We start from the raw sequence: 72,089 nt of genomic DNA on the forward strand, positions 1-72,089 counted from the left end.
TAACTTGTTTATTACGGGCGCGAGTTTTAGCCATGGAAACAAGCTGAAAATCGAAGAAAATTAAAACGTGTTTTTGAGTTTTTCAGGGATTTCTTGAGAAAGAATTCATCTCTCTAACCATAGCTGAGTCCTTACCCGGTATTCCTAAAATTCTAGTCTTAGTAATAAAGGATCATAGATATTAAATTCCAAACTAAATTATTAAATAACAATTTCATTAAATTACAAATGAAGTAAGTAAATTAATCGTTATAATCTCTAATATTTTCATCGAATAAAACCGTGCATAAATGCATGGGAACTACACTAGTTAGCAAACAAGTTCGTATCTTTTACATTGTAAGTTGTTAATCTATCAACTAAGTTAATTATTTAATGTTGTGGACCTGAAAATTTGTGTCCTAGATCATTGTTTGACCAAGTTTGATCGAACCCTAAGCGGAATTGGGGGATTTGGTTGATAATTGTTGTTTGGATAGACTAGATAGTAATTTCTTGTTATTGTATGTTTATCTAGGGAACGGATTCGTCGAGGAACGTTTCTATTACAACTTGGTAAGTTTATATTGATAAGGATTTGTGAAAAGGTAGAGATTACCTACTCGACTTATGTGTTATTTATTGTGCAATTGTGGATGAGTTTATCTTTGTTGTGGTTGCGACGGTTTTATAAGATGAATATTTTTATAGTGACTTATACAAGAGCCGATTTATATTACGATGCATATTATATTGTTGAGAAAGTTATATTGTGATAAAAAAGGTAGGATATTTTTACTACTTTCGTCGTTACTGCAATTACGTTTCACTACTATGTTGCTACTATTGTTACTTTTACTACTTTCACTAATTCTATCGTTACTTTCACTACTCCCGATGCTATTATTGTTATTTTCACTACTCCCGTTGATACTACTGATACTTTCACTACTCTCACTTTTATTATTAATATTTCCCTCTAACCTCATAGATAGGAGTGTCTTGGTGAGAAGTATGGGGGGCTCGGTGTGGTGTTGGAAAGATGGATCATCCTTTATCCTTTACCATTGTGTTTGGTATGGAAAACTTTTGATGTTCAAATATTCTTCTTCCAAAAGGGGTCATAAAAGCCGTTAATAAAATATGTAAATATTTCTATTGGAATATCAATCTCGAGGAATGAGGATAACAACATGGTGTTTAAAAGTTGGAGTAGCATTAGTTCCCCCAGCAAGAAGGGGGATTAAACATAAAAGAGCTCATAGCCTGGAATAAAGATGTTCTTCTTCGGTGGGTCTGGAAGCTGGATTAGAAGGGGCTTAGGTATCTTAGATTCATAGTTTTAATCTGCAAAGCAAGAATATTTGGGTAATTGAGTAGCATGCGAGGTTTTCTGATAGTTGGATTCAGATGCATGGCTCATTTACTGCTGCACAAGCTGCAATTACAGAGTGTAATAAAGGTGGTAAATTCGAGGTTTCCAAAGTATATGAAGATTTCAAAACTGGCTTAATAACTTATGTGATAATACTGTCATCACGTCAGAAGGTAATAACATCTATTGCAGCCCAAGGAAAGCTATCCACTACTAATAATATGGCACTTATAGGGTTCCTGGTTAACAGACGTCTGTGTATCAGCATCTCTTCTTCCAATGTGGTTACCTGAGCAAGATATGGCTAGAACTTATTCAATGGATGAACATTTGCAAAATTGCAGGAGAGGTTTTGATTATACTGCGCTCAAATGAATTCATCAAAGGAGGCAAAGGAATCATTCAAAGCACAAGTGGTTTAGAATTGTTGTAGCTGTGTACTCCCTCCGATCCACACCAAAGGTAACATAAGGAAAAATGAAATATTTAAAAAAAGGTGGAAAAAGTAAGGGTAAAGAGAGAAAAGATAGGCGAGCCATGTAATTGTAGGTTTGATTGTGGGATAGTATGTGGGGTATGTAATGATATTTTGTATAAATATGAAATGGGTATAAGGACAACTTGGTATTATTATGGGCCAAATGCGGCATCTTATCTTTGGTGTAGATCGTTCATTTTAGGTAGGTGTTAGCTTTGGTATGGATCGGATGGAATATTTCTTATGGATTGAACGAAATACTAGAGTTTTCCGGGGGGAGGGGAGAAGGATAAAATTATGCTCCAGAAACAGATTAAGGATGTTGTTACAGCACGAATGTTTTTTCATGCTAACCAGTAGAGTATGATATAGGATGAAAGCTTGTATGGGTAGATAGCTTTGTTAGTTGAGTTGTCTTACTCTAGTGGATAGTTATTTGTAAGAAATCTCTATTTTCTTACCAATTTTTGATGAATAAAATGAAGACATAACTTTCTTGCAAAAAAATGTGCTAAGAATAGGAAGAAAATTCTACGTACTACATTGTATCCGCCAACCGCTTGATCCCACAACCCCCTCCCACCTACCTGGCGCACCACAACCCACCCCTTCTGCCTTTTCCATAACCTAAAAGTCGCCCCATCCCGAAACCCCACCTTTCATTAATTTCCACCACTCGACACGTGCCTCCCCTTCAGCCACCCAACCTACCATCTGCTCTGCCCCTTACCTCTACTAGCAAATCCTAACAAACCCCCAAACCCATAATAAAACTAACAAATTAGTAAAAAATACAAAAACGTTAGTTAGGACAATAATTTGTAAATAACAAGTCAAATACATGTTCTATCATTAAATTATAGGGTTATTTAATGACAATAATCCAAACTAAGCCTCCTCATCTCCATTTAATCCAACATATTGATTATCCCCATATTAATCTGAGCTTTTCACTCATTTTTCTCATACTACACCCGCTTTTGTGTTTACCTGTTATAACCAGTAAAGGGTAATTATTAGCAGGTTTCCTTTATTTATTTAAGAGCTTCATCTTCTTCTTTCATTAACATTCTTCCTTCTTCCTTATAAAATCTACCTTCTCTTTCCTCAATTTGTTTCTCCCAAGTCCCACCTTATTAAATATGTGTTTTTTTTAAGAAATGAAGACCAAAATTGAAAGCAAAGAACAAAGCAGTTCCGTCATAGACCCTGTAGGCACGTAAAATTTATACAAGTGCCACGTCGGAAGTCAAAGGTCAAAATGTTGACCCGTCAAATGAAATGTAAACTAATATAATTAATTTGGACAAAATTTAATTAAATTAGTCCAATTTGGTAATTTTAGTCGGCCCGACTTTCTAAAGTGATAAAATCCGACAAACAGGTCAAACTCACTAAATGGGTCATATCTATGCAGATGGGCCGAAATGACTACTAAGTCCATTACAAAAATATCAAGACTACCAAGTCCCCTTAGTGTGGAAACTAAGCTCTTCATTTTTCTATAAATACAACCATTAGCTTTCATTTTGAGACTAATCAGAAAATCATAAAGAAAGAAAACCAAACTACAAAGAAAACCTCTCTACAAAAAACCCTCTCTACAAAAATCCTCTTCCAAAAGAAAGCTAGAGAAAAAGAAAACTACTCTTCGATCCGATATCAAGAGTTCATCGCCGTCAACTGAAGAGAAGCAAATCAAATTCATCCAAGGAGAATTAAGTCTTCAAATCAAGGCCCTCCTACTCATCCAAGTGCGGAACTCGAATCAGTAGAACAAATAGAAGATTGTACCCAAAATCTTTAAATTAATAAAATTATTATTTTGTCGCATTCTTTCGTGTTTTCTCTACTTGTTTGCAGATCTACACAGATTTGTTGCTACAAATTTGGCACGCTCGGTGGGATGACCCCGTCTTCCTACTGCCAAATTTTAGGTAGGATGGAATAAATCACAAAACGGCCCCATTATCTCCCTATGAGATTAAGTCGATAAGACCCTAATATTACTATCAAAAACCCCCTAAATCCCTTAGAGACAAAATCAAGAGATCTACGAAAATAGTAACCCTCAATCTTTCAATAATAAATTCTTATTTTCGATATTATTTTTGTTCCTCTTCATTGTTTATCCCAGAAATGAAACTTTTTATGGTTTCTAGATCGAGAACGACGAGAAAACCAAGAAGATCACCGCCTTGACGAAAAAGTTGGAGAAGCGGTCCGCTTCGTCATTTCAAAGTGGTGATAGTGAGGATGCCTACGACGACGATGATGATTGTGACAATGGTAAGTCATTTATGGCCAAAGACGTCCAAAAGATGATTGCGGAGACCTTCAAAAGTCAGTTCGATGGAAACTTTCACTCCGTCAACAAGCACCGTTACGTCAAGCCATAAAGTAAGAGGATTGATTATTTGAGGATGCCTAATGGCTACCAACCACCAAAGTTTCAGCAGTTTGATGGAAAGGGAAATCCCAAGCAACACATCGCCCATTTCATTGAAACTTGTAACATCGCCGGTACTAATGGTGATCTCCTTGTCAAGCAATTCTTTCGATCTCTGAAGGTAATTGCTTTTAATTGGTACACGGATCTAAGCGTTGAGTCAATCGACAGTTGGGACCAGATGGAAAAAGAGTTCCTTAATCGCTTCTAAAGTACCAGGCGTATTGTAAGCATGACGAAACTCACTAACACGAAGCAATGGAAGGACGAACCCATTATCGACTACATCAGTAGGTGGCGCGCGTTAAGCCTCGAGTGCAAAGACCGTCTGTCGGAGACTCCTTCTATTGAAATGTGTATCCAAGGAATGAATCTGGAGCTAGTCTACATCTTCCAAGGAAAAAAGCCAATAACATTCCAGGATTTAACCACTCGAGCTCACGATATGGAGATTACTATCGCTAGCCATAGAGGACGACTTTTTTACTCATTCAGAACCAAAGACGGAGAGAAAAGAGTATAAGAAAAATGACAAGGCGTCCAAGAGCACCTCAAAGGAAGTAATGACAGTTTCTACTTCCAATCCGGTGAAATCTTGGCGCGACCTAAAACAGAAACGAAGGCGACAACCTATTCAAAGGATACGCGGAAGACACGTCCGATTCTGAGAGAGCTTGAGCAAAAGAAATACCCTTTTCCAGATTCCGATCTAGCAGGAATGTTAGATAATCTGTTGGAGAAGAAGGTGATCGAGCTTCCCGAGTCTAAGACCAAGTGAAGTTGGGCGTATGACCGATCCAAAGTATTGTCGATACCATAGGGTGGTGAGTCATCCATTGGAGAAATGCATAACCCTCAAGGAGAAAATTATGCGTTTAGCCGAAGAAGGGAAAATTCTCTTGGGTCTAGATGATGTCGCTGAGTCCAATTGCATTGTAGCACAAGTGGTTGTCGAAAGTCGTAGGCCACATCCTCATTCTACAAGCGAAGAATGCGCATGAATGATTCAGTTCGAAACTCTTGAGCCGGTAAGCGTCGCCATGCCTATAGAGTCTAAGTCCATCATATCGACAACTTTCGAGGCTCAAAATCAAGAGGAAGACGATGAAGGGTGGACCCTTATGACTAGGCGATGGCAAAAGAAGCAAAACAGGCAAGTGTCAGCATCCCAACATCGAAGAACGACTCGCCAGCAAGTAACAAGATCGTCATACAAAGATGATAGGGGAACCGTTTCAAAGTCTGCACAGGATGTAACATCGCCTAATAAAGTCAAGTCGAAGTTACGTTAAGTTATGACGTTAGGGGAATATTTCCCCAAGTCTTACCTTACTAAAGTTTCGGTCAAAACCGTATCTTTTGTCGTTATCGAGGAAGATTGTGATGAAGGTGCCGCGACTAAAGAATCCCCATCAGAGTTGGATAAGGGTGCAAAGATTGATGCAGTACTGGACGCATTACCTGCACGCATGGGATGGCAACAAATGTTTCACTTGCCTGAAGAGATGCTTCAACAATTATCTTTAGCGATTCTCCACCAGAAGCGTATGCTGATAAGCTTAAAGCTGCGGGAGAGCATGCAGATCAATCGAAGAAATGTGTTACTTGCAATGTTGCTCTCGCATTTACCAATGAAGATCTGTTACTAGGATAAAAGTTGCACAATCGCCCTTTGTTTGTGTTAGGATACATTCGAGAAAAGAAGGTGGGCCGCATATTGGTGGACGGAGGCTCAGCCGTCAACATAATGCCTAAAGTCACTATAGACGAGCTTGGGATTTTTGTAGATGAACTCGCCGAAAGTCGTTTGATGATTTAAGGCTTCAATCTCGGTGGATAAAGAGCAATTGGCATGATTCGTGTCGAACTTGCAATGGAAGATATGTCATCCACCACGCTTTTTCATGTGATCGACGCCAAAACTTCGTACAAGTTGTTGCTCGGTTGACCTTGGCTTCACGAAAATGGTGTCATAGCGTCCACTCTACATCAATGCCTGAAATACTATAGAGATGGCGAAAGGAAGATAAATGGTGATGTAAAGCCCTTTTCAACGGTGGAGTCTTATTTTACTGATGCTCGATTCTACGAAGAAATGACGCCAAGCGAGATATTGCCTTCAACGATCCTTTCAACAAGGAACAAAGTTCCGAAGAAGGTTGACGACATCAAAATTCCAGCCGCAAAGGAATCAATAGTGGTCGAACATCGTGAGAGCGTCTTGATAGAGACCAATCAAACAAATGTGAATTCATCTACGAAGAAAGTTACTCCAACCATGCCGAAAGCGACGCCAATCTTTAAGCACGTGACGAAATCAAAGCGTAAAAATGGGGAGGCGCCTTTCACAGAGTATACACTGTGAGAAGAGGCATCTACATTAAATAGAACAATCAATGAAGACAATCTTCAAACTTTGAAAGAGAAGGTCATTGTTCCGGTTACACGAACATATTGCCTTGTGACGAGTAAGTAACCGTTGCCCGGATTCACGAAAGCCTTAATGAAAGAGGATCAAGCACCTGCTGAAGAGTCAACCAAGGGACAATTCGATCTAAATGCTTAAAGCTCATGTCGAAGTCATGATATGATTTTGAAAATCCAACTCCATTAGGGCATGTGATTGAAATTACCCCGTATGGTCTGAAGCAAACGCAAAAGAAATTGCATCAACAAGGGAACAAGTGATACGTGCATTTTATATAGTCCTTTTAGGCTTTTTTATGCACGTATTTCTATGCTATTATCGCAGTTTTATGCTATGAAATGCTCCGGATATGCTACTTTGGCTTGTTTTGTTCTATTTGCAGGAATGGACCGAAAAGTAGTGAAATCAAGCCTTTTACCGTCCATTTTGCTTGCATTTGGAAGAAGAGTGAATTTGGAGCGGAAATGTTACTGTCTTGGGATGCGTTAAGCCATTTCGGGAGCTAAAAAGACAAGTCAAAGCTGAAACTAACGAAATTATGAGCTGCTGAAGTTAGATATTACTCGATCGAGTACTTTACCAGTCGATCGAGTGGTTTTGGATGGAATAATAGGTCGATCGAGTATGTATTATGGTCGATTGAATAGCTTCAATTTAGGGTTTGCTCGATCGAGTAAATTTTCTATTCGATCGAATGGTTAGAGCTTAATTTTGCTCGATCGAGCAGTTTTAAAGGGCTCGATCGAGTAGTTTCTATTGGGCTCGGGCCTTTTTAGCTTTAATTCGTCATTAGGTCAAATAAAATTCCTATTTTCTGTAAATAGGAAGGAGGGACGTCATTTGTAACTCTCTCTCACTCTACACATCTTGGACTGCGTTCCTTGATACTTTACTTTACTCTTTTCTCTGTAAACATTCATTTCTCTCATTTTCCCGGATTACTGTAACTTTCTCTCTTTTCCCTTTTCTCTTTAATGTTTATTACTTCCCTTACTTCTGTTTTTGCTCTTTTCGTTATTATGTTTAGCTAATTCTCTCTGCTAGGATTAGGGGAGTCGATGATTATTGTTAATTGCGAATTAGTTTGCAGATTTGTCGTTGTTGTTATTTCTCTGTTGTTTATCACTGCTTTAATTGTATCCTGCTAGTTGAGTCGACACAATTAGCTTATTTAACATTGGTAAGCCTTGACCTAGACCGGAAGGATGGAAGGGGTGAGGCCTGCAGTGAGCATTAGGGCACTTTAGTGAGGGCGGAAGCTAAGCTATTAGTGTTTTAGGGCGAATTGAGACCGGAAGGAGATATTCGTTGCCCTTTAGACTGATACAACTGACTGATCTGCGACCTTAGCTGCAATTGACCGATAATCATTGATGACCTGACATCCTAGTCCCCTTTTCTTATTATCAATCTCTCTTTTTATTTACTCTTCCCTTAATCTCATTAGTTTAGTCCAAACAACTAAAACCTCCAACTTGTGACGTAGACAGACCAAATAGACAAGTAGATAGTGACCGCCTCCCTATGGAGATCGACCCTACTTACTGGTAGCTTCTGTTAGTGTAACTAGGTATTTTATTTTTGGTACCTGACGACGGTATCAAATTTTGGCGCCGTTGCCGGGGAGGCAACTATTTTATTTACTTGTTTTAATTTTGTCTGTTTTTAGCCGCAAGGAAGTTATTCCTTGAGGCCGTTCTAATCTTTTTCTTTAGTGTTGTTTTGATAGGTCCTACAAGTCCTACCTAGACAGTTCTAGGTAAAAGATCGTCAAAGGGAAGGCTTGAGTACCTTTGACCCGCCACCTATGTTCCATTATATGGCGCGGCAGGTGATTTACTGCGGGAGATGTGGTGCTGCTGGGCACAATGCAGCCTTTTGCATGGCAGAGAACGACGAGGTCTACGCGTTCAAGCACCGTAGACGAGCAAGCCATTCCTCTATAGTTGTGCCGCCACATCCACCCTATCAACGAGGCTACCAACAGCCTCCGTTTGTCTGGTCACCGCAACAACAAGCTCCTCCTCCTGATAGACAGAAAGAAGAGATTGCTGAGCTGAGGTCTTTGGTGAAGGCACTTGCATTTCAAGTGCAAGAAGATGATAGACGTAAAGAAGCTCAACTAATTGAGCTGGAGTCTCAAATAGCTCAGCTAGCTGCTGAGTCGAATAGTAGGCAACCAGAGAAAGTATACTTTACCGAGAGTGGTCTTTCCCATGAAGGACCCGAGTTGCCTGGCGCTATTAATGATTTGGATGACTCGGATTACGAAGATCTATCCGAAAATGAAGCGAGTTATGAAGATTTCTGTGATGCACTGCAAAGATCACTCGATCGAGCTAGTAATAGTGCTCGATCGAGTGGATTTCCAGAGAAAACGTTCGATCGAGCTGTTTCATGCACTCGATCGAGTGAAAATCAAGAGGAGAGTCTACGATCGAGTAACATTTCTACTCGATCGACTGAATTGGCCAGTGTGAGCAATGAAACTTCATGTGGGTTTGTTCTAGATGACAATTTTGCTGAAGATAATGGTTACGGTGAATCTCCTCTTTTCAAGGCCGAGCTGGATGCGCTTGAGGCTGCGATTTACGGGACGGATTCCACAGAGGAGGGTGACAAGAAGGTAGTTGAGTCAGTGATTGCTCCTAGCACGGAAGAGGTAATATCTTCCTTTGTCAATGATTCCGTCATTGATAGCAACCAACCCGAGGTAGTTAACGATAATTTTATTATTGTTTGTTTGAATAGTATATTGCCTCATTTGACTCATGCTTCGTATTTTAATGCGATATCCCCTCCTAGCTGGATAAGTAATTTAATAGTTTTTCGCCGTACTTGTCGTCATAAATTTGTCAACCTGAAACGGAGCCTTGAATTATTGATAATTGCTCCCGAGCTCCTTTATTTTGTTGACAAATTTAGGAGCTGTCATAGGAAATTTGTTAGACTCAAACGTTTATACATTTTATTTTCCTATGTTTCTGTTCTACTATGGTGCTACTTACAGTTTTGTGTAGCACATGTGCAGCTATTTGATCAGTTGCTGCGCGTTTTGAGCTGTTTTGACCAGGTTTAATTAGAGAGGCTCGTTGAAGAAAAGAAGGTCGAGCTGGGACCTGTCTGAAACTAGCGCTACCCGGGAGGCAACCCGGAGATTTTATTTTTAATTGTTTTTCGAATATTTCATTTCTTTTCAGTTGTATGTAATAATTGGTTTTCATACCATAGATTATTCGACTAAGCTTGTTCTGTCAGTTTTGGGGGATGTTTTTATTGCGTCTTTGCAGGAATTTATTAAGGATTTCTCGATCGAGTACTTTTTGTACTCGATCGAACCCTTTTGCTGCTGAACCTACTCGATCGAGCACTTATGCTACTCGATCGAGTACCTGCAAAGAGAGAAGTCTTCAATCGAGCATTTATGCTACTCGATCGAATACTTGCTAAGGAGAAACCACTCGATCGACCATTATTCTTCCTCGATCGAGCAGTTTAAGACGCCCTTTGCTTGGATTTGCTTCCTGTGACGATGTTTTGGCAGCTGTTTGAAACCTCCCATGTTGCTGGCTGGTTTAGGGAGGTCCCTACTTCGCGTATTCTTGTAAGTTTTCCGCATCTTCACTCTCCTCTTTTAGTTTGCATTTCCTTTCCATGTTTTGGTACAATGAGGGCATTGTACGGTTTGGTTTGGGGAGGTTATGCATCCATATCTGTGTCTGCATGTTGCTTTTATTGCATTTCTGTTATCACGTTTAATTTCTGTATGCATTGCATTGTTATTTCCATAAAATTCAAAAAAAAAATCTCATAAAAATCGAAAAATTAAAATTTCAAAAATTATTTTAGCATGAAGGTTGAGTCGGAACGGTCGATTCAATGATGAAATTGCACTGTAATTTGTCTTTTTGCTTAAGCCTTGCATTGAACTAATATCTTTAGCCTTGTCTTATTGCATAATCTACAAGTTAATGTTAAAATTTAGCTGAACGAATAGACTTGACCTGAAATTTTGGCAACCTACTTTACAATTTCTGAGATTTAGAGCCCATACCTGGTGTCATTTGTGACCAGTTTAATGTAGGATTGTGAGTAGTTACTCCTTGCATAGCATGTTCATCAATTTGCATGATACCGTTGTTTCAGTACCAAAAATAAATACCTAACTACTACTAACAGAAGTCAGCGGTAAGTAGGGTCGATCTCTACAGGGAGGCGGTCACTATCTACTTGTCTATTCGGTCTGTCTATGTCACAAGTTGGGGGTTTTGAGTTGTTTGACTAAACTAAATAAGATAAAGCAAGAGAAATAGAAATGAGAGGAATTAACAAGCAAGGGGGAGAGGACTAGGATTTCAGGTCATCAATGAACGCTCGGTCAATCGCAGATTAAGGTCACGATCGGTCGATGTGTCGGTCTAAGGGGCAATGAATATCTCCTTTCGGTCTCAATTCGCCCTAAAATGCCATTAGCTTAACTTTCGCCCTCACTAAAGCATCATATTGTTCACTGCGGGTCTCACCCCTTCCAACCTTTCGGTCTAGGTCAAGGCTTACCAAAATTAAAAGGCTAATTGCATCGATTCAACTAGCAGGATACAATTATAGCAGCGATTAACAACATAGACTAAAACAACAACGACAACCTATAAACATAATTAGCAATTTAACATCAGTCCATTAAATCACCTAATCCTAGCAGAGGAATTAGCTAGACATAATGATAAAAGAGATAATAGGAATAAAGGGAAGAGATAAAGAAGAAATAAGCATTAAATAAGAGTAAAGGGGAAGAATAAATTACAGAAATAATGATCCGGAAATAAAGAGAGGTAAGTAGCGTAAGAAGAAAAGCGACCTCTAACCCCTAAACATGTTCTATCGTCGTCCTATTTATAGAGGAGACGAGTTTATTAAACCTAAAAGCGAAATAAAACTTAAAAAGCCCGAGCCCAATAGCAAACCACTCGATCGAGTGATTTAAAACCACTCGATCGAGCAAATCAGAGCTCAAACCGTTCGATCGAGTAAAAGTATCACTCGATCGACTAAACCTTAATATGAATATGTTCGATCGACCATAGATTCTACTCGATCGAACTCTTATTCCTAACAGAAGCACTCGATCGACCAGAAATGTACTCGATCGAGTGACTTTGACTTCAGCAGCTCATAATTCCGTTAGTTTCAGCTTTGACTTGTCCTTTTTAGCTCCCGAAATGGCTTCACGCATCCCGAGACAGCAATATTCCCGCTCCAAATTCACTCTTCCTCCAAATGCATGCAAAACGGACGATAAAAGGCTTGATTTCACTACTTTCTGGTTCATTCCTGCAAATAAGACAAAACAAACCAAAGTAGCATATTCGGGGCATTTCGTAGCATAAAACTACGATAATAGCATAGAAATACGTGCATAAAAAGGCCTAAAAAGACTATATAAAATGCACTTATCAAATCTCCCCAAACCAAATCTTTACTCGTCCTCGAGTAAACTAAATGCAAACTAATGGAATGGAAAAGATAACTCAGAGCTAGCTATTACTTGTCTACTTAAACCAATTTAATGCAAGCAAACTAACACTTATAGCTAATCAGTCAAATGCAAACGAGTTATAGGCTGTTTATAATAAAGCTGAACCGTCGACCTTGCAAGACCTTTAATAATGGACTCTCACGGGTCACTCTTCTCTCATGAAGCAGAGGGTGAACGTATATATGTAAGAGAGAAAGAAAAATAGTCGCTCACCTGGACTACGACCCACATAAACATGCATGCAACTAATATGATAGACAATTCTAGCTACCGTACACACATTCCAACCAAACAAGGTCCTGTCACAACCGAGGGCTTACAAAAATATGGTAAAGTGAGGCAATGGGTAAGAAAAGGCAAAACATTTATGGGAATATGGAGGTATAGGCGGCCAAGCTAGTACCTAAACAAAACCATGTGACAACATCCATTTCCAACTCAATTATAGATTTAAGCACGAGTGCCCTTCATTTGGCACAAACTCACCAAACCGAACTGAAAATACTCCTCAATAAATGTAAATAAAGCATAAGAGCGAAACCGTCAACCATACAAACTCTTTTTTTTTTTTCCTTTCTTTTTTTTCTATTTTTTCGGTTTCTTTTCTTCACATTTTTTTCTTTTTTTTCGAATTCTTTCTTTTTCATTTTTCACGTTTTTTTTTATCAACCTCCTTTTCTTCATCAAATACCAAATCCAAATAATGCAATAAAAACCAAACTTGGCACAATAAATTGTATACCGCAAAGATAATCTAAACTAGCTTGACAAGGCAGGCTAAATTTGGATGTAGTTATGGGTCAAAAGACAAATTTGGCTAATGTGGAGTTAAATGGGTAAAAATGAAGGAAAGGGAAATTGTAAGCACCTCCTTGCATGTGACACCAACCACTAACCCGAATGTATGCAGACAAAAAGCAATTGAATTTCATATACGTGCAAATTGATGATACATGATATGCAAGGAGTAACTACTCACAATCCTACATTAAACTGGTCTTAAATGACACCAATTTATAAGGCTCTAATCCTTAGAATTTATAAGTAGCTCGCCAAAATTTCAGGTCAAGTCTATTCGTTCAGCTAAATTTTAACATTAACTCGTAGATGTGCAATAAGATATAGCTAAAAGATAACAGTTTAAGGCAAGACTTAAGCAAAAAGACAAATTATAGTGCAATTTCATCACTGAAATCCACCGTTCCGACCAAACCTATATGCAAAAATAAACGTGAATTTTTTTTTGAATTTTTGAAATTTTCAAATTTTTATGAGATTTTGAATTTTAATAAGAATAAACAACAATGCAAACGGAAATTAAACGTGACAACAGAAATGCAATAAAAACAAGATGCAGACACAGATATGGATGCATAACCTCCCCAAACCAAACCGTACAATGCCCTCATTGTACCCAAAAATAGGGAAAGGAAATGCAAACAAAAAAGGAGAGAGTGGAGATGCGGAAAACTTACAAGATAACGCGAAAAAGGGACCTCCCCAAACCAGCCAGCAACATGGGAGGTCGCAAACAGCTTCATAGTGGCGTCATAGGAAGCGAATCAAAGCAAGAAAACTCGATCGAGAGAACCGATTATTAAACAAAATAAAAACTGAAATGTTTGAAAAACAACTAAAAATAAAATCTCCGGGTTGCCTCCCGGGTAGCGCTAGTTTCAGTCAGGTCCCAGCTCGACCTTCTTTTCTTCGAGCCTCTATTTAATTAGCCTGGTCAAAACAGCTCAAAGCGTGCAGCAACCGATCAAACAGTTGTGCATGTGCTACACAAAAATGTAAGTAGCACCACAGTGGAATAAAGAAATAGGAAATAAAAATGTACGACCGTTTAAGTCTAACAAATTTCCTATGACAGCTCCTAAATTTGTCCACAAAATAAAGGAGCTCAGGAGCAATTAATAATGATTTAGGGCTCCATTTCAGATTAACAAGTTTGTGACGATAAGTACGGTGAAAAACTATTAAACTACTCGTCCAACTAGGAGAGGGTATAGTATTAAAATACAAAGCATGAGTCAAATGAGGCGATGTACTATTTAAACAAACAATAATATTATCATTTACTACCTCGGGTTGGTTGCTCTCAATGTCGGAATCATTGACAAAAGAATATATTACCTCATTCGTGTTAGGAGCAATCACTGACTCAGCTGCATCCTCTATGGAAACCGTCCCGTAAATCGCAGCCTCAAGCGCATCCAATCAACTCGGCTTTGAAAAGGGGAGACTCACCATAACCGTCGTAATCATCAAAATTGTCGTCTAAAACGAACCCAAGTAACAAATCATTGCTCTCACTGGCCAAACTACTCGATCGAGCAGATTTATTACTCGATCGAGAACTTTCCTCTTGATAATCACTCGATCGAGCACTTGCAACAACTCGATCGAGTACTCCCTCTAAGCAGCTGTTCGATCGAGTGGAATAAAGTGTTCGATCGAACGATTCTTCAGGTATTTCACTCGATCTACCAATATATTTCACTCGATCGAGTGATTCTTGCTGTACAGTGCTAAAATCCTCGTCTGAAGCGTCACTAACTGATAGAACTTCGCAATCCGAGTCATCCCAGTCATCAGAAACAGCTAATTGAGCTATTTGGGACTCGAGCTCATCAATTTGAGCAAAACCTGTTTATCATATTCTTGCCTTTTGAGTGCAAGTGCCTTCATCAAAGACTTCAACTCAGCAATCTCTTCTTTCTGCTTATCAGGGGAAGGAGCTTCTTGTCGCGGTGGCCAGATAAATGGAGGATGTTGGTAGCCTCGTTGATAGGGCAGATGTGGCGGCACAACTATAGACTATTGGCTAGCTCGTCCACGAAGCCTGAACTCGTAGACCGCGTCATTTTCTGCCATGCAAAAGGCTGCATTGTGCTCAGCAGCACCACATCTCCCGCAGTAAATCACCTGTTGCGCCATATAATGGGACATAGGTGACGGGTCAAAGGTACTCAAGCCTTCCCTTTGACGATCTTTTACCTAGAACTGTCTAGGTAGAACCTGTAAGGCCTATCAAAACTAAGGAAAAAGATTAGAACGGCCTCAAGGGAAAAAATCACTTGAGGCTAAAAACAGACAAAAATTAAACAAGTAAATAAAATAGTTGCCTCCTCGACAACGGCGGCAAAATTTGATACCGTCGTTTTAGTACCAAAAATAAATACCTAACTAATACTAACAGAAGTCAGCGGTAAGTAGGGTCGATCTCCACAGGGAGGCGGTCACTATCTACTTGTCTATTCGGTCTGTCTGTGTCACAAGTTAGGGGTTTTGAGTTGTTTGACTAAACTAAATAAGATAAAGCAAGAGAAATAGAAATGAGAAGAATTAACAAGCAAGGTGGAGAGGACTAGGATTTCAGGTCATCAATGAACGTCAGTCAATCGCAGTTAAGGTCACAGATCAGTCGATGTGTCGGTCTAAGGGGCAATGAATATCTCCTTTCGGTCTCAATTCGCCCTAAAATGCCATTAGCTTAACATTCGCCCTCACTAAAGCATCATATTGTTCACTGCGGGTCTCACCCCTTCCAACCTTTCGGTCTAGGTCAAGGCTTACCAAAATTAAAAGGCTGATTGCATCGATTCAACTAGCAGGATACAATTATAGCAGCGATTAACAACATAGACTAAAACAACAACGACAACCTATAAACCTAATTAGCAATTTAACATCAGTCCATTGAATCACCTAATCCTAGCAGAGGAATTAGCTAGACATAATGATAAAAGAGATAATAGGAATAAAGGGAAGAGATAAAGGAGAAATAAGCATTAAATAAGAGTAAAGGGGAAGAATAAATTACAGAAATAATGATCCGGAAATAAAGAGAGGTAAGTAGCAGAAGAAAAGCAGCCTCTGAACCCCTAAACATGTTCTATCGTCGTCCTATTTATAGAGGAGACGAGTTTATTAAACCTAAAAGCGAAATAAAACTTAAAAAGCCCGAGCCCAATAGCAAACCACTCGATCGAGTGATTTAAAACCACTCGATCGAGAAAATCAGAGCTCAAACCGTTCGATCGAGTAAAAGTATCACTCGATCGACTAAACCTTAATATGAATATGTTCGATCGACCATAGATTCTACTCGATCGAACTCTTATTCCTAACAGAAGCACTCGATCGACCAGAAATGTACTCGATCGAGTGACTTTGACTTCAGCAGCTCATAATTCCGTTAGTTTCAGCTTTGACTTGTCCTTTTTAGCTCCCGAAATGGCTTCACGCATCCCGAGACAGCAATATTCCCGCTCCAAATTCACTCTTCCTCCAAATGCATGCAAAACGGACGATAAAAGGCTTGATTTCACTACTTTCTGGTTCATTCCTGCAAATAAGACAAAACAAACCAAAGTAGCATATTCGGGGCATTTCGTAGCATAAAACTACGATAATAGCATAGAAATACGTGCATAAAAAGGCCTAAAAAGACTATATAAAATGCACATATCAAATCTCCCCAAACCAAACCTTTACTCGTTCTCGAGTAAACTAAATGCAAACTAATGGAACGGAAAAGATAACTCAGAGCTAGCTATTACTTGTCTACTTAAACCAATTTAATGCAAGCAAACTAACAGTTATAGCTAAAAAGACAAGTCAAAGCTGAAACTAACGAAATTATGAGCTGCTGAAGTTAGATATCACTCGATCGAGTACTTTACCAGTCGATCAAGTGGTTTTGGATGGAATAATAGGTCGATCGAGTATGTATTATGGTCGATCGAATAGCTTCAATTTAGGGTTTGCTTGATCGAGTATATTTTCTATTCGATTGAATGGTTAGAGCTTAATTTTTCTCGATCGAGCAGTTCTAAATGGCTCGATCGAGTAGTTTCTATTGGGCTCAGGCCTTTTTAGCTTTAATTCGTCATTAGGTCAAATAAAATTCCTAATTTCTATAAATAGGAAGGAGGGACGTCATTTGTAACTCTCTCTCTCACTCTATACATCTTGGACTGCATTCCTTGATACTTTACTTTACTCTTTTCTCTGTAAACATTCCTTTCTCTCTTTTTCCCGGATTACTGTAACTTTCTCTCTTTTCCCTTTTCTCTTTAATGTTTATTACTTCCCTTACTTCTGTTTTTGCTCTATTCATTATTATGTTTAGCTAATTCTCTCTGCTAGGATTAGGGGAGTCGATGATTATTGTTAATTGCTAATTAGTTTACAGATTTGTCGTTGTTGTTATGTCTCTGTTGTTTATCGCTGCTTTAATTGTATCCTGCTAGTTGAGTCGACACAATTAGCTTATTTAACATTGGTAAGCCTTGACCTAGACCGGAAGGTTAGAAGGGGTGACACCTGCAGTGAGCATTAGGGCACTTTAGTGAGGGCGGAAGCTAAGCTATTAGTGTTTTAGGGCGAATTGAGACCGGAAGGAGATATTCGTTGCTCCTTAGACTGATACAACTGACTGATCTGCGACCTTAGCTGCAATTGACCGATAATCATTGATGACCTGACATCCTAGTCCCCTTTTCTTATTATCAATCTCATTAGTTTAGTCCAAACAACTAAAACCCCCAACTTGTGACGTAGACAGACCGAATAGACAAGTAGATAGTGACCGCCTCCCTGTGGAGATCGACCCTACTTACTGCTAGCTTATGTTAGTGTAACTAGGTATTTTATTTTTGGTACCTGACGACGGTATCAACAAGCTTGAAGTCGGAAGGGCTGGTATCGGCTTTTCACAACCTGAGCCCGATAGAATTTCTTCACGACGTAAAGCGAAGCAAGCGTCAACACAATATATTGTGGCAGATCTGGCAGAAAGTGAAGGCGATAACACGGAAATGTTGCCACGAAGGTCTGTTTTGAACAGGCTGGGACAACCAACTTCTACGCCTCGCTCTTCCGTGTTCAACAGGTTGGGAGAAAGGAAAGAAAACATCTGCGTGTATTTAACGTCAGCTACTCAACAGCAAAGGCCAAATGCGTCAGTGTTCACTCACATTGGAGGAAAAGAGGTAAAGAAATCAATCTTCAGTCACATCGATAGCTCAAAGGTACAGAAGAGGCGTCGACGAAAGCAGAAGAAGTCCTTGAAGACAAAAGTTGCAGTCGACCTCAGCAAAGATACCCATAGTGTCATTCCCTCTAGAATGAAACATCATCTTGAAGTATAAATAACTATGTCCGGGTCACTGAAAACAAAAAGACGCACCGCCATTTGCACAAATCCACTAAAGGAGTCGAGTCATAGGAGAATCACTCAGGATATTGTTGCGTCCAACCATGTGACAGCACAAGAGTGCCAAGATTCGGATGATGAGATAGAAGTTGGTGAAACTCCTAAAACTCTCGAAGATGGTGTCCAAGCAACGGTTGACGACTTGGAAGAAATCAACCTAGGCACAAGTGAAGAGTCACGACCCATCTTTGTAAGCGCCCTTCTAACGGAGCAAGAGAAAACAGAGTATGTTAATCTTCTCTATGAATATAAAGATGTGTTTGCCTAGAGCTACAAAGAAATGTCTGGCCTAAGTCCGAAGATCGCAGTTCATCAACTTGCCATAAGGAAAGGTGTTTCTCCGAAGAAGCAACCACGAAGACGATTTCGGTCATAAATGTTGCCAGAAATTGATGCAGAGGTAAACAAATTGATCGATGTAGGCTTCATAAGAGAAGTCAAGTACCCCACGTGGATTGGTAACATAGTCCCCGTGAGAAAGAAGAATGGACAACTTCGTATTTGTGACGACTTTCGAGACTTGAATGGTGCTTGCCCAAAAGACGATTTTCCACTTCCTGTCACGGAGATCATGATCGATGCTACGACAGGATATGAAGCATTGTCCTTCATGGATTGCACCGCTGGGTATAATCAAATCCAAATGGTGCAAGAAGATATAAAGTGATGCCCTTTGGGTTAAAGAATGCAGGGGCTACGTATCAACAAGCTATGCAGAAAATTTTCGATGATATGCTGCATGACATTGTCGAGTGCTATGTTGATGATCTCGTTGTCAATCCAAGAGAAGAGTCGATCATGTAAAAGATCTTCGAACAATTTTTGAAAGGCTACGAAAGTGTAAACTCAAGATGAATCCTTTAAAGTGCACTTTCGGTGTTAGCTCGGGTAAATTTTTGGGATTCATCGCTCATCATCGAGGAATTGAGATAGACCAATCCAAAATTAAGGCGATACAAGACATGCCTGAGCCGTCTTCACTCAAGGATCTTCAAAGTCTTCAAGGGCATTTAGCTTAAATTCGCCGATTCATTTCCAATTTGGCAGGACGATGTCATCCGTTCAGTCATCTAATGAAAAAAGGCGCACCTTTCTAATGGGACGAATCTTGTCGGAAAGCTTTCGAAAACATCAAGCAATACTTGTCAACTCCTCCAGTCTTAGGCGCACCCATTCCAAGGAAGTCGATCATTCTGCACATTTATGCCCAAGAACACTCCATGGGGGCATTGTGTACCCAAGAGAATGAGGACGGTACAGAAATAGCCTTTTATTATCTGAGTCGCACACTTGTTGGGGCCGTACTAAATATTCGCCCATCGAAAATATGTGTTTAGCTCTTATCTTCGCCATCCAAAAGTTGCGTCGCCAATTTCAAGCTCACACCGTGCACGTAATTTCCAAAGCCGATCCGATCAATTACATTCTGTCAAGGCCAATGCTCTCGGGACGACTCGCCAAATGGGCCATGCTCTTGAAGCAATACGACATAGTCTATGTGCCACATAAAACATTTAAGGGACAAGCATTGGCGGATTTCTTAGCGGATCATGCAGTTCCGGGAGAGTGGAGCTTCTCCGATGAACTCCCCGGAGAAGAAGTCTTCTACTTCGATGTGCTTCCTTCTTGGCAGATGTACTTCGGTGGAGTCGCTCGTCAAGATGGAGCGGGAGCCGGAGTCGTGTTCATTTTGCCACAAAAACACCTTGTGCCATATTCATTCATACTTCTGGAGTTATGCACAAATAACGCCGTTAAATATCAAGCTTTGATCATAGGCGTACAAATGGCTCTGCAAATGGGATGCAAAGATCTTGACATCTATGGTGATTCCAAGTTGATAATTAATCAATTTCTCGGTGAATACAAAGTGAAAGAGGATAGTCTTGTGCCATATCACAAATTAGCTTCCCGCTTGTTGCGAAAATTTGATTCGTTCTTTTTAGATCATGTACCAAGGAGTGCCAATAAGATGTCTGACATTCTCGCAAATCTCGCAACCACTTTGGCACTGGGGGCAAGTGTTCCTACTACAGTTCCAATTTGTAAAAGATGGGTTGTGCTGCCACAAGCATAAGATGATGATTCAATAGAAGATGTAAATGCGATTTCCGTTCATGTTGTCGACAAAGAAGATTGGCGACAACCAATCATTGACTACTTGGAGCATAAGAAGTTGCCAAGTGATCCGAGGCAGAAGGCGGAAGTACAATGCCGTTCTTCTCGTTTCATCTACTACAAAGGGACATTGTATCGTTGATCGTTCAATGGACTTTGGCTACGATGTCTGGATGAAGGTGAGGGTCTACACACCATGCAGGAAGCTCATGCCGGTATATGTGGTACTCACCAATCAGGACCAAAGTTATGCGATCGAATCAAAAGAATGGGCTATTATTGGCCTACTATGGTGCAGAATTACATGGATTATGCAAAGAGGTGTAGCGCGTGCCAGTTTCATGGGAATTTTATCCATCAACCGCCGGAGGTTCTCCATCCTACTATCGCATCATGGCCATTTGAAGCTTGGGGGCTCAATGTAGTTGGACCTTTGCCAACTAAGTCGTCCGCTGCACATCTATTCACCTTGGTCGGAACTGATTATTTTTCAAAATGGGCGAAAGTTGTCCCTCTCCGAGAAGTGAAAAAGGATAATGTTGTGGATTTCGTACGAACACAAATCATATATCAATATGGCATTCCAAAGTACATCATTAACGACAATGGGAAACCTTTTTTCAACAAGCTTATGGATGCATTGATGGAAAAGTTCAAATTCGCCCAGCATAATTCTTCAATGTATAATGCACCAGCTAATGGACTCACCGAAGCTTTCAACAAAACTCATTGCAATTTGTTGAAGAAAATGGTTTCAAATTCAAAGCGTGATTGTCATGAAAGGCTCGGAGAAGCACATTGGGCGTATCGCACCACGTAAAGAACTCCAACCCAATCAACACCTTATGCCTTGGTTTACGAAGTAGAGGCGGTCCTTCCACTTGAATTGGAAATCCCTTCCCTTCGTATGGCCATACAAATGGGTTTCGCGGAAGACGAAAATGAAAAGTTGCGTTTAGCTGAACTCGAAGCTCTTGATGAGAAAAGGCTTGATGCGCAGCAGAAATTGGAATGCTATCAGGCACGATTATCAAGGGCGTTCAACAAGAAAGTTCGTCCTAGATCTTTTCAAGTTGGCTATATGGTCCTGGCGGTCCGAAGACCCATCATCATGCCTCCTAAGGCTGGGAACAAGTTTACTTCCAAGTGGGACGGGCCTTATATAGTGCAAGAAGTCTACAACAATGACGTGTACAAGATTGTCGATAGTGATGGAGTATGTGTTGGTCCGATCAACGCTAAGTTTTTGAAGCGCTATTACGCGTAAGATGACAATTCTGCAATAAGCTCCTAAGCACGAACCTAAACTGCACACCCAAAAAACAACGTTTTTCCACAAAAAAAATGATCCAAATAAAAAAAAATCCCTTTAAGGAACTACGTTGGCTTGATCCTGCGAAGTATTTTACTTTGTAGGTACGTAGGCAGCTTAAGTAAAATCTTTTTACTTAGGTCGGCCAAACCCCCCAAACAAAATTGATTTTGTTTCGTTTGAACTACGTTAGCTTGATCTCGTAAAGTATATTCATTCGTGCTTTATGAGTACGTAGGCAGCTGAGGTAAACATTTTGCTTTAGTCCAGCCACACTAAACAAAAAAAAAACCTTTCACTCCTGGCCCATAAGAGTATAAACTATGTACGGCAAAACAAAATGAATATACGAGGTTGAGAAATTAAAAAAAAAAATATAGCTCAACTTATTATTATTCATACTTCAAAAAAAAAACACACACACACACACACTTCTAAGTGTCAAAAAAAAAGGAACGTATCTAAAACAAAGAGAAAAAGAAGATACAATAAATGACATCATAAAGACCACTGCAAGTTCTTCAAGGTTTCAGATGCTTCAGTTAAAGCTTTCTTAGCATGTTTAATCTTCCCGGGTTCTTGTTTTGCAGTCGCCAGGCGTGCTTCCAAAGAAGACTTATCTTGAGTCAAAGTCTTGACAATTGAGGCTTGATCGAGTTTCTTCTTATTTGCAGCAGCAATAGACGCAACCGACTGTTGTTTCCTCGCTTATGCTTACTCTAATTCCTTCTTTAACTCCTCTTCCTTCGACGCATCTTCCTCAAAGTTCCTTTGAAGATATCGACTTCTTGTGTGGCTTGATACTCCAAAGATGCGGCACTCAAGATACGGTCGTCAATAATCTTAATCTGTTCCTTAAGCTCCAAAGGATAAGGCCGATTCATCGTGTATTCTCCTCCCACAGATTGAAGTTGTAAAGCAGCCCTCAAATAATTCTCCACATGAGCATGAAGGACGGAGACATCAACATTCTTTGACTTGAAATAATTGAAGACGGCCTCGCAGTCCTTTTCAAATGCTGGAAGCTCGGTGATGGGAGATCCCAACAACTCTGCTCACAACTTGTTCGCCATAGACAAATACGCTTGTCGCTCAGTCTCAGTGATCATGTTCTCTACGAAGGAAGGTCTGAAAAATCATCTACAGTGCTCGACAAAGGCATAAAACCCTGTGGAAAAAAAGAGGGGGGTAAATAATATAAAAAAAATGAAGCAGGCGTAGAAAAAATTAGTCACTTACCTCTTCAATGTGAGGAAAGTCTTCTGTCGCAAGAAATTCATCTGCTTCTGGAACCTCGTCAAGGAGGTGCCGAATACTAGGTTCCTCAACCTTATCTTCAAATGATTGAGAGCTCGTAAGATTGTCTTTTACATTCTCTTTCATAGGAATAGTCTTTTCGTACAAAGATGACAGAGCTAGGTTAGGAGTAAGCGTCACCTTCGAGGAAACCGGCAAAGATGTACAAGGTGCATCGTTCATATTGCTTTGATCCTTTGGTGGTGATGGCCTCTTCTTCGAATTTTGATCTATCTGACTTCGAACACGTTTCATTTTCTTATTTGACTCTGCTACGACATTCCCCGCGGATGGCTGGAGTGAGCTCTATGTGATCTTTACCTTCAAAGGACATTTCACAAAATTATCCGAGCTCTCTAAGCCTTGGACTATAACATTATCTAGTTTCCTTTTCACACCCTTCGTCACTGGAGTGGCGTCATTGTCGTCAGGAGATTTAGAAAACCTTCTATCCTCATTCAAAAGTAAAGATTTGGAAGACATTCTAGCCTCATCCATAAGTGGAGATTTTGATTACCTTCTAACCTCGTGTGGAATTATTAACTCAGAAAATCGCTTCAACCAGGTCGCATAAGCTGGAGTGACTGAAGTGCCAATTTTTTAATCTTCTCGTGGGATAAACCATGAATTTTTTCTCAAGCAAATAGAAGTCTTGAACAATTGGAAAAGGCATTGAAGGTTGCCGCCAAGAATATCACGATCAAGTACACCTGGAACATCCTGGTGAAAACCCAGTTGTCGCGCGAAGCGATGAGGACTATACGGTTCAACGATATAGTTGTCATCATGCCTTAAAGTTAAGAAGCTGGATCGCGATGCAATAAGAAATTCTCTCGATCGACGCGTCATGTTACAGTCATCATCCTTGTATTCTACATCTTCCTTAATCCCATGAAATGTGGAGTGCCATGAAACCTGGGTGCCAGATTGAATTCGCTCTTTTGCCTCGGTAGAACGAAAAGCTTTGACAGCATCGAGACCTTGAAACTTTATCATGGTTCCTTCAACAAACGAGTGGCTAAAAGATTTATGCGAACGATAGTATTTGGCAAGCCATCCGTAAACATAGTGTGCAGCAAAGTGACCATGATCTTTGCCCGGCGTTGTTGAAGTAGAAATGACGTTCAGACCTCGGTAAATGCTCGCCAATACTGGTATCGCCAAAGAGACCATCTGGTTGCTCGCTAACAAAGAATAAACTTTAAAGACGCTCGGTCGTATGTGGCCTAGGTCATGAACAGGGAGAACAAATGCGCATAGCCAGCAATAAAGGAAGGCTGCAAGATACGTCTGTCGTCTCTCTGCCTCGGAACGCCAAAAATAAGAAAGAAGTCATGAGTGGTCTCGTCCTATTTCGAAGGTTCTCCGTATGAAGATAAATCTTTGTCATAAAATCGGAAAATGTGCCTTCTCTGACGCATTAGACGAAGGAAGATACATGGAGGTGCCTTTAAACCAAAAGCGACACCAATCTTCAAAGGGTACTTGGCCATTTTTCTTCGCCAAAAGAGAAATCCGATGAAACGCAGAAAATAATTGCTTGCAGCTTGGAGGAAAATACTGTCAGTCGTTCTCATCGAAGCGTTGGAGTTCTTCAACTAAAGGCACTACTTCATCATAAAATGGGCCCGTTATAGGTAGTCCAGTGATAGAGTGGATATCCCAAAGGCTGATTGAAATTTCTCCCGCCGCTGTCAATAATGTGTTAGTCTGTGGGCACCAATAATCGCAAAATGACTCAACTAGTTGGCTACTGCGCCGATAGAGGAAAAGTGAGGCATAAATGGCTTTATAAATGTAGACGGATCTCAGACTGTTACGGCACTCGCAAAGAACATCTTCTAACCATTCCCAGTAGCGCGGAATGTAAGAAAATTCATATCCAAAGTGAAAACTGGCGTTTCGTTGAACTTCACCTCTGGAGCATCGAGAGTGTAACAACTTCGAGAAGGATGACGTGTTGGCACTTCCTCGATGATGTGATAAAAAGAGCACCAGCAATGGTTTTTCAAGTTTTTGCCACCCGCAATCCAGATTTGGTGGATATGTCAACGGCAACCACAACTCAGCAAAAGGACACGTCATCGAAGAAAAGATGGTGTGTTTAACTCCATTATTTGCTTCGTCATCAGCGCCGTCGAGCGTCACTAAGTACTTCTTGTCAGTCGTCTTAGATTTGCTCGTCTTGAAGTGCATCATATTGTCTCCTAAGACAAAAACACATGCCAAGTTATTTCTTTCTTGAAAAAGAAAAAAATAAAAGAAATATAAAGCAAGTGGTGTGGTTATAAGGTGAACCCCTTATTCTAAAAGCAAACAAAAAAAGAAAAGTCAAAAAGTACTCAAAACCGAGTTTCATCGGTGAAGCTTGTCAGCAAAGGAAAGCAATCAAGCGTCGGGATTTCAAGCACTAAGACCGAATTTCATTTCAGCTGAGATGGATTCGGGTCGAGTTTCGTGGGATCAAAGTTTGCGCACCATTTTTAGTTCTCATTGGCGCCGTCTTTTCCCTCGTCATGTGTTGTCATGTGTACGTCACTAGTTGCGCACAGGGCCGTCAATCAACAAGTACAACCTAGTTGTACAGGGCCCCCAAAAATTTGGGACCCAATCTCGGTCCAAAGGTCCTTTTAAAAAAACTAAGAAAGGAAATCCAACTTGGTCACCGCTTCACTGCTCTATCATTCATATTCCCAAAAGACACTTTCCTTATTTCTCTCTTGTCTATCAATCAATCAGGAAAAAAAAAGACGTTAAGTTTTCCAAATTTCATTCATCTAAAATCCCCAATTCCTCCCAATTTCCATAACTAATTAGTTCTAGTGTTCTACCACAATATTTCTCTCAATTATTGATCATAATTCTCTGATTTTTCTCATGAAGATGAAGGTAAAGTTTTATTTTTGTTTTCAATATTTTTTTTTGTCTCATAATTTTATATATATATAGGTTACAACTTTTTAAGGGCAAAGGGATGATCTTTATTCAATTTTTTTTTACAGGGGAGTAAATGATGAAAAATTGAAGGTAGAAGAATGAAGATGAGAAGTTTCATGGCCTTTGTCTCATAATTGGGAGTACTAGGTGTTTTCTTAAGTATTCTACTAGCTTTGTCTTTTAAAATTTTATTGTTTCTTATTATTTGTTGCTGATTGCTGAACTAGAATGAATCCCAAAACAAGAAAATATGACTCGGATTGTGAAAAAAGTAAGAAAAAAAGGAGAATTGAAGAGCTAACTCGTTCTCAAAAAGGTGTTCTTGATAAATTTGTTGTTAAAGATGTTGATAATTGTGGTGGTTTGAACAAAACTCAGAATGAAAATATTGATAATGTTACTGTTAGTGCGCCCTTAATTGACAAAATAAATAATGATGAGTCTTTACGTGCTGACGGTCTTCTCGTTGAAATAATTAATGATTTTGAAGATGTGCCTATGGAAAATATCAATTCATCTTCTGAAAATGTTGAAGAAGAGATTAATGATACTGATTATGCTAATTTTAAAGAAGGTATTTATGATCCTAGAAACTGGGATAAACTAAAAGTTAAACAAATAGACGAATTAGCCGTTAAGGGTCCAATGAGGGATTTAAATATCGATAGGGGTCCTAAAAACTCAAGCAATAGATACTTTTTGTCAAAATTTTATACTAGATTTATGCCAAACGGAGAAAAATGGGATAGAGAATGACTTGTTTTCAAAAGATCTAGATAAAGTATTTTGCTTTTGCTTTAAATTATTTCGAAAATCTCAAGGTCGAGGCGAATTAGTATCCAGTGGTTTTAATGATTGGATTCATCTTGGTGTAAGACTTAAAGAGCATGAAATGAGTGTGGAACATGTTAGGAACATGACTATTTGGTATGAATTGCGTTTACGACTAGGTAAGAATAAAGCAATTGACGAGTTGAATCAAAAAAATGTATATAAAGAGAAGGACCACTGGAAAAATGTAATGGTAAGAATAATTGCAATTGTCAAGTACCTCGGAAAACATAATTTAGCCTTTCGTGGCACTAATGAAAAATTGTATCAGGCAAGTAATGGAAATATTTTGGGGTTGGTTGAGATGGTGGCCGAGTTTGATCCAGTGATTCATAAACATGTTAGTCGCATAACAAATTACGATGCTAATTGCCATTATCTTGGTCACAATATCCAAAATGAGTTGATAAGCTTGCTCGATCATAACATTAAATCTGATATCATCAAGAAAATTAAGCAAGCAAAGTAATTTTCTTTGATACTTGATTGTACGCATGATATTGGCCACAAAGAGCAAATTTCTATAATATTACGGTATGTGGATACTTGGTTAGATGAGTTTCAAGTAGAAGAGTCATTTTTGGGATTTTTGAATGTGAATGATACTAGTGGTTTAGGACATTTTAATGCTTTTCAAGATGAGTTAAAATGTCTTATCTTGATATAGATAACATCAGAGGCCAAGGCTATGATAATGGGTCTAATATGAAAGGAAAACATCAAGGAGTGCAAAAAAGATTGTTGGACATAAATCCTAGAGCCTTTTATACACCTTGTGGTTGTCATAGTTTACACCTCACATTATGTGACATAACTAATTCATGTGATCAAGGTAAAGATTTTTTTACAATCATACAATGTGTATACACTATATTTGCCCATTCGACAAAGAGGTGGAATATTTTGAAAGATAATGTATCAGCTTTAACTCCTAAACCGTTGTCAATTACACGTTGGGAAAGTGGTATTGATAGTGTAAAAGCTATAAGATTTCAACTTGTGGAATTTCAAGAAGCTTTGCTTGAAATTGCCGATGTCGATAATGATGGTATTATTAGAAGCCAAGCTAAATCCTTAGCATTGAATGAACTTGGTAGTTTTGAGTTCCTCGTGTCAATAGTCATTTGGTATGAAATATTGTACTTTGTTAATGAAGTTAGTAAAAATCTACAATCGAAAAATATGCTTATTGATGTGGCTATTTTACAAATCAATGCTTTAATTTCAACTTTTGAAAAGTATTGAGATACCGGTTTCTTTAAAGCTATGAAACCGCTAAAGATATAGCTAAAGACATGGACATTGATCCTTCATTTCCTAAAAGACGGGAAAGAAGAAGAAAAAATAGTTTGATGAGGGTCCTGATGATTCATCACGTGTATTTGAAGAGGAATCATTTAGAGTTAATTATTTTTTATACCTTATTGATCAAGCAATATCTTGACTTAAAATAAGGTTTGAACAATACGAAGAATTTGAAAGTATATTTGGCTTTATGTTCTCTACTACTAAGTTGAATTCAATAGATGATTTAATGTTAGAGTCTTGTTGTGTTAATCTTGAGAATGTACTAAAAAACAATGCGGATTATGATATCGATGGAAATGCATTGTACTTAGTTTTCAAATTTTTTAAAGAATTAATGCCTGATACATGTATGGGTCCTCTCGCAATTTTGAATCATATGAAAAAGTTGGTGGGTGTTTTCCTAATGAAGTCACAGCGTATAGAATCTTATTGACGACTCCGATCACCGTTGCAACGGCCGAAAGAAGTTTTTCAAAGCTGAAGTTATTGAAGTCATATTTGCGTTCGACAATGTCACAAGACCGCCTAAATGGATTAGCTATGATAGCTATTGAGAATAAATTTTCAGACAAATTTTGCTATGAGGAACTAATCGATGATTTTGATTCAAAGAGCGCAAGAAGAGCTTCTATGTTTAAGAAGTGATGCTTTGTAATTGTGAACTTGGCTCCATCTAATTGAGAATAATTTTTTGAGTTGTGAATGGAAAAACTTTATTTTGCAATTTTTTTCTTGATGTATGAATTTTAAGGCCCCGTTTTGGTAATTCGCACAGGGCCACGAATAACTCCCAGACGGCCCTGGTTGCGCAGCTTCTCAACGGAGTTCAGTATAGCTGTCGGATTCAATTTCAAGTCAAGTGAGACGATTTCATCAGCACTGTGTCACTATTGGCGGGGCATCAGACCGGTCAACGAGGTATACCCAATGTGAATCGCAACACTAAGCTCAACGACCACCCCGATTTCACAGTTCATACGCCAAAATAGGGGTAAAATTTGAACCTTGAGAATCGGGGACCGCGCCGAGTTAGCGATGAGCACTGAGCATGCGTCGAGTACAAATTAGAAGATGGACAGTCGGTAAAAGGTCAGTATTATCAATGCCGTTTTGTGACAGTTCCGTCCGTCACGACGAAGAAGATCCCCCATGGCATTGGAAGTAATATACTGCATACATACAATAAAAATTGGTTAGTAATCACAAATTTGGCTCACCTATAAACCCGGAAGTTTCGACTCGGTGCTGTGTGAGAAAGGCTTCTCTGGCTCGTCTCAGAATTCGATGAAGACGCCGACTGAGGAGAAACTTCGTTGTCACGAGACTCGGATTTCTCGTCGTCGGAAGTTGAGGCAAATGGTGTAGAATTATGGAGCCCTTCCCATCCTTTTATACCTAAAGAGCAGGACGGAGTTATGGAAACGAGAGATTATCACAACAATAATATGGAAATTCCTTGAAGGGGAGGATAAATTATTGACCGATCTCAGCAAGAAAATATTACTCCATAGTCCGTATAATTCTACCTTCAGGAAACGGAAAAGTTTCTAAAAGAAAAAACAAATCAATGGGAAAAGGAAAAGAAATAAAGTAATCTTTTTACTTCTCAATTTCCAATTTTTGGAGTTTGACGTAAACGGAGGTTTTTGGCCCAATTCCTAATTTGATGAGCCGACGCAAACTCGCAGTAGCCTGTAATATTACAAATGTTTTGAGTTATTATTGTGATACATTGTGATAAGATTGGTGTGGTTGATAATCGTAAATGGATAATTGTGTTATCATAAGTTAGATGACGCTCAGTTATGTGGATGTTTATAAGTGTTGTGGTAGTAGTTATGGGCGAACTTCGGGACGAAGTTCATTTTAAGGGGGAAGATTGTAATACCCTGTAATTTAGTGAAGTTTATATCATTAATTTACGAAATTCGGATAAATAATTAAAGGCGTTTATATTTAATAATTGAAAATAAGACGGGATAAATATAATAATAAAATAAAAAAAGACGGAATTGGAGTTGGGTCGTGTGCTATAGGGCTTGGGTCGGCCATGTATGTTGCGTAAATTAATAGAGTAATTGTCGGGATCGAATAATAATAATTATAATGATTATAATGATCATAATAATAATAATAATAATAATAATAATAATAATAATAATAATAATAATAATAATAATAATAATAATAATAATAATAATAATAATAATAATAATAATAATAATAATAATAATAATAATAATAATAATAATAATAATAATAATAATAATAATAATAATAATAATAATAATAATAATAATAATAATAATAATAATAATAATAATAATAATAATAATAATAATAATAATAATAATAATAATAATAATAATAATAATAATAATAATAATAATAATAATAATAATAATAATAATAATAATAATAATAATAATAATAATAATAATAATAATAATAATAATAATAATAATTGTACTTCCATATGGATGGTGTGGTCTAGTGAATACATTTTTAACCACCAATCCTGCTGGCTTATGGATGCTGATGATTGCAGTTTCCCTATATGGAAGCAGATTCTCCTGATTAGAGATGAATTTGTGGCCAAAGTGGGTTCTAGAGATGTGGCACAGTGGCTATTTCATGAGTGGCATGAGGGAGGCAAATTTCCTTTGCAGGAGGTGTATACTATCCTGCGTGGAACTGATCATAACTTGAGATGGATGAAGCCCCTTATGAATGCAGCTGTTATCCCTAAGCATGCGTTTGTGGCTACCTTAGCTGCTCACCATGCCCTGGCTATTATTGAAAATATAAGCAAAAGGGGGGTGTCTCTTCCAAGTAGGTGTGTGTTATGCTATGATGCGGCTGAATCTAATTCCCATTTGTTCTTTGAATGTTCTTTTTCTAAGACGCTTATGCAGCAAGTGCTGAACTGGCAGGGGGTATGTAGGTGAGTTTTAAGTCTCAAGCACGAGTTGTATAGGCTTTCTCTCAATAGAGGTAAGGGTGTTCGAAAGAGGGTTGCTTGTTGTGCTGTTGCGGCTGCTGTCTACCATATATGGCAAGAGCGGAATAGACGTATTTTTGAAGGGAGGTGTATGGCTGTGGACAAGGTCCTGGCGCGTCTAAAATTTGAAGTTGGGATGAGGTTCTTTGTGTGGAGCAGCGGGTTGGATTTGGATCATCAACTCTCTACTTTCTTAGGCTAAATTGGGTAGTTTTGTATTTTATTTGTTTATTTCTCGAGTAGATGGCTATCTCTTGTAAGATCTCTCTTTTTTCCCATTTTATAATGAGAATCTCTGACTTCTTGCAAAAAAAAAAAAAAGAAAAAAATAATAATGATAATAATAATAATATATTTTATATTTTCTAATTGGTTCCTTATAACCTTAGCCTACCAATATAAATAGATGAAACCTCAAACAATGGTCCTTATTATTCATCAAATCTGAAAAATAATTTATAAAAAGAGAGAGGGAGGGAGAATAAGAAGGGGAATAGCAAGGAATTTATCGTCTTTTATCGTCTTAAAGTAATATTCTCAGACCGTCTCATGTATACATATTTGCTTTGTTATAACTTGTAAACTAGACCACCATAGAACAAGCCGTGACCATCATTGTGACCGTGGACCACCAGGGACCACTGTTGACCGCATTGGACCACCATTGACCGACGGGAGAGGGGTGTTCAGGCGGGTTTTTTTATGGGTGGTTGCATGACGTGTTTTATATGGTTTTGAACCCCTATCCAATCGTGACTGGCCTGGGTTTGGGTTAGGGTGGTACCTAGGGTTTAGTCGACCACCGTGGGTGGTCAGGGTTGTTTAAAGGTGGTGGTTTGCACGGTGGGTGGCCTTATTTTCGTGGGTGGTTATATGGTTATTGAATTCGATTTAAACACGGGTTAACCTCTTGCTGTGACTTGACCGGACTCGGATCTGGGTTGCTTGGCTTGTGGGTGGTTAGTCGACTATGGTGGAGGTGTCGTGGAGTTTTCAGGTGGTGGCTCGAGGTAGAGTTGGCCATAAATTCGAAACAGGGGAGGAGTTGATTGTTGTTGTTGCAGGCAGTTTTAGGGATTATTGTGGTGGCGGTGTTGGGTCGAGGATAAGGAGGGACCACCCCTGGAACCACCGTGGGTCATTGGTGACAATGGTGTGGTTGGTGTAGATGATGGTGTCGGGTTGATTTAGTCACGGGTTGAAGGAGAGGTACTAGGGCAGAGACGAAGCTCAGCCCTGGCCGAATGGGCCATGGCCCGGGCGAACTTGTCATGATAAGTATAATAAATAGCAATAATTTAGCAATATTCTTTAGTGGCACAATGGTAAGCGTCTAAGACAAGGGTTGAGACTTCCACTAAGTCGCATGTTCGATGCACAATGACACGCTTGTTATCAGTTTCTTTTCTTTTCTTTTTTTTTTCATAACAATTTTCTTATTTGTCATCGAATATACTCCACTCCTCGAAGACTCGACCTATTATATTTTTAACTCCACTCCTCGAAGACTCTAACAGTGATTGTTTTATATTGTGCGTCTCACCTTAATTTATAATAGAACCTTCTTAAAATAGGTTTATTATCATTTATATTTTAGATTTGTTTCGCCGTTTAGATAAAATAACGCGTTATATATAAAATATGGAGTAAGTCCTTCTAAAAAACCAATGTATAATTTAATAATTATGTAGAAATAAAAATTAATTTGTATGTTTCGTAAGCTATCTAATCAAAAAGTCCTTATATATAGTGAAGACATGGGACGAACTCGAAATCGGCCCGGGTCGTAATTTTACCCTAGCTTCGTCCCTGTACTAGGGCGTGTTGGTATGGGTTGTAGGGGTCGGTTTGGCTGGTGGTTAGGGGCTGGTTAGGTGCGTTGTGTTGCAAGTTAGGGGTGTCTAGGTTGAGTGGTGTCGGTGGTGGTGGAGGTTGTGAATAATGGTTGAAGTCGTGTCTTTTGGTTACGTTGCGTCGGGTTCAAATGAATGTGGGTGGTGTTAGTGTTGCGTGGAAACCATGGGTGGCGCTGATATGGGTCAGGTCTGATGACCACCGTGGCTGGGCAAGGAGGGGTGGTGGCCACGGTGGGGATGGGGTCAGTGGGCTGCCGTGGGTATGGCTGGGTTGGGGTAAGTACGTAGTGACGTGGAAGTAGTGTATGCGTATGGGGATTCATATAATTATTGTTATTATATATGCGATTGTCTTTTGTTACGATTGACTCGGAATAATTTATTATGGGTATGTGTCATGGGAGAAACACGGGTATTTTTGGGTAGTTTGTCGGGTTGTGAGACGGGTTATAATTATTAATTTGTATAATAAAATACTCAATATAATTAATTAATTAATTAATTAATTAATAAGTAGTGTAATTGTTTATGTAATTAGATAGTGGGTAATTATAATTATCCTGGTTGCTAGGTGGCGATTTCATGAATGAATATTAACAGCTGATTAGCTTGGATTGCGTAATTGGGATAATTGCTTGCCAGGTAGGAATTTCCTACTCAACTCGGGTTTTATTATTAAGTGAATGTATATTTAATTGTGACGGTTGATGAGATTAAGGTTAATATTGTGATTTATTATTGGAGATAGAGTGTTTGTGTATGCTAAGATTTTGGCTAAGCTGTATGACGGGATTGTTATTGTGTATTTGTTGTTGGTTATGTTTGGTATGGAGAGTCAATTATTTAGTTGAGCATAACACGAAGGGTGTTACTGCCAGTTGTGTATAGCGAGTAATCGTTATTGCCAGATGAGCATAGTAAGTAATTACTACTGCCAGAGATAGTTGTGCATAATAAGTAATTACAACTGCCAGGTGAGCATGGTACGCAAGTACAACTGCCAGTTGAGCATAGCACGGTTTTAAGGGGGTTGTGCTACTGCCAGTGACGTATGTGAGTTGTACGGATGAAGTGATGAGAATTCGAAGGGTGTCTGATGTGGTTGGATTATTATTGTTGTTTAGTTTATTCCTACTCAACCTCGTGGTTGACAGTGTATTCGTGAACACCTATGATTAACCATAATGGGGAGCAGATTTTGCAGGTCTCAAAGATTAGCTGACTTGGGAGTATTGGGACGTGAGCTTGACTTGGACCATAGTTGCTGTCTAGATCACTTAGATTAGTAGTCACTTTATTTATTCCGTTGCGGGTTGTATCAAGTTTTATATTATGTTTAGATTGAATAAGTTGTAATAATATGTAATCACTAAGTTTTAATTAAAGTACTTTGGTATTGTTGTACTTCGTTATTCACTACCTCGGGAAACCTAGATGGTAACAGTCCTATTTATTTGGGAATGTCTAGCTAAAGGCTCCTGAATAAATAGGGGTGTTACATAGCCCGTATTAGAATATGATCATATGATTCAAATTCAGACGGACTAGTGGTCATGAAAATTTACTAATTCGAGACTCGATCATGCTTAAACATTCAAGTCGTGTATGTGACCAAGTCTCGAGGGGGCAATTTGTAGGCACGTAAAATTTATACAAGTGCCACGTCGGAAGTCAAAAGTCAAAATGTTGACCCGTCAAATGAAATGTAAACTAATATAATTAATTTGGACAAAATTTAATTAAATTAGTCCAATTTGGTTATTTTAGTCGGACCGACTTTCTAAAGTGATAAATGTGACACCCCCACATACCAAGGTGCCTTACCAAGGACCACCCTAGTATGAAAGACCGTCACCATCTCGGTTGCCCGAGGTTAGCATATCAAAGTTACTATTCCAAAACAACATTTATTAAAGTATAAACAGTTAATGATTACATGTTCCAAAAACCAAATCCAAAATAAAGATTACTAATGTTCAACAACTGAAACTGAAAGATAAATCTCATGACAGCGGAAGTTAGACTCGAGTGATGACTCTCCATCTCATCCCCATAGCTAATAATCATCATCACCTATCACAATCTGCTCACCATCCGCGAATGGATCACCACAGATTTTACAAAACAACAACGTGGTCAGTTTACTTTATAATCAAAATAAGACAAGTACAAAAGGCAAACTGTTGATCATCATCCACCTCCAACTCACGATCTCACATAGTAACTGACTACATACTAAAGTGTGTAGCCCTGCCAGATACCCATCGCAACAGATAATCCTCACCGTCAGTGGAGGACCGCAACCAATGCCCACCTAAGCCCCGCTCATTAACGAGCGATAACCCTGTTCATTAATGTGCACATCCCCTTCTGTGGCGGGTTCCACAGAGGACGAAACTAGGGCGTGAAGCCACTCCCGCAAATGACTCCACTGAGCCGAGGACGCACCTCGCGAACATCATCAACAACCATCACATGACCAACATCAACTCCAACACACCAACAACGATCAGCAGATAAACAATCATACAATAATACAAACATATTCTTATAACAATTAAACAGTCAACCGGGTAGTGATGTGTTCATTTTATATATACTTTTACCCCTCATTTTAGCTTGGTTTTGATTGCATATCATACTTTAATTAGTATATTTGTGAGCTAATCTTGTGTTCTAGATGTATTGCTTGTATTTGTTACATTTTGTAGGAATCTAAGCATTTTTAGGCTTTTTTTATCACATTAGCAAGCACCAAGTTCACTAAGCTAAGTGATGTGTAAGTTTTAACGGTAGGGTCAAGTCGCTTACCACCAACAAAATTTAACCCAATTTAAGCCTAAATCGGGGTCGAACCACGAGGATGGGGTGGATTTCTACTTAGTCTAGGTAAGAGTCTAGTGATGGGGTGATGTCGTCGGGTCACATCCAATCAAACACATTTATAATACTCAACATACAACTAGTTAGTGGTAAGTCGAGGTCGATCCATGGGACGGTGGTTACTCAAATTATTCAATCTAATTATGGTTGTGCTTGGGGTTGTCACAATTATAATGGGTTGATGATTCTAATCTAATAGATGCAATAAACAAGCAACAAAAGGAAAGATGTAAACAATGGATTAAAAATGCTAGGATATCATGGGGTCATAGGGGATTCATGGGAATTGATCATACAAACATGTTCTCAAATTATAAGCAAGCAATTATTGTTGTGATGGATTGAGTTGGGTTATATCTTACAATCCTAGGAAAGTTTGGGTCCCGGAGCCGAATCGATTAGATTGTACAACACCTACAAGTCGACTTAGTCTTCCCTACTCAACAACATGCATGGTCTAATGAGACTCGAGTTGGTTTATGTCTTACAAGTCTCATTGAAAAGATAAGTGATGGGTAAAAAATGCAAGGATTCATAGGCTCGCATTTCATCAAACATAACATGTACTTGAGTTGAGATCAAAACAAGCAAGCAAATAAACCATGAAAGCATATTAATTTAAGCATGAATCATTCCCCATGTTGGTTTCCCCTAATTACCCATTAATCCTAGCTAAGTAACTACTCACTCATGATCAAGTTTAACATGTTAATAAGGTTGTCAATCATACTAACAAAGCCAAACATGATGAACAAGTAAGAAAGATTAACAATAATTAAAACAAGGATTAAGAGAAGTATACCTATGGAGATTCCAAAATAATAATGCAAAGAATAATAGAAGAACTTGATGATTGATGGAAGGTTGTCAATCTCCCAATAAACCCAATAATCTTCTAATTACCCAATAATAAACTTGAATTCCTCAATAATAAACTTGAACAATGATTAAAGGAAAGATTAATGTGTAATTTGTGGAAAGATTAAATGATAATCTATTCTAATCTACTACTATTCTAATTTAAGGAAGGATTGATTTAACCTCGTGAAAACTTCATTGTTTGATTATTACAAATGGGGTATATATAGTAGAGCATCATTAGGTTAAGCAAGGGTAAAATAGTAATTACACTTTTGAGTTTTAAGCAGGGAAACGCCGGTATTTTTTGAAGGATGGGCATCTTTCATTGAGGCTTGAAGAAGACGAAATTGTGCTGCCTTGGAATCCGGGTGTCTTGGGCATGAAGACGGGCGGATTGTGGTTCACGTAGCGAGGAAAAGTTTCATGTCCAGGAATACGCCCGTCCCGAGCGAAATATGGGCGTCCTGGGCTTCAACCCGAGCGGGTTAAATTTGACCCGAGCGGGTTGAGCTGTATCTTGAGCTCGGATTGTAAAACGGACGTCATTTCCTCATCCGGACTCCTATTGGAGTGATTCAAAAGCCTAGATCACTTGATTTTTCGACGCCGTTTCATCTAGCATACTTTCAGAGCCAAAGGAGCAACCCTTGGTTTGGTTTTCGAGCAATTTCTTCTTGCAATGTCTTCCTTCTCGTCATCCTTGCTTTTTAGCCTAAGATGCCTCTATATACTCTTTATTTCTACTTCCTTGGTCATCATTCTTGCCTCCTCTTCATACTTAGTCCATCAAATATCGTCAACAAGCTTCCAAATATGCACGAAAGACGGGAATTTCCGCCTTATTATCCCCTTTCCTACAAAACATATAGAATGCACTAGGAAAGCAAATAGGAAGGATTTGACGGATAAAATGGTCATGAAATGTTATAAAAGTATGCAAAATAGGTTCAATTAGGGGACTAAATGTGCGCAAATAATGTTCACATCATCTAGTCTAGTCAAAATGAAGGGAAAGGGTTTGATTTAAGCTACTCGATGCAACTAAACAAAATAGTGAAAAAATATGTGTTCAAATGATTAAAGGCTAGGGTTTTCGGGGTCATCTAAATGAACTATGGGTAAACAAGTCGATTTAAATAGTCTATGATGAAGGCTTGTCCTAGGATGGGAATCAATCTCTTGATAATCCTAAAGGCGGTCACCAACTCTCGTTGAGCAACTACCCTTCCTAAAGCATGCACAAAGACCACCACAAACTCTCATTTAATGGAGGAATTAAGCAATTAAGACAAAAGGCACAAGTTCTCACTTACACAATTTATCAAACACCTTGTATGCAATACTAAGAAAGACAAATTCTACACCATAGACTCAAAACAATCAACCTATCATGCCCAATAATCCGATTTAGACTCCCCCTAAACCCTAGAAGGGTAAATACTCACTCATGTTTAGGTTGTTCAAGCAAGTAAATGGAGAAAACCAAACAACAACAAGAGAAGACATGATAATGATTCTAGCAATTATAAAAGACAAAACAAAATGTAAACAATTGATTAACAAAGTAAATAAGAGAAGGGGTATACCAACAAAAGTAAAGATGATTGCTTTGATTGAATAAATGAAGGAAATCCTCCACAATCTCCAAATACAATCCTCAAAAACCAAGTGTAAACAATTGATTCTTACTAATACTAACTAATTTCACTAAGTAATTGATAATTATTATGGAAAGATTAAAGCTTGATTAAGGTAAGATTACAATAATTATGGAAAGTTTTCAGATCTAGGGTTGTGTGTACAAAGGGTTTAAGGAGGGGGTATTTATAGTCTTGCCTAAGATTAAGAAGAAAAAAGGAGTAAAGAGGAGAAAAGCCCAAATCCGTCAGCTGCTGCGTCCTACCGGTGGACCGGCTGCCGGCCTGCCTACCGGCAGGGCGGTCCAAAAATGAACTTCAACTTTGAAATTTTAGCTGGCAAGTGTGTTCTGCCGGTTGGCCGGCTGTCGGCCTGCCGGCAGAACACTGTCTTCAGAATCTTCAAATCCCTTGTGATGTTGCGTTCTTCCTGTGGACCGGCTACCGGTGCTCCTACCGATAGCGAGGTCAAGCCTCTTTTTCTCTTTTAATTCAAATTAATTCTAGCTGATGTGTTCTACCGGTGGGCCGGCTGCCGGCCTGCCGGCAGAACACAACATTCAGGTATTTTCTTCCTTCTCTTTGGCAAGGCTGGGAATGTGTTCTGCCGGTGGCCAGACCGGCTGCCGGTCTGCCGGCAGAACACAACACTCAGCAATTTTCACCTCTTCTTCATGTAAAGGCATTGGGATGCCTTCCTTGCCCCGATTCCTCCATACTCGACTCGATTCCTGCAAGAAGATACACCAAATCACAGATACGGGGATTGGGCACAAAATACAAGGAAAGGCATACAAAACCGACTCGATATGAGTCGGAATGCGTAAAAGAAAAGGGAAAATTAGGTGTAAATAAATCATATATCAAACCTCCCCACACTTAAACCTTACTCGTCCTCGAGTAAGTCCAAAATCAATGTACAAGTCACTACTATAATAGATATGGAGAGTGGGTGCACAATATAAGCATCACTCAACTAAGCTACTACCTAAGCCGATCGAGTATTAGCGCACTCAACGCCCCTTCAACTCACAATTTGACACTCATGAGGGAAAAGTGCCCTATTACAAGGCAAGTTGGGTCTTGCTACAAAAATGTGATGCAACTATCATGAAAGCACGTAACCAAGCAATAGAATGCATCTAACAAAATGGTCTACTTTCCTCATCTAAGTGGCCGAATTTTCAAGCAACAAAACATGGTCTTCGTCGGGAGTACCGTCTCAGAAGTTCCAATGGAGGTGCCAACCCCCTAAGCATGACTCAGGCAACCCTCGTGTGACCAATGCTCAAGAAACACATTCAAGAGCGGGGAAAGGGGAAGTAGGCAAGTCCATCGAGAATTACCGAACCAACACAAGATTCAACCAAGGGGCCCATGACTAAGGGGACCTAGGCAACGACATCCTCGCAGTTTTCACTCGTCACTCAATGAAAGAACAAGGTGATTCTTGTGACAAGTAGTAACCAAAATCACTCTCCTAACTCGACTAGCGAAAACGTGCCCGCAATCTAATGTGTAAGATCGTCCAATGTCCAACGAAATGCAAACAAAAGTAAAGTGCACACGATATGAAGCAAGGGTTGTAACGGGGCTAGGGAGTAGGTCAAAACGGGATTGGTGCAAGCACCGTTTGGATATATGGAGTTCAAATCAAGAATCACCGACACATCGTAACCCATTTCTTATTGCAACACATGAGACACGTCTATGCCCTAACATAGCATGGATGACCAAAACTATGCAAAAATTGCATAAACCCAACTCAAATTGGAAAAATTCAAAAGTACTCCTCTTATTTCAACAAATGGTAACGTCTACACTGTAACAAAGGCTCGGTTTCCCAAACCATGCAAAAAATGTGTAAACTTTGGAAAAACATCAATTTGCCCTTTTATTTAGCAACGGCTTTTTCTACCCCGTTTAATGATGAGGAGGGGTGTTGCTTGCCTTTTTCTTTTCTTGACAACAAATATATACAACACGCATGACTTAAATTTTTTTTTATTTTCCATAACTTTTTCACTTTTCTATTTTGTTTTTCATTTCTTTTTCAAAACCTCTTATTTATATACAATGCCAAATATACACCGAATTCCGACCCAAGTGGATATGTACAATATCCACTACTACGACCCAAATCACCTCCTATAACACAACTACAAAACCGACCAATTCTTGATCAAGGAAGGGTGGTTATGGAATGTAGCTATTTTGGTGGGTTTGCAAAATGGAAAGGCTAAAGCTCAAAGGGGGTGAAACAAAAAGGGAGATAATGAAAGGAACAAAACAAGGCTATTTGGCTATGTGAGGTTCATACAAACTGATTTTCCTTCATATCACGTGCACAAAATGTAATGCAATTTCACGGTCTAAGGACAAAATGATACACTTATGCGTCTTGATGTGACACGCCTCGCGAGGAGGCCTACTCTTAAACCTAGATGAGGGCGGGGTATGAATGTACCCACCCTAGGAGGCTCTACCCTTACCTTTGAGTAGCTAAGTCGAGCCTTAGGTCTAGCCTACGGCCTTAGGCCTCACAAGGTCGGTCCAAAATCGTTGGTCAAGCCCGCCTCCCTCGGCTAACTAAGAGGTCACGGGTGCGAGTCACGGGGAGGGAAAAGGCACAATTGGACGCATAACTCATCACGGGGGTACTTGGTTCCCTTCCTAGACCATATTCATGCAAAACATTTGTATACAAACGGATGTGAAACTTCAAATTGAAAAACATGTATATACAAGAATCATATGCATGCGAGAATCGAAAATGAACACAAGGTAAACATGCAACAACTTTGACTAATCCTAGCAACACATCAACACCAAAAATACACAGGTTCCCCAAGGGAACATCCAAGGCACAAAATCCCATTCTCCTTCAAATATTCAAGAGATAAAAAAGAAAGAACGGTAAAGGAGTAAGAGATTAGAACGAGTTTACCAAGCGTCTTCTAGCTCCTTTTTGCCTCAAATGGTTGATGTCTATGCCAAAGGTTAGCCAACAAACAACATATATATACAATGCAATGTTTTTGTAATTTTTGAAATTTTTCAATTTTTAGGCATTTTTTTGAATTTTTATCAAATTTAAAGGTATAAACAAATATTCACAAAGTGGATATTTCCCTCCCCACACTTAAACATTACTCGTCCCCGAGTAAGTCTCCAATGGAACAAGTCTAGGGAGAGAAGAGGTAAAAGAAAGTAACATATTTTTGAAATTTTGAAATTTTTGAAAATAAAAATAACATATTTTTGTGTTTTTCTTGAATATATGAATTTCCTCCCCACACTTATTTATTTACATGAGTTTCAAACGGAAATAAATGTGTGGAGGAAATTAAGAACGAAAATGCATGTTTTTGGTTTTTTTTTTAGGCCCTCCCCACACTTATTCATTTACATGGGAGGGCAAGTTAGAGAAATAAAAGAACTTGTTTTTTGGTTTTTTGAATATTTGAAAAGAAATAACATGTTTTTTGTATTTTTAAATTGGTGGAATTTCCTCCCCACACTTATTTATTTACACGAGTTTCAAATGGAAATAAATGTGTGGAGGAAATTCGGAAATGAAATGCATGTTTTTGGTGATTTTTTTAATTTTTCAGTTTTGTAGTGGTTTTCAAATAAGCATGCAATGCATGATCTACCCTATATGCAATATTGAAATACGATGCAAGCTACACTATATGAATGCAATAACTAAATGTGACAATATATTATAAATTTGAAATCTAATGCAATCTTATATGAATGCAACTAAGTGAATTTCTAACTAAATGCATGCGAAAAATTAAACATGAATGAGAGAATTTGGATTAAGGGGGAGGTCATACTTGTCATTTTGGATTGATTAGGGAGGAGGACGGGCCACCAACTCGGCCCTCGGGACTAGGAGTCCATCTCATCATCATCATCATTTTCTCCGGTACTAAACTCGGAGCCGTGAATCAAGTCATCGGGGTTGAAGGTGAGATCACCTCCACTACCGCCGCCCATGAGACCTCCCGTGAAGTCTCCACTCATTTTCATCACACCGCCATCACCTCCCGTAGAAGCATCTCCCATAAAGGCCCCACCGGACCCCGTAGCACCCATGTCACTAGCAAAGTAGGGTCGGACGCCCCCCACCCAATGGGCATCATGCCCCTCCGGCGGATACTCGGACCTAGGAGGAAAAATGGGGGCGGAAAAGTAGTCCGGTTGGAGGTTAAGACCTCCGTGGACCATCCTCCCGTCCTTGGGGTAGTTCCCGTCGGGCCAAGTAAAGTAGGAAGGGTGTGGGGCATCAAATGGGACGTAGTCCCGTTTACAAAAGTCGTCGTAGATCGGGTACGAAGCGGTGGATTGATCATAATAAATGCGGTCCAATTTCCGCCCCAAAATATCCTTCTCACTAGCGGCCTTGGCCGTGGCAATATCCATCCTCTCCATCCACTCGGTAAGGGAAGGTGGTAAAGGAGGATAGGAAGGTTGGCTCGAGGAGGACCCCTCACCTTGTTGGAATTGCCAATGTGGAGGTTGGTGGGTTTGAGGCACGGTGTATTGTAGGGAGGAAGGAGTGTCCACTCTACGATCTCGTGTATATACACGTGGAATATTATGAGGAGGTTGGTCGGTGGGTGGTTCTTCTTCAATATCAAGGAGGTAGTCATCCTTGTCCTTCTCAATTTTGATTGTCGTGACATTGGGGAGTGGGATTGAATTCTTGTAATTGATTTGCCAATACTCCTTGTCGTCAATGGGGTTGGCCTTAAGCCAACCAAGCTTAGTGCCCAAGTAATGCTTGGTTAAATAAGTGTCCCCTGGTTTCCAATTCATGGTAGAAAGGTCTACCGGACGGTCCAAATTACGGGCAATACGGGTGATGATGCCACCCACATGTATAGGGACTTTTTTCCCCGGGGAACTGGCAATCTTTGACAAATGAATGGCAAGGTGGTGAGCCACATTAATTTTGAAGGTGGTGGGTTTTGTAAACAAGTAGGACTCCAAAATTTCAAGTTCATTGGTCCGGAAAACCCACGGCTCATACACCGCAAGAACAGTGCATCCCATAAATCGATGCCACACCCGAATGACGGGATTGTGGCAACTAATCACATCCCTTTTCACTCCAACTTTATCCTCTAGGCCGGAAATTGCTTTCCACACTCGGGAATAATGAAAATCAGCGGGTGGGTTATGTGATGGGTCATTTTCCAACCCAAACATGTTAGCCAACCGACCCAATGTAATATTGTGCTCCCGGTTCATAAGGCGGAAACTAAGGGTAGCCACCATATTATTTTGTCGGTGCTTTGTAATCCACAAACTACTCAAAAATTCCCAAGTGATTCGGGGGTAAGTATATTCATGCATTGAGTACATTCCCCTCATTCCTACCCCGGCAAAAAGAGCTTCCATTTCCCTAGCTAACCCGAGGGCCGACAAGGACGGATGATGAAGAAACTTAGTGGGGGTTAGGGGACGATTTTTAAATAGAATGAACTTACCCTTTTGAGATTGGGTGGCAAACTCAACCGTAGGAAAATCCGGGTCGGGATTAGTATCGCTAGCGGCTCGAGCAATCAACTCCGCTTGATCTCTTGCTACGTCGGCTCTAGTCCTTCTCCCCGCCATTGTGAAGAATAGAGGTGATTGGTGAAGGTAGGGGGAAGTTTGATTGAGATTTGAGGGAGTTAGGGTTGAAATGGGGGGAAAATGAGAAGGAAATGAAGGAGGATATAGTTGAAATGAATGAAAAATTAAGGGTTTCACGGTTTAATTTGGGTCTGTTTAGTGCGTTATGCCGGTATGTGAACCGGCAGCCGGTCTGCCGGCTGAGCACTCCTTCAATTTTCTAATTTTCGTGAATTTTCCCTCCAACTTTTTTACCTCGCTACCGGTGGATGAACCGGCTGCCGGTCCACCGGTAGAACACTCCTCTCAGTTCCAATTTCCCTTTGCCAGGTGTGTCCTGCCGGTGAGCCGGCTGCCGACCTACCGGCAGAACACTACTCCACTCATAAAATCAACTGCTCAACATCTTTAACATGAGTGCTCTGTCGGTGAGCCGGCTGCCGGCCTGCCGGCAGAGTACTCCTCTTCACTATATTTCAATTTTTCTTCAAGTGTTCACGTGTGTCCAGCCGGTGGGCCGGCTGCCGGCCTGCCGGCAGAACACACTCCTATCAGCAATTCTTGGTGTTTTCAGCTAACCCATGTGTGTCCTGTCGGTGAGCCGGCCTACCGGCAGAACACAACACTCATTCAATTTTCAACAAAATAATTTGGTCTCGTTGCCGGTAGGGGCACCGGCTGCCGGCCTACCGGCAGAACACTACATTCTGCTCTTTTTCACTTGTTTTCTTCCAACTTGCTCAATTTTCTTTAACTCGGAATTCGAGCTTTTTCGTCGACCTCGGAATTCGTGTTTTCCACAACTACGCCGACGCATCATGTCGGGATTTCGGGTCAAACGAAAATAATGCTTGTTTTCTTCAAATGTGACCTCCGTCACCAATCCAAAGTTGACAAAGTAAGGTTCCAAATCTCTCGTTATCTACCTAAAATGCATGCTATATACAAATGGTGGTGCTTGAGGAACTCCACCAAACCAAGGCTTGCTTAATTTTGAAATCAATCATCCCCCAAGGATGGGGGGTCTTCCAAATCAACTTCATTTCAGGTCTCAATGGGTAGACGTTCATAGAAGTACTTAACTCGATGACCATTCACCTTGAAACACTCTCCCTTGTCATTCTTCAACTCAAAGGAACCGTAAGGGAACACGACGACTACCTAAAAGGGTCCCGACCACCGAGACCTCAACTTCCCGGAAATATTTGAAAACGGGAGTTGAAGAGTAGTACCTTGTCACCCACAACGATCTCCTTTCTTGTGATTTTCGAGTCATGCCATTTCTTGGTCCTTTCCTTGTAAAGTCTTGCACTCTCATAAGCATCCATCCTCAACTCATCAAGTTCATTGAGTTGAAGAAACCTCTTGTTTCCCGCGACATCTAAGTCATAGTTGAGCTCTTTGAGGGCCCATCTTGCTTTGTGTTCCAACTCGAGAGGTAAGTGACAAGACTTGTCATAGACCAACCGGTATGGAGTAGTGCCGATTGGGATCTTGTATGCGGTCCTTAGAGCCCACAACACATCATTGAGCTTAGCACTCCAATCCTTCCTAGACTTGTTCACGACCCGCTCCAATATAGCCTTGATTTGTCTATTGGAGACTTCCACTTGCCCATTTGTTTGGGGGTGGTAAGCTAGAGCTACCTTATGCCGGACACCGTACTTCTTGAGGAGTGCATAAATGGTTCGGTTGATGAAATGTGAACCACCATCACTTATAACGGCTCGGGGTACTCCAAAACGGGGGAAAATATAGTCTTTGAAAAGCTTGGAAACAACCTTTGAGTCATTGGTAGGGGCGGCTATTGCTTCGATCCACTTGGACACATAGTCCACCGCAACTAATATATATTGGTTGCCAAATGAAGATGGGAATGGTCCCATGAAATCCACACCCCATACATCGAAAAGCTCAACTTCTAAGATGTTGTTCAACGGCATCTCATCTCTCCTTCCAATGTTACCTCTTCTTTGACAAGAATCACAAGAGTGTACCATGGCATATGCATCTTTGAATAAAGAGGGCCAATAGAAGCCACAATAAAGAACCCGAGCTTGGGTCCTAGATGTGGACAAGTGCCCTCCATAAGTGGTAGCATGGCAAGCTTGGAGAATTTCACGGGCTTCTTCTTGAGAAACACATCTCCGGTAAATCCCATCATTACATCTTCTATAGAGGTAAGGGTCCTCCCACACATATCTCTTTGCTTCATATCTCAACTTCTTCCTAGCTTGGTTATCAAATTCTTCGGGGATAAAGCTAAAACTCAAGAAATTGGCTATATCCACATACCAAGAGGTGGAATAGGTAATAGCAAGGATAGAATCGTCGGGTAACCATTCATCAATAGGGACCCCATCGTCCTTGTCCCCTCGGGACTCCTTAGTTAACCTCGAAAGATGATCCGCCACAAGGTTTTCGGATCCCGGCTTGTCCTTAATCTCTAGATCAAATTCTTGAAGGAGTAGCACCCATCTCAAAAGTCTGGGTTTAGCATCCTTCTTCACCATCAATTGTCTCAAGGTGGTATGATCGGAGTAAACCACCACCTTAGACCCAACAAGGTATTGCCGAAACTTTTCCACGGCATGGACAATTGCTAGCATCTCTTTCTCGGTTGTAGAATACCTGCATTGTGTTTGATCAAGGGTCTTGCTTGTATAATATATCACATGGTACTTCCTATCCACCATTTGACCAAGTACCGCACCAACCGCGAAGTCCGAAGCGTCACACATGATCTCAAAGGGAAGGTTCCAATCCGGAGCCCGGATTATTGGTGCCGTGACCAATGCTCTCTTCAGCCTATGAAAAGCTTCAAGACAAGATTCATCAAACACAAAGGGGGCATCTTTGAGGAGTAATGAGGTCAATGGTTTTGCTATCTTTGAAAAATCTTTGATGAAACGCCTATAGAATCCGGCGTGGCCTAGAAAACTTCTCACTCCCTTTACATTGGAAGGAGATGACAAGTTCTCTATAACGGCAACTTTAGCACCATCAACCTCAATACCCCTACTAGAGACAACATGACCGAGTACAACCCCTTCCTCTACCATAAAATGGCATTTTTCCCAATTAAGGACGAGGTTGTGCTTCTCACATCTCTTTAACACATTAGTTAAGTTTTCAAGACCATGATCAAATGAGTCTCCATGGACACTAACGTCGTCCATGAAAACTTCCATGCTTTTCTCTAGAAAGTCCGAAAAGATTGCCATCATGCACCTTTGAAAGGTGTCGGGCGCATTGCAAAGCCCGAATGGCATCCTACGATAGGCATAAACTCCTATTGGGCAAGTGAAGGTTGTCTTCTCTTGGTCATCCGGGTGGATGGGAACTTGGAAGAACCCGGAATAACCGTCTAAGAAGCAATAGTATGCATGGCCCGCGAGCCTTTCTAGCATTTGGTCAATGAAGGGAATCGGGAAATGGTCTTTTAGGGTGGCGGCATTGAGCTTCCGATAGTCAATATACATGCGCCACCCGGTCACGGGTCTAGTTGGTAGGGTGGTGCCATCTTCTTGTTCAACCATTTGTACTCCCCCTTTCTTTGGGACCACGTGAACCGGACTAACCCATTTACTATCGGTTATTTGGTAGATGATTCCGGCCTCTAGAAGTTTCAACACTTCACTTTTTACCACCTCGGCCATTTTTGGGTTAATCCGCCTAAGACCGTCAACCTTGGGACTCCCCTCTTCCAAAACTATTCTATGCATGCACAAACTCGGACTTAATCCCTTGATGTCATCAATGCTATAACCAAGTGCCCCTCTATGAGTTTTCAAGATTTCCAAAAGCTTCTTTTCTTGGGACTCACTTAGGTTAGCATTAACGATCACCGGGTAAGCCTCCCCCTCATCAAGGAAAGCATACTTGAGTGAGGGAGGCAAGGGTTTGAGTTGTATCTTTGGAGGGAGAAAGCCCTCCACTTTCTTCAAAGTTCCTCATCAACTTCATGGTCTTCCTTCATAGCCTCATCATGCAAAGAGATTTGAAAAACCTCTTCCATCTCCGCTTCTTCACGGTCTACTTCATGTACCACCTCATCTATCAACTCAATAGTGCTCAACCTTTCCATCTTTGGTCCTTTCATCAAGTTCGGTAGGTTAAATTCGACGTTGTTTCCCTCGATTTGGAAGGTTAGCTGCCCATTCTTCACATCAATGAGAACTCCTCCGGTAGCCAAGAATGGCCTACCAAGGATGATGGGAGTGTGGCTATCCTCCGGAATATCGAGGACAACAAAATCGGCGGGAATTAAAAGCTTTCCAACTTTGACGGGTACGTCTTCAAGCACCCCCATGGGGTGCTTGACGGATCTATCCGCCAATTGGAGAGTCATTGAAGTGGGAGTAAGGTTTTGAATGCCGATCCTCTTGGCAACTTGTAGATACCTCATTTCTGCACCTCTCGCAAACCACCCGGTGATGATTGGGCCGCATGTTTGGTACGCGGAACGATTTGTGACAATTCATAAGTTTATCGTCAAGTAATTGCTCAAATATTAATGTCTACCTCTTAGTTTTCATCTACGTGCCGATACGGTCGTTTTGACAGTAATTAGAGTACATTTGGAGTCCGAGCCTAAAACCGTCTCCATTTTCTGATAATCGTTCAATCCCGAGTCGGAATGTTCTGGAATGTTCCGGATATTTCTATTCCATATTTTATAAATATTTCACAATCTTAATGTTTTGGCAAACAATTTCCCGTAATATTCATATAAAGTATTAAGGAAAACCAAATTATTCCGTCCTTCCATAACTCAAACACGGAAATCTTTCTTCCGCAGGAGGAAACCACCTGGGAACAGACGCACGCGGCAGTGTTGCGCCTCTTCCAAGAGACGCATGCTTTGCTGCGCCTCTTCCCAGGTCCTATTCTGCATAATTTTCGTATCTTTTTCATATCTTTCCGAGATTCACTTCCAAAGAGTCTCCGAAACCCTATTTTCTCCACGTGATTAGTATAAATAGGAGCCTTCGCTCCTCATATTTCTCACGCGAGTGTCCGCCCTTCTCTTCTCCCTTTGCATTCTAGACTTTTGTTCTTACTTTTTGGCGTCTACGTGCTTGATCTTTCAACCACGTAAGCTCGGATCCTTGTGAGTACCAGCCTCGTTTGCATGACCGACCAACTTGACCAACTACACATCAATCAACTTAATTAATCTAATCGTTTTTCTCTTACGAGGGCACTTTCTTTGCATTCGCGTCGAGCATCACTAATCGATATCTTAGTCCTTCTCGTTTCGTCAACATGTAAGTCTGAGGGTGTAAATCTCTCTTTTACTTATTGTATTTTAATTATTGTATCACAATTGTAAGGTTTATGTCGAAAATACTTCTTAAAACCGATTTATAAAACCTCGTTTAAAACCCGTTTTACGGATTACCAGAAGACAAACCGTCGAGAAAGGACGCAGCAATTGTTGCGCCTCTTCGTGAGGCTGCCGCAGTTCCTGCTTCCTTTCTTCTTCCTTCGTCCTCTGTAAATTCGTTCGTTATTTGCTTTTTTATTTGTTTGTTCTTTAATTCTTCGTCATAATAGTCTGATATTTCACATGTATATTATTCATCACCATTAACACGTTTAATTCGTCATTAAATTCGGCTTAAATCCCAAGTAATCTCATATTTGCGGGTTTTCGTCATTAAATTCAATCCGGATTGTAGAAATTCGACTCATCAATATTGAGTTTCTGGAATTCGTCTTTGATATAGTTTTCATCTGTCTGTTGTCATGTTCGTCATTAATCCGTCGTTAACTCATCATATTTAACCTAATTAATTAGTTAAATTTGTAAATTAATATAATTAATCATGTAATTAACCCGCGTTATCTCCGTCTCATCCATGTTCTATTGTTTATGACCCATTAATCACACGTAATTAACCTACTAATCACTTCCATCCGAGTAAATAAATTAATCCATCGTTAAATTCACCAATGAGTATTAACAACACGCAATTCCGGCTTCACAGCCAGAATTCAGGTCAGGAACAGACGCAGCGTCTACTGCGCCTATTCCAAAGGACGCAGTTCTGCTGCGCCTGTTCCGGGTTGAATTCTGTCCCTGAACTCCGTGGTTGCCTTGACTTAGTTTAATTAGCTCACGTATAATTAAATACTGATCGTATTATCACCTTCTGATCTGTTCGTAATTTTATTCTTTTATTCTTTTTCTCAAATTATCCGTTTTAAAGGTATTTTCGACATAAATCGCCTAATCCCATGTAACTATTGTAATTTTTATCGTAATTTTCTTTTATTGTATTTATCATTATTTCTTATGCCATTTGTTTGTTTTCACATGTAATTGAGCATTAAATCTTACTTCGACCTTAATTGTTTGCTAATTACGTGTTAACCGACTTAGCCTAATTTTCACATGTTAGGATTAAAACTTGGATGTTGCATTGCATGCATACAATCGACGATATATCGAGTACGAATAACTTCCCTAATCATTAGTAGAGGCCGCTATCGAGGTGGGCGGGATTAGGTGTTCGATCAAAAGAGCTTCCTAATAAGTACCCTCACCCCTTACTCCAGATCTCCGTGAACACCCGTGTTCATTGGCATCCACGAGAGTCATTCTAGACATAGAATGCTAAGGGTAAACGATTGCTTAGTGTTCATGTCACTACTTTGTGTCTTGACATGACACGAGGTATTCGAACGGTTCCAATTTCCCATAAAAATTGGTGGCGACTCCAACAAAAATGCAAACGCTTGTTTCTCCTCTCTCCCAAGCGCCCCCGTGGGTCCCCCGCTGTCCACAGTTTGGCGACTCCGCTGGGGAAAATACACTTACGTGTAGCTAAGGGTGAAACTTGAACAAGGTTAGGGAATAGTTTGTACAAGACAATTGTCGGTTCTCATAACTCGGTCTTCCTAGACCGTTTTATTCGGCCTTCCTAGGCCCAACCCAACCCATTCGACCAATCGTCCCGTCTAAACGGTCCTAATTCTTATTTGGGCCTAAGGATGGATAGCGATTGACGTCATCCATACCATGATGCTTACTCTTGTTTGTGTCAAGGGCCTTCACTACTTGAGGAAATGGACTAGGAATCGGCCTTACTCTTGTTTGGTACGAGCCTCTCCACAGACTTCGGGTTTGATGGTTCGGTATGGCAACCCACCCTTTAAACCAAAACCCTCCTAAATGCACTCAGCATCCCGTTATAATGCTTGTATAAATGCTTGTACATTACATGATCACCATTTTCTAAACAAAACCATGACGATTTTTCAAAAATAAAAACCCCTTTTCTTAATCAAAATTTCGAAATAGGCCATTTGATTAGCGCAAAACCCAGTCGAAACTCTGTCCGTTTGTCAAATCAAAATTCGGGCCACAAGCCCATTTCAAAACCTCACTTCGAGTCTACTCCTACAACTACACTATAGTTGACTAGGATACACATTTTCAAAATCTTTGCCTTTCTTCAAAACTCACTCAACACAAGTGGCACACACCCACTTCACGAGTCAAAACATTTCTTCTTTTAGCAAGCGTGTTAGAATGGTCGATCGTGTTTTGATTCGTCGTCGATCTCTTATCCAGTTTTCAAGATGCCTGGATCCAGCGAAACAAACCTCAACCAACTTCAAGATGGTAATGATCGAATCCTAGCCGCGCTAGCCCGTATCCAAGATACCCAAGACCAAGTCCATGATCGCCTTGAGATCATCGAGGGTCGGATCTATGCCGTAGAGGGAAGGTTACCTCCCCATGAAAGTGAGGTAATAGGTGACTCCGAGAATGAATCCAGGGATGAAAATCCTCTCATGGGGATGACTGTAGCTGAGAAAAGACTCCAATGCTTAGAGGAACAATTGATGTACCTTAAGGTGGATGACATTTATAGAGAGAATAACCGCAAGTATGAGGCCGTCGATGCCAAATTACCAACCAACTTCAATATGACGGATATCCCTAAATTCAAAGGTCATGAGAACCCTTTGAACCACATCCGTGCTCTCAAGGATTACATGTCTATCAAAGGCATCAAACCCGAGATGTTCTTAAGGATCTTTCCTTCATCTCTCGACACTATCCCAAAGCAATGGTTCTACTCTCTAGATCATAAGAGGGTCGCTACTTGGGAAGATGCTGCAATCGAGTTTTCTAAACAATATGCGGATAATGCCGAGATCCAAGTTAACATGCGCACTCTAGAGGTTCTTACCCAAAATGACAAAGAAGGATTCACCGACTTCCTAAGTAGGTGGAGGAAGACTAGTACCCAACTAGTTGAACGCCCGGATGAGGCTACCCTTGTGGAGAAGTTCGTGGATAATCTCAAACCCATTTATGCCAACCATTTGAGATACCAAAACATCAAAAGCTTCAAGGACTTAACCGTACTAGGGACAAGGATAGAAGATGACATCCGTAAAGGACTCTTGTCCAAAACAGTAGGTCGAGGATATCAAGGCTCAACAAGCCGTTCATACGGCTCTACTAGCAAGACAGATGAAGTTAACCTTCTCGAGCCATCCAAGAAAACTACCCCACCAAGGAAATTCACAAATCTTGGGGACACTTACGCCAACGCTCTAAAAAGGCTAATGAAGCAAGGCAAACTCCAACCCATTGGACCTACTCCCGAACCCGAAAGGAAATCCAAGTTCTGGGATGAGAACTCGTACTGTGAATACCATAGGGGCAAGGGATATGACACAGAAAAGTGCTACAAGTTGAAAAATGTGCTTCAAGACATGATTGAAGATGGTTGATTGCCAATACCGCCGGGAGGTAAACCAAACAACACTCAGAATCCTCTTGGAGTTCTAGTGATCACAAGTGATGAATCTACCTTAGATTAATCACACCTCATTTCTCCAATCGAAAATGAAATCTATGCAATCAAAAATGAAGGTTTCTACTCTACCATCTCCCCTACTATTTCCGACTTCATCACATGGGCAAGGAGTGTGGATAAGCAAGTCTGGGAATTAGAAAATGTGGTGACAACTGCTCGTGATCCCAACATGACACCTAAAGAGCATGTGCCACTAGTCTTCTCTCAAAATGCTACTATGCTAGAAATAGTCGTTGTGGTAGATAAATTAGTCGACCAAATCATACGACTAGAAAATGAAATCATGAGAATGAGAAGACTAGCTACAATCAATGGAGTTTGGGCCGACGATGACGAGGACGAGTATCTCATTGAAAACCCCCTAGTCAAAGAAATAGTCCAAAATGGCAAAGATCAAGATGTGGACCACCTAACTCGTTCGGGTCGCCCATATCAAAACACTACTCAAAATGGTCCAACCAACGTTGTCACACCAAATGATAACGAAGATGACTCCACTGATCATTTGCTCAAGCAATTACAGAAGACAAAGGCTGATCTTTCAGTCTGGCAATTAGTAGCAAGCTCGTTCCCACATCGCCAAGCTTTACTGCAAGCCTTGGCCAAGCTAAATGTAGCACATAACTCGACACCCGAAGATGTAGTCAACTTGGTCTTCCAAGAATCACCAAAGCTAAGTAATCATATTACTTTCTCAGACGAAGATCTACCACCTTTCGACGCTAGTCACAACTTGGCTCTCTACATCACTGTCATTTGTCTAAAGAAAAATGTGCCAATGACCTTGGTAGATGATGGCTCTGCGGTCAACGCCATACCTCTCAAAACGGCATACAAACTAGGCATGAAAGAGTCGGATTGGACCCCTACCAATCAAGGTGTTCGCGCATATGATGGTACGCGATGAAAGGTTGCAGGACTCATTAATCTAACCATAGCCACGGGACCAATTGAGCGAAAGGTTGACTTCCAAATAGTGGACATCGAAGCTTCCTTCAACATACTTCTAGGAAGACCTTGGATTCACGCTTCCAAAGCAGTGACATCCACCCTTCATCAAAAGATCAAGATTCCACTAAATGGCAAAGTAGTAACGGTCACTTCGTCACCCATCAAAGCAATAATCGAAAAGAAGTCAAATAATCAAGTCCTCGCAGATCCAGTATATGAGCTTGGGGGCTTCCAAAGCATAAGCGTCATAGAAAGTGAACTGGCACCCTTATACTACGATCCCTACTCGAACTTGGTGGTCAACCACATACTCAAAACCCAGGGATACTTCCCTGGAATGCCTGTGAACCCTATCTGAAGAAATACCTTCGCACCATATAAGGAAGGCAACTCAATAAGAATACCACTTGGACTAGGGTACAAACCCACTAAAGAGGAGGTTCTCAAGATGCTTGCTCAAGTTCAGAACCGTAAGTACACAGGAGTCCAAATGCGACCCTATCTCCCCACCTTAAATGGGTACTTTGTTAAGGAGGGAAGCCTGGAACTCTTTCACGGATTCCCCGAACCTTGGCATTATCTCGAGAGGAAGCTAGCCGGAATCGAGATCTTTCACGATTGCTACTTCATTCCTCCAGAAACGGTTCCTACCGTCAAAACCCGTCAAGCACCTTGCTTAGACGAACAAGCTGTTAGCTTGTTGTTCGGAGAAGATCGATTTGTTAGAGCCGCGCAGGATGAGATCATTACCATGATACTTCAAGACGACCACTTCAACCCTACCGCGTTAATCACATAAACAAGCACAAATCAGCAGAAAGGATGGAGAAAATCGATCAAGTGGACCAACAATCAAGGAAGACTCTTCAAGCTCACCACTAGAGAAGGAGAGATGTTCAAAGGAGAACCAGAAGATGATGAGTTCAAAACGGAGTCAGAGTCAGAGTCTAGAGAAGTCACTAGGAAATCTCCTCCTGTCGTCATCCCCGTCCCCTTCGTTTCTCCTAGCTTAGCCTCGAGTAGTCATAGTAGTTCGAGAAATGACCCAACCACTATCCCTTTGCCGCCACTGACCATGGATCAGTTGGCTTCTTTGTTTCAACTTTACTCAAACTTTAATATGAATAAATCAGGTTTTGCTTACTCTTTGTGTTATCTTGAGTGCAATTCTGTTTACGATGATATTGAGGATGACCAAGACCCAGACTCAATCGAAATACCTCCCTACGTAGCCAAAGAAATACTACAGGAAGGGGAAGGGGGACCAGTAATAGAGGACACCGAACCCATCAATGTAGGAACCGAATTAGAACCCCAAGAACTTAGGATAGGGACTACCTTGAGCTCTACCGAAAGGGCCGACTTCATAGACCTTCTAAACGAATTCAAAGATGTTTTCTCTTGGTCCTAAAAAGACATGCCAGGGATCGTCAGGGATATCGCCGAGCATAGGATTCCGATAAAGCCAGGTTTCAAACCTGTGAAACAGAAGCTTCGCCGAATGAGAACGGAATGGGCTCTCAAGATTAGGAAAGAAGTTGATTAGCAATTCAAGGCCGGGTTCATCAAAGTTTCCGAGTATTCTAACTGGGTAGCCAACATAGTACCTGTACCCAAAAAGGATGGGAGAATCCGTGTTTGTGTTGATTTTAGGGATCTAAACAAAGCAAGTCCTAAAGATGATTTCCCTCTACCACACATCGACATACTAGTGGACAATACTGCAGACCACGCATTACTGTCCTTCATGGATGGATACGCGGGTTATAATCAAATCAAAATGGCCATGGAAGATATGCATAAGACCACCTTAGTCACTCAATGGGGAACCTACTGCTATACAGTGATGCCGTTTGGATTGATCAACGCCGGAGCTACATATCAACGCACCGCAACTACACTCTTATATGATATGATGCACAAAGAAGTCAAGTTATACGTAGACGATATGATCTTCAAGTCCAAGGATAGAGAGGGGCATATTGCGAACCTTCGCAAATTTTTCGCAAGACTACGAAAGTACAACATGAGGCTCAATCCTCAGAAGTGCACATTCGGGGAAGTGCACATTCGGGGTAACGTCTGGCAAACTCCTGGGATACGTCGTTAGTCAAAGAGATATAGAAATAGACCCTTCCAAGATCAAGGCTCTGATCGAAATGCCGCAACCACAAACAGAAAAAGAAGTCAGAGGATTCCTGGGAAAAGTGCAATATATAAGTCGATTCATATCGAAACTTACAATGATTTGTGAGCCTATCTTCAAGAAACTCAAGAAGACAGACCACACCATGTGGGATGATGATTGTCAAAAGGCATTTGACAAAATAAAGGAGATATTGGCCAAACCGCCAGTGCTCATGCCACCTCAACAAAATAAACCTCTTGGTTTATATCTCACGGTAACCGAAATCGCCATGGATGCCATGCTAGCTCAAAATGTAGGAAATGAAGAAAGGGCTATCTACTACCTTAGTAAGAAGTTCTTGGAGTACGAGTGTAAATATTCACAACTCGAAAAGACATGCCTCGCTCTTGTGTGGGCAACGAAGAAGCTACGCCATTACATGCTTAGCTACTCCGTCAAAATATACTCCAAAATGGATCCAGTCAAATATCTCTTCGAAAAACCCGTCCTCAACGGACGCCTAGCAAGATGGACTTTGATGCTCTCAGAATTCGACCTCAAATACGTGCCCCTGAAAGTAATAAAAGGTCGCGCCGTTGCCGAATTCTTTGCAGAGAATCCCATCGACGACGCACAAACAATAGATACTTGGTCATTTCCAGACGAGGACATACTCCAAACTAATGTAGACTCCTGGGACCTTTACTTTGATGGAGCGTCAAACTTAAGAGGATTTAGAATAGGAGTGTTGCTCATTTCTCCTGAAGGCGAGCATACACCAATCTCTGTCAAACTCGACTTCGAGGTGACAAATAACGCCGCAGAATACGAAGCTTGTCTCATTGGACTGCAAGCGGCAGTGAGCTTAGGCATTAAAAATCTTCGCGTGCATGGGGATTCATCCCTAATCATCAACCAAATTACAGGATCTTGGAAAATCCGAAGCGAAAGCCTCGCACCTTATCGGGCTAGAATAGACCAAGTTGCTCAATTCTTTGATCACGTAACCTATCTACACCTACCTCGAGAGGAAAATCAATTTGCAGATGCTCTTGCAAAACTCGCATCTTTGATTAATATGCCAGATAACATGATGAAAATGCCTTTATGCATCGCACGACGGTCGGAGCCGGCTTATGTGCATCAAATCACCGATGAAGAGGAGATCGCGCAGGAACCCTAGTTCCAAGCAATCCTGAATTTCAAGCTCAATGGTACCTATCCACCGGATATGGACAAGAGGGGACAACGTGCTATACGCCTACTCTCTTCCCAATACGTTCTCATGCAAGGAGAGTTATACAAAATAACACCTCTTGGTGTAATCTTACGTTGCCTTGATCATTCACGGGCGCGAAAAGTGATGGAAGAAGTCCACGACGGAGAATACGGTCCTCACATGAGTAAGCCCATGATGGCAAACAAAATCACATGTTTGGGATATTATTGGACCACAATGGAATCCGATTGCATCAAATATGTAAGACATTGCCACAATTGCCAAATCTTCGGGAATGTACAACATGTCCCTCCTTCATTGCTCTATACGATGACATCTCCTTGGCCATTTTATGCCTGGGGAATTGACATAATCGGGAAGATAACCCCAGCCGGAACAGGAGGTCACTGTTTCATCCTAGTGGCAATTGACTATTTTACCAAGTGGGTGGAAGCGGCTTCCTACACCAGTCTCACGGCCAAAAATGTGGCAAAGTTCATACAATACAACATCATCTGTCGATACGGTTGCCCGCATGAGATTATTAGTGATAATGGATCCCATTTCCAAGCTGAGACTGAACAATTGCTAGCCAAGTACAAAATTAGGCATCACCATTCTTCGCCCTATAGACCACAGACTAATGGTGCGGTGTAGAGGCAGCAAATAAAAACGTTGTCACAATTCTCAAGAAAACGATTGACAACTATCAAGATTGGCCAAGCAAGATACCCTTTGCTCTGTGGGGATATCGTACATCTGTTAGGACGCCCACTGGGGCTACTCCTTTCTATTTGACCTACGGCATGGAGGCTGTACAACCAGTTGAGCTAAAGATACCATCCTTGCGTATCTTACTCGAGAGTCAAATCCCAGAAGCTGATTGGAAAAGGGATAGATATGAAGAACTCATCCTCCTGGATGAACGCAGGCTACGCGCCTTGCATAACGTCCAAACATACCAAGCCCGTATCAAACGAGCTTTCAACAAAAGGGTTAAGCCCAGAAACATCAAGGAAGGAGATTTAGTGCTCAAATCGGTTAGAGCTCTTTTACCTGTCGATCCACGGGGAAAATTCAAACCCAATTGGGCCGGACCTTTTCTAGTCAAATCCATACTTCCGGGGGGTGCAGTTAGAATCACAAACCTAGATGGGAATGAGTTCTCCAACCTGAAAAACCTTGACCAATTGAAACGGTACTATGCCTAGAATAGGAACAAAAACGCGCCTCGCGTAACCCCACGTGTCGCTCTTGTGGCACTAAATAAACCGGCCCCTGGCCAAGCTGAAATAAGCTAATGTCACTATGCTCTTGCATTTTGACAAATTTGTCATCCTCATGTCATCAAATAAACTAAATTTGCACCTTCGAGTCGTAAAAAAGCTCATGCTAATTTTCTAAGTTCATTACAAGCTCTTGCTTAGAACAATTATTCTTTTACATTTACTCGAACTACGCGCAAGGGTTTGATTTCATTTTCTAAGTGAATACGTAGGCAATCCTTCACAGGATACAACCCATCATTTTCAAAAATGTAAATAGAAGGACATCTGCATTGCATTTGGAATTCGACAAGAATAATAAATAGAAAATCACAACGGTTTCATAACCATTTAACCTTTTTATTTCATTCATTTTCTAATAATAATACGCTACATAATAAAAATAGAAGAGGCTAGGATTCTAAAAACCCCACCTTTTTTATTACAACAATAATAATAATAAATAATAAAAGGACTTGGGCTATTCTTCCATCTTCCCCTTGCCCTTGTCATTCTTGTCACACTTCTTGTCACGACCTCGAGTCGGACGCTCTCGCGCCACTTCAGACCTAATCACCAATGGTCTTTCTCGAGGCCTCGACTTCCCATTCTTGCCAACCACCATTTCCGCGACAGCAGAGATCTTCGGTTTCTTCGAAGGATGAATAACTCGAAGCCCGGCTTCTTCTTCTCCTTCTGTCAGATGCTTCTCTTTCTCTTTCTCTACCTCGCGCACCTTGTAATCCACAGGCTCACGCCTCCTCAATCTCTCTCGTTCTTCAGGAGTAGCAGCTCTCCTCCATCGCAGATAAGAATCCGACACCCATAAGGCATTAGCGGAGAAATTCAAGAACCACATGTTTCTTTGGGCCCATTTAATGGCCCATTCCCTCCGGCTATCAGTGGTAAGTGCCACAGCGGTTTGCGCAACGGTATCCAGCTTCGGGATCATCTGCTTCATTCCGATTTGTCTCATCAATCTTTCCGGGAAGATGCACACCATGAATTCTAGACCAGGAATGCGCACGGACCTAGTAGGATCCAAAGAAGACACTCCGGTGGACGGATTTGAGGTGCCACCACGGTGCGACCCACCTAATCAAAGGACCATCCTCACTCTTCGCTTTATTCTTCCAAGTAATCACGGACCCGAGTGAAGTCCACCATGTACAACCTCGTCCTCATCGCAATCGAGCGGGCATGGTAAGAAGGAACATGGACTGGGGGCTCGATCAATCGAAGCCGTTCCATAAGCCAAACCTAACAAAAGCAGGTATTAGACATAACACGAAAAAAAAAAAAAAAAAAAAAAAAAAAAAAAAAAAAAAAAAAAAAAAAAAAAAAAAAAAGAACAAAGCGAAAGTGTTGTTTTACCTGCAAGATGACGGGACTCCCGAAATACGGTAGGTCGCGGTTGGATTTCCTATTATCCAAGCCCAACAAGATCTCTCCTAAGCATAAACAAGCTGGGCTCCTACACAGCTCCATTTGCTCAACAAGGACCAGAAGACGGGGATCACCTCTCAAGTCTTCATCAACATGCCCTTGGAAGACATACGCATGCAAAAGGCAAAACCCAATGCCCTCCGCCTAGCAACATGAGAAACGGTGGGGTCGGTCCTATTTATGAATCGGTCTATGAAGTCCAGCATTCTCACTCCTTTCGAGGTAACTAGTCGGTCTACCTCAAGTCTAGTCAACCCAAGCAAATCTCTAAATTTGCTCTTGTATCCTTGCGAAGTAGAAGGAATGGCAGGCAAATGTTCGGGATCCCACCCACCAACCGCAGCAATTTCTTCAGGAAATGGGCAAATGTCGCCTCCAGGGAATGCAAAAACGTGATAATTCGGATCCCAATAATCAAGACAAGCATCCAAGAACGGTTTAACAACCTTGATTAGCCTCAAACTCAACAATGATCCAAGGTTATAGGCACCCATATCATATTTTTCCGTGTTCGAAAATTCGTTGGTCCATTCCTTCAAGCGAATCTCCAAAGTATTCATGATGAAAAGTTTCTTTTGAGAATTTTATGTAATAAGACGAAGAAGAGACGGAAGAATTATGTGAATAAAAGCTCCATCCACGTTTCTATTTATACTAATTTTTGTTTCCAAAAATCCGTCAGAACAGGACACCTTGGGAACAGGCGCAGCACCCGTTGCGCCTCTTCAAAAGGACGCAGCTCATGTTGCGCCTCTTCCTCAGCTTCACTTCTGTGATTTTCCGCGTTGGATCTTTCCTAATTCCACGACGAATAATTTCCTATTCCTACGGCTTATTATTTTGGTAAATACGTGAAAATTACCATGTTCCAGGTTTCCTAATTCTGCGGGCACGAATTTCGAAACGACATCGACATTTTCGCCATTTTACCACACGTGCACATTTTCATTTTAGGAAATAATTTTCATTTTCATTTTAGGAAATAATTTTTGTTTTAATTCATTTACATTTCTCATTTAATTCATTTATTTTAGAAAATAATTTCCAATTTAACGAATTTCAACATTTCATATTAATTTCAATTTCTTAATTCCATTTCTACATTTCTAACTTATAGATTTCTACTTTTTTCTTTTTTTAGGGGTAACCCTCCCTACCGTCCGGTCATTTCCAGCAAAATTTTTGCATTTTTGCATTTCTTTCGAGTCTTTCACTTCGCGCTAATTAAGGCCATATGTATATACAAATGAATGTTTTGCGTGATTTCTATGTAAATTTCGGCAGCATGACGGCGTAAACCGTCATCTACCAAACTTGTTCAAAGCTAACCTGCAGATACAAGCAACACAACCCAAAAAAGGCTCTCGGGCCATCTTATATACACCAAACAAGGAAATGTACAGCAAACTGGGGGCTCTCGCCCCAAACAAAAGTCCAAAAATGTCCAAAATCAAGGTCCAAAATGTACAAGTGTGCAAGTCTACAAAAACAAAGCAAAGCTACTGCTGGTCGCCCTCCAGCTCCGCAACTTTTGCCGCAAGAGCGGCAATCTCGGCGTCCCGAACCTCGAGCTCCCTCAACAAGCGAGATGTCTCCTCCCGAGACTGGGTCAACTCTCGCTCCAGCTCGCGGTCCCTCTGTAAACAACAACAAAATTGGCTCATGTCAATCGTGTCAAATCAGTCCAAACAATTACAAAGGAATTAAAAATCAAAAAATGAAACGAGCATAAGGTTCATACCTGACGACCTCGACCGTCGACAAGTGCCTCGACGGCAGTAGCTCACAGCCGGTTGGCCACCCTCCATAGCGCCACGAACCGAGACGGCGCAACCTGCATTTTCAAAAGGAAGTTCTCAATAAAATTAATAAAGTTCAATCAAACGTGTTCTTACACAAAAATTATACAAGTCAGAGGCTCACCCTCCGAATCGATGATCTTGCCCGATCGTCCGGCCAAGATCCTTAATGCCCACGTCAAAGACACGCAGCTCGGAGATCGTCGTCCTCCCGGTCGCGTCAGTGTACTCAAGGGTCTCGGGGTACTCTGGGGGCTCGATGCCCGCCGCCTCAACCTCCTGTGAAGCCAAATATTTCTCATTAATCGATGATCTTTCATCATAAGTTCTCAAAAAAATCAAGTAAAGAAAAAGAGTAAAGATGCTCACCACTACCGGCTAGTACGCCAACCTCCCGTAGAGGAGCGCCGAGTAGTCCTCGCCAGGAAGAAGGAGGGCGTCACCACCAACGCCAGCCAAGTCGCCTCCTCTCGCCTCGAAGGCTCGTGAACATCGTCTAGGAGGATCGATGGGAACCGTCAACACGTCCCGAGAGCACCGACGAGCCAAGCGCTCACCCAAGTACCACACAGGACCCATCGACGTCCTCGGCGGCGGCTCTCGAGCTCCTGGGTCGAAGGACCTCGGCCACAAAAGGAGGCGCTCCGGCGTACTGCGCCCAAGGTCCGGCACCCACCGTGATAAGACAAACAAGGATCATTCCTATGATCGATTAAAAACAATGAAGAAGCGATCAATATAAGTGAGATGCTTACGCTGTCCCGGTGAAGAGCGTTCACGTCCCGCCGTGCGCCGTGAGAGGAACGCTTGCTCCTCGTCCTACACATCACCCAATCCCTCACAATGGGATAGGCCCTCTCCAGCGGCTCCGTCCTCTTGGGCGCGAGGCCCGGGAAGTAGGAGTACACCCACGCCTGTGAAACAAGATAGTCAATAACGATCATTCGTGATTTGATAAAGAAAGGAATTCATTTCAAGCCTCAATGAAGGTTTATACCTCCGGCGAGTAGTCCGGTCCGACGGCACCGGAGAAGTCCCCTTCTCCATCAACTCCGGACGAACCATGGCCCTCATGAAGCGAATGAGGACCGCAAAGCCGCAGATGACCCGGTCCCAACGCCCTAGGGAGCTCGGGTCGAAAAGGAAGGGAAGAAGCTTCGACGACCTCTCTCCCTTGTCTCCGAGGTAAATCGAATACAGAAACCACCAGAGCCACAAACGAGCCCTATGCTCAGCTGTACAGGGAGGAGGAGCCGTCTCCCTCCCATCAATCGTCACCAGCGCCGGGATCTTTCCCACAAAGTAGTCTCGAACGTAGGAGCTGGGCACCAAGCCCGGCACTGTGACGGCCTTCGGCGACAAGTTCCAGCCGATCAGTCTCCTCGCCTCGGCCGATTCCGCCCTTATGGCAGTCTCTGCCATTCCACCTCCTCAGTCCCACACGGCAGACCAGAAATCATGCCATAGTCCTCCAGAGTGACTCCCACCTCACCGAAAGGCATGTGAAACGTGGAAGTCGTATCCCAGAATAGGTCCAAGAAAGCGCGGACCAGGCTAAGGTTAGCCCGCAGCTTCCTCTTCGCGATATCCCTCCAGGCCTGCACCAAAGAACCGAACGCTCCGCGCTCGATCATGGCGCGTTCCTCTGCCGACAGCCGCTCGTAGCACTCCATCGCTGTCGTATAGCCCTAGAACGACCTGATGTTCCCGGCCTCCTATTGTGATTTGAAACAAAAGCTATCTTTAGTTTTGAATGAAAATTGGAAAAGATATGAGCAAATGAGACGAGAGAAGATGAGTGATGAGTAGTGAATTCCTATTTACCAAGCTCTTCACCGTCATGTAGGACAGGTGACCCTCTGCAGCCCACAGTAGGTGCCTACTCTCCCAAGTCTCAGCCCACGCAGGAGCTCCTCTCAGCTGACGACCTCCTCGCCCAACGTTGGCCCGTCTCGGGGCCTCCTCCTCAGCAGCCTCCTCCCCGTGGACCTCGTCTCCAGCAGCCATCACCGCAGCGGTGAAGGCCTACTCTAGAGCCTCCTCGACAGAAACAGTGTCTATCTCCATGGGAGCTCTCCCAGAAGTAGAAGCCACATCACCTGTGACATTAAGGCAAATTTAGGCCGCGTCGCATGACGACAAGCCTTGGTTAATAGATTTTCGAGCCTTTGAAAGCTCTGAAACCGCTCTTTTCTTGCCATCTTTGGCCAGACTCTCACCAACCCGATCACTCATGTAGTAAAGGGTCAAGTCAAGCCTAATTTGAAGCCTAGTTCTGGGTTCGAGTCGAAATTTCGGCAGCATTTCATTATAATGGCGATTATGCCTTAGAAAGTGTCCTGAAAAAGGTGTCACAAACCAAAATTCCGAGATGATAGAAAGTTTACCCATCATCCAAGGGTCCCAAATATCAAGTTTCATCGCAAATGGGCAATCCTAAGACTATTTTCGAAGCAATTTACGGTTCAGCTGTGAAACCGTCTCAAATTTCACTCAAAGGCTCAAAAACTCAACGAAAATTTGAAAGAAATACATGGTTGTGTTCCTTATACTACCAATTACCCGTTTCTAGTGTCAATTTGACAAAGCAAATGCATTTGGGGGAAAAGCCCCAAATTTTCGATCAATTGGGTTGAAAACCCTAATTTTTCGATCCAAAATTCGACAAATACGGAAGATTAATGCAAGAATGAGACACATACCTTGATTAGTCATGATTAATACAAGCTTTTGGATCAAACCTTGGCAGAAATGGTGAAGATTTGTGAGAGAAATGTGTGAATTATGTTTCGAACAAATGAACACAAATCCTTCTGATTATCGCGTTTTTACGCAGAATAGACACTTTGGGGAATAGACGCAGCTCTTGCTGCGCCTCTTCCTGGTGTTCCCTCCATACGAATTTTCAAAAATTCGTTATGAGTTCGTTATTTGTGGGCCCATCTTGGGTGCGCCTCTTCCTTGATGCTATTTTATCTTTTTGATCCGTTTGACGATTTTCTTTCGTTCCGGCCCTTATTTTCCAAGACAGCAGCAGAATATTATACGTTATTTATTTCTTCTAAGACTTTGCTTGTCGCAACGAGCAAGTATTTCTCGACAGGTGTTTCGACACGCCCTCTCTTCATTATCTTGCCCCCAAGCGAGAGTAAGCGGATATACTTTCCCTCTCAAGGCACAGAGATAAAATTCCCGATTACGTTCCCCCATACGAGAGTTCACGACCGACATAGAGATTAACATCTACCTAAGCATATTTCTCCTCAGCAGTTCCCACCCGTGTCCTGCTACTCGCAATTACTTCTCGAAGACTACCTAAGCAGTTTTCTCTCAGCAGTTCCCGCCCGTGTCCTGCTACTCGCAATTACTTCTCGAAGACTACCTAAGCAGTTTTCTCTCAACAGTTCCCGCATGTGTCCTGCTACTCGCAATTACTTCTCGAAGACTACCTAAGCATTTTTGTCTCAGCAGTTCCCGCCTGTGTTCTGCTCTTTACCCTTTTTCTCAAAGACTACCCAAGCAGTCTTCTTTCAACAATTCCCGTCTGTGTCCTGCTACTCACTTTATTTTAACCTTCACACCTGATCTTCGCTCCTTAGCTCCCATGCATCTCCGGAAGCATTTCGAGAAGAAGTCTCAGGTATGGTCTCTTCTTATGGCTGGCGAGCCTCCTTAACTAGTCTAATGGACTTTAAACGACCTCCCCGATAGTCGACAGACTCTAAAATGTTCCCGACGACAGGTCCTTGGCTCAGACCCCTTGAGCCGCCTCGCGTCGCCATAGTCGCCAGGTTGTAATCTTCGATTGACCTGATGGCTATACTTTGACTTTCGCCTTGTCCAAGCCTCAGTCAAAGTGGGGGCTCTGTAGATACCTCATTTCTGCACCTCTCGCAAACCACCCGGTGATGATTGGGTCGCATGTTTGGTACGAGGAACGATTTGTGACAATTCATAAGTTTATCGTCAAGTGATTGCTCAAATATTAATGTCTACTTCTTAGTTGTCATCTACGTGCCGATACGGTCGTTTTGACAGTAATTAGAGTACATTTGGAGTCCGAGCCTAAAACCGTCTCCATTTTCTGATAATCGTTCAATCCCGAGTCGAAATGTTCTGGAATGTTCCGGATATTTCTATTCCATATTTTATAAATATTTCACAATCTTAATGTTTTGGCAAACAATTTCCCGTAATATTCATATAAAGTATTAAAGAAAACCAAATTATTCCGTCCTTCCATAACTCAAACACGGAAATCTTTCTTCCGCAGGAGGAAACCACACAGGAATAGACGCGGCAGTCTTTGCGCCTCTTCCAAGAGACGCAGTGCTTGCTGCGCCTCTTCCCAGGTCCTATTCTGCGTAATTTTCGTATCTTTTTCATATATTTCCGATATTCACTTCCAAAGAGTCTCCGAAACCCTATTTTCTCCACGTGATTAGTATAAATAGGAGCCTTCGCTCCTCATATTTCTCACGCGAGTGTCTGCCCTTCTCTTCTCCCTTTGCATTCTAGACTTTTGTTCTTACTTTTTGGCGTCTACGTGCTTGATCTTTCAACCACGTAAGCTCGGATCCTTGTGAGTACCAGCCTCGTTTGCATGACCGACCAACTTGACCAACTACACATCAATCAACTTAATTAATCTAATCGTTTTCCTCTTACGAGGGCACTTTCTTTGCATTCGCGTCGAGCATCACTAATCGATATCTTAGTCCTTCTCGTTTCGTCAACATGTAAGTCTGAGGGTGTAAATCTCTCTTTTATTTATTGTATTTTAATTATTGTATCACAATTGTAAGGTTTATGTCGAAAATACTTCTTAAAACCGATTTATAAAACCTCGTTTAAAACCCTTTTTACGGTTTACCAGAAGACAAACCGTCGAGAAAGGACGCAAAGAATCGCTGCTGCGCCTCTTGAAGGAGCGCGATGCTGCTGCGCCTCTTCGTGAGGCAGCCGCAGTTCCTGCTTCCTTTCTTCTTCCTTCGTCCTCTGTAAATTCGTTCGTTATTTGCTTTTTTATTTGTTTGTTCTTTAATTCTTCGTCATAATAGTCTGATATTTCACATGTATATTATTCATCACCATTAACACGTTTAATTCGTCATTAAATTCGGCTTAAATCCCAAGTAATCTCATATTTGCGGGTTTTCGTCATTAAATTCAATCCGGATTGTAGAAATTCGACTCATCAATATTGAGTTTCTGGAATTCGTCTTTGATATAGTTTTCATCTGTCTGTTGTCATGTTCGTCATTAATCCGTCGTTAAATCATCATATTTAACCTAATTAATTAGTTTAATTTGTAAATTAATATCATTAATCATGTAATTAACCCGCCTTATCTCCGTCTCACCCATGTTCTATTGTTTATGACCCATTAATCACATGTAATTAACCTACTAATCACTTCCATCCGAGTAAATAAATTAATCCATCGTTAAATTCACCAATGAGTATTAACAACACGCAATTCCGGCTTCACAGCCAGAATTCAGGTCAGGAACAGACGCAGCGTCTACTGCGCCTATTCCAAAGGACGCAGTTCTGCTGCGCCTGTTCCGGGTTGAATTTTGTCCCTGAACTCCGTGGTTGCCTTGACTTAGTTTAATTAGCTCACGTATAATTAACTACTGATCGTATTATCACCTTCTGATCTATTCGTAATTTTATTCTTTTATTCTTTTTCTCAAATTATCCGTTTTAAAGGTATTTTGGACATAAATCGCCTAATCCCATGTAATTATTGTAATTTTTATCGTAATTTTCTTTTATTGTATTTATCATTATTTCTTATGCCATTTGTATGTTTTCACATGTAATTGAGCATTAAATCTTACTTCGACCTTAATTGTTTGCTAATTACGTGTTAACCGACTTAGCCTAATTTTCACATGTTAGGATTAAAACTTGGATGTTGCATTGCATGCATACAATCGACGATATATCGAGTACGAATAACTTTCCTAATCATTAGTATAGGCCGCTATCGAGGCGGGCGGGATTAGGTGTTCGATCAAAAGAGCTTCCTGATACGTACCCTCACCCCTTACTCCAGATCTCCGTGAACACCCGTGTTCATTGGCATCCACGAGAGTCATTCTAGACATAGAATGCTAAGGGTAAACGATTGCTTAGTGTTCATGTCACTACTTTGTGTCTTGACATGACACGAGGTATTCGAACGGTTCCAATTTCCCATAAAAATTGGTGGCGACTCCAACAAAAATGAAAACGCTTGTTTCTCCTCTCTCCCAAGCGCCCCCGTGGGCCCCCCACTGTCCACACAACTTTTAAAGGAATAACACTTATACTTGCTCCCAAATCACAAAGAGCTCTAGATATGGGCACACCACCAACTACACATGGGATTGAAAAGCTCCCCGGGTCACCAAGCTTAGTGGGCATTTTATTAAGGATATGAGCACTACATGCCTCTTCCATAGCCACTATTTCTTGGTCACCCAAGACTCTTTTCTTTGTCAAAATATCTTTTAAAAATTTTGGGTAGGTTGGCATGTTCATAATCACCTCCGTAAAGGGTAGGGTAACCTCAAGTTTCTCAAGCATGTCACAAAACTTGGCATACTTAAGGTTTTCCCTACTCTTTATGGCTCTTGAAGGGTAAGGAATTTTTGGAACAAGTTGAGAATTGGAAGGTACCTTTGGAGGAGCCGAATTCTTTGTTACCTTTTTAGAGTGTTGCAAAGGCACTTCTTCAACAACTTCCTCCTCATAAGGTAGGTCTTCCACATATCCATCAACATCCTTGTCCTCTTGAATTACCCTTCTAGACAAATCTTCACAAGCTTTCTTTCCTTTCTTGTCTTCACTAGCTCTACCCAACGGTTCAATGGGTGAGCTTTCCTCTTCACCATTCACTTCCAACTCATTCCCCTTGGGATCTTCATCAATTTCCACCACAAGGTCCTTGTAGGGTTCCTCAAGCTCTACACCACTCCTTAGCACTACCGCATGAGCATGGTGGCTATTTGAGGCATCCTTGGAGCTTTGTCCTTGGGCCAATAAACCATCGGGCGGCCGTTGAGGGTTAGCCATAGCATGAGAAGCCATCCTAGATTCCATTTCTCTCATGTCCTTAAGGAAGGTAGCCCTCAAGTTTGCTTGTTCTTGTTGAGTTGCCTTAGCAAAATTTGATATCTCTTGACTATGTTAAAGTTGCATGTTCTTTATCATCTTCAAAAGCTCAACTTGAGAGAGCTCACCTTGGGGTTCTTGATAAGGTTGGTTGGCTATGGGTAAAGGGAACCCATAGTCATATCGAGCATTGGAACCTTGGTTGTTGTTTTGCCTCTCTTGGAAGTTAGCTCTAGGACCATTGTTGTTGAAGTTTGATCCTTGACCTTGTTCTTGAAACCCTTGAACATACCCTTGCCCAAATCCTTGGTTTGCTTGGTTCACTTGATTCCCTTGGTAAAACCCTTGGTTGCCTTGATTTCCACCAAAATCTTGGTATCCTTGGTTGCTTTGATTCCCATAGTTTTGGTTTTGATTGTTGTTTGGCCATTGGTTTTGATTCCCGGGATTAGTTCTTGGGTTGGGGAATATTCCCCTTTGTTGAGCAAAACCGGGTGGATTGTTTGGGGCTTGTGGTTGAAGGTGTTGTGGGTTTTGAACATTGGTACTTTTGTAACTAAAGTTGAGGTGGTTCCTTAAACCGGGGTGGTAGAAATTGGTATTTGGATTGTAGACTTTTGGGTTGTTGAAAGGTGGTCTTGTGGGTCTTGAATTGTTGTTAAAGCTTTGAAAATCATTAACCTCTTGAATATTTTCATCGTAGACACCATTGTAATTGTTGGCACACAAGTCATATGTGTGACCACTCCCTCCACAAAGCTCACAACTTGAGACTTGAGCCACTTCCTCCATGGGTGCCCCATGTGAGGTTGCGGCTTGGTGCACTTGATTTCTTTAAAACTTCTCAAATTGTTTTGTGAGTAAGTTGAGCTTGGCATTTGTCTCGGAGTTGGAGGAGTTTTCCTTAGGAAATTTCCCATTCCTTCTTAGCATGTTTCCTCTAGAACCATAGTTTGCCTCCGAATCTACCATTTTCTTGATCAATGTCGTGCCTTCTTCATCATTCAAGTGATCAAATCCTCCCCCCGCGGAGGCATTTACCATCTCTTTAGTCCTCGGTAGCAAAGTTTGGAAGAATGTTTGAGTGATGTACCATTCCGGTATTCCATGGTGGGGGCAACTTGCTATCAAGTCTTGATAACGGTCCCAAGCTTCACCCAAAGATTCCCCGTCCTCTTGTTGAAATGTATGAATCTCATTATGGAGCATCGCGGTCTTTGAGGAAGGGTAATATTTGGCCATGAATGCTTTAGCCAAGGCATTCCAAGTAGTGAAGGTATCCGGTGGGTGAATGTTCAACCATCGGTCCGCTTTGCCCGTCAATGAAAACAGAAACAACATCATTCTCAAGGTGTCTTCGGACACCCCATTCTTCTTCATCATTGAAACTTTCCTCTTAAACTTCCGGAGATGAGCATGGGCATCCTCTTCAATATGCCCCCCGAACAAATCCTTCTCAATTAACCCGACTTGGGCGGGATGTATTTCAAAGTTGTTTGGGGCCAAGGCGCCAAAATTGATAGGGTTACATGAATCATTATGGTTAGGCCGGTTATGATCTTTAAGAGCCATTTGTGGTGGAGGATTTTGCATGTGATGTGGTGGTGATTGAGGTGGGCTATTTGGAATAGGTAAGTTATGAAAAGGGTTTTCTATTAAAGTCTCAATTGTGATATTTGGTTGAATTGTGGTTGTGGTATCAAAATTTTGTGGGATGTGTGAATTTGGTTGATCAAAGTTTGCTTGAGGGGAACTATTCCTAACTCTCTCAAGGGTCCTTGTCCTCAAGGTTCTAAAAAGCCTTTCGGGGTCGGAGTTGAAGAGAAGAGCTTGGTGGTTCCTTCTAGGCATGCACTTGACAAATTGTTAGTCTCCTAGTGTTTTTACACACTAGGGGAAAGCAAGAAATCACACACTCTACAAAGAACACACAACTACTAAAACAAACTAACAATTGAGATAAGACTAAAGCAAAGACTCTAAGAAAAACTAAGTATAACCTAATGCCATCCACGGCAACGGCGCCATTTGATGTGTAAGTTTTAACGATAGGGTCAAGTCGTTTACCACCAACAAAATTTAACCCAGTTTAAGCCTAAATCGGGGTCGAACCACGAGGATGGGGTGGATTTCTACTTAGTCTAGGTAAGAGTCTAGTCTAGTCAAAATGAAGGGAAAGGGTTTGATTTAAGCTACTCGATGCAACTAAACAAAATAGTGAAAAAATATGTGTTCAAATGATTAAAGGCTAGGGTTTTCGGGGTCATCTAAATGAACTATGGGTAAACAAGTCGATTTAAATAGTCTATGATGAAGGTTTGTCCTAGGATGGGAATCAATCTCTTGATAATCCTAAAGGCGGTCACCAACTCTCGTTGAGCAACTACCCTTCCTAAAGCATGCACAAAGACCACCACAAACTCTCATTTAATGGAGGAATTAAGCAATTAAGACAAAAGGCCTTGTATGCAATACTAAGAAAGACAAATTCTACACCATAGACTCAAAACAATCAACCTATCATGCCCAATAATCCGATTTAGACTCCCCCTAAACCCTAGAAGGGTAATTACTCACTCATGTTTAGGTTATTCAAGCAAGTAAATGGAGAAAACCAAACAACAACAAGAGAAGACATGATAATGATTCTAGCAATTATAAAAGACAAAACAAAATGTAAACAATTGATTAACAAAGTAAATAAGAGAAGGGGTATACCAACAAAAGTAAAGATGATTGATTTGATTGAATAAATGAAGGAAATCCTCCACAATCTCCAAATACAATCCTCAAAAACCAAGTGTAAACAATTGATTCTTACTAATACTAACTAATTTCACTAAGTAATTGATAATTATTATGGAAAGATTAAAGCTTGATTAAGGAAAGATTACAATAATTATAGAAAGTTTTCAGATCTAGGGTTATGTGTACAAAGGGTTTAAGGAGGGGGTATTTATAGTCTTGCCTAAGATTAAGAAGAAAAAAGGAGTAAAGATGAGAAAAGCCCAAATCTGTCAGCTGCTGCGTCCTGCCGGTGGACCGGCTGTCGGCCTGCCTACCGGCAAGGCGGTCAAAAAATGAACTTGAACTTTGGAATTTTAGCTGGCAAGTGTGTTCTGCCGGTGGGCCGGCTGCCGGCCTACCGGCAGAACACTGTCTTCAGAATCTTCAAATCCCTTGTGATGTTGCGTTCT

The 72,089-nt window shown here is 41.0% G+C and overlaps 3 protein-coding genes and 1 non-coding gene across 4 annotated transcripts; all 4 read left to right on the top strand.

Annotated features, from left to right (window-relative positions):
• The first annotated feature begins 19,795 nt into the window (after positions 1–19,795).
• On the top strand, positions 19,796–20,545 carry LOC141607397 (uncharacterized). Its single transcript, XM_074426749.1, has one exon. The coding sequence runs from the start codon at positions 19,796–19,798 to the stop codon at positions 20,543–20,545; it is 750 nt and encodes a 249-aa protein (XP_074282850.1).
• Positions 20,546–26,359: 5,814 nt separating this feature from the next.
• On the top strand, positions 26,360–26,887 carry LOC141607399 (uncharacterized). Its single transcript, XM_074426750.1, has one exon. The coding sequence runs from the start codon at positions 26,360–26,362 to the stop codon at positions 26,885–26,887; it is 528 nt and encodes a 175-aa protein (XP_074282851.1).
• A 723-nt stretch (positions 26,888–27,610) lies between these two features.
• LOC141607400 (uncharacterized) lies at positions 27,611–28,207 on the top strand. The gene has a single exon (XM_074426751.1). It carries the CDS (start codon positions 27,611–27,613, stop codon positions 28,205–28,207), a length of 597 nt encoding a protein of 198 aa, XP_074282852.1.
• A 41,787-nt stretch (positions 28,208–69,994) lies between these two features.
• Positions 69,995–70,101, top strand: LOC141609556 (small nucleolar RNA R71). Its single transcript, XR_012527477.1, has one exon. It is a non-coding gene; the product is annotated as a small nucleolar RNA R71 (small nucleolar RNA).
• Positions 70,102–72,089: the final 1,988 nt, after the last annotated feature.

The sequence above is a fragment of the Silene latifolia genome, chromosome 10 (assembly GCF_048544455.1).
Source record: "Silene latifolia isolate original U9 population chromosome 10, ASM4854445v1, whole genome shotgun sequence".
Taxonomy (NCBI): domain Eukaryota; kingdom Viridiplantae; phylum Streptophyta; class Magnoliopsida; order Caryophyllales; family Caryophyllaceae; genus Silene; species Silene latifolia.

Excerpts from the sequence above, each read along its gene's own strand:
- LOC141607399 (XM_074426750.1), top strand. The coding sequence starts at position 26,360 with ATGAATCCCAAAACAAGAAAATATGACTCGGATTGTGAAAAAAGTAAG.
- LOC141607400 (XM_074426751.1), top strand. The coding sequence starts at position 27,611 with ATGTCTTATCTTGATATAGATAACATCAGAGGCCAAGGCTATGATAAT.
- LOC141607397 (XM_074426749.1), top strand. The coding sequence starts at position 19,796 with ATGTGTTTAGCTCTTATCTTCGCCATCCAAAAGTTGCGTCGCCAATTT.